Here is a 72,089-nt window from a genome sequence, read left to right as displayed (position 1 = left end):
GTTTCTACATTTCCTAATCTATAATGGGCATGCACTCCTTTTATAATGAAAACATAAACTATAAAGCCCAAACCACTTTCTAAACCTGATAAAAAGTTTCCTCAAATCATATACACAAACTATTTCCTATGATTTAAAATATGTATGGCCCTGGCCGGTTTGGTTCAGCGGTGAAAGCATCGGCCGGTGGTCCAGAGAGACCCGAGTTCGGTTCCTGCTAAGGGCATGTACCTCGGTTGCCGTTTGTCCCCGGCCCTGGTTGGTTGTGTGGGTGGCAACCACTCGAAGTGTCCCTTCCACGTCAATGTTTTCCTCTCTCTCTCTCCCTCCCACTCTATCTAAAAAAAAAACGGAAAAAAAGTCCTCAGGTGAGGATTAAAAAAAAAATTGTACAAAAAAATTTATAATAATAAATGTGTAGCATAAGGCACTGTCATGCCTCAGGGAGGACCTTCACAGCCGAGGTATCCCTCCTGATTTTTATCTGCCACACGTGGGTGTGGGACCAGCCTGGCCAAGCTTCCATGCTCCCTACCAGTCTGGATGTGGCTTCTTCTTTATTATTTTATTTTATTTTATTTCATTTTATTTTATTTATTTTATTCTATTTATTTATTTACTTATTTAATTTTATTCTTTATACTCACCCGAGGACATTTTTGCATTTATCTTCAGACAGAGTGGGAAGGAAAGCAGGAAGAAGAGAGAGAGAGAAACATCGACGGGAGAGAGACACATCAAGTGGTTGCCACCGGCACAACCCCAACCAAGGCCAGGAACAAACTGCAACCAAGGTATGTACCCTTAGCAGGAACCGAACCCGAGACTCTCTGGTCCATGGGCCAATACTCTAACCGCTGAGCCAAACCGGCCAGGGCGGGTCTTCTTGAAGAAGATAAAAAATATGAACAATAAAATACATATCCATCACCAATTGAATCTATAAAATTAATAAGAACAGTAACGGACTCATAGATACAGAGAGCTTTTTGTTGGTTTCCAGATAGAAGGGGGGATGGGAGGATAGAGGAAAAAGGTGAAGGGATTAAGAAGTACAAATTGGTTATTAGACTGATGAAGCTCAAGGGGAAGGAGGGAGAGAGGCAGGAAGAGATAAACCAAAAAACTTATATGCATCTATGCATAACCAATGGACACAGACAATAGTGTGGGGAAGGCAGGAGCAGGGGGGCTTGGAGTGAGGAGGAGAGAGTCAATGGGGGAAAAAGGGGGTACACATCTGTTATATTTTCAACAATAAAGATAAGTTAAAAAAAATAAGTCACTTGAAAATGTAAGTTTGTTTGCCAATGAAATAACCTGTTTCTGGGTTATAAAATGTATTTGCCAATCTCAAGAGTGTTAATTACTTACTTTCACTAAAAGATTAATGTTTCTATGACTTAAGAATTCTAAGTTGGAAAGAAATTGTATGGTTTTGGTAATATAGAATTGAAAGTAGGTTGTTCTAAAGTTGGTTATTTCTGAATGAGTTAAGAAGAAACAAACTGAAAGGGACTGGGCAAGTCGTATAAAATTAATAAGAACAGTAGGTTTGTACAACTTGCAAAGCATATGTGCAAATTGAAGGATTGGGTAGAGGGAAAGAACAAAAAAATAAACATATAAGTAAGCTGAATAATGACTTTAATAAATAAATCTAAATATCAAAAGTAAACTAATACATGTCCAGCTGGTGTGGCTCAGTGAATTGAGCATCATCCCATGGACTGAGAGGTGCTGGTTTGATTCCTGGTGGGGCACATGCCCAAGTTGTGGGCTCAATCGACAGTGGGGGGCATGCAAGAGGCAGTGATGATGTCTCTCTCTCGCATCAATGTTTTTATCTCTCTCCTTTCCTCTTTCTCTAAAAAATCAATAAAAACATATTTTTAAAAAGTAAAGTAATACAGAATTTGTTTGGTCCTTTTCCAGTCTATTAAAAGGAAAAAAGTTTTGCCTGTATCTGCCTAGAAAGCAAATGTTCTATATATTATTGAAGCAATTGTGTTATGTTATGGTATTCAAGTACTTGATTACTTAAAAATCCATATTATTAATCCTAAGAACCAAAGTTTTGCTGGCCAGTGTTTGTGTTTAATACCTTTTGCTGTCACTTTGGATGAATAAATAATTTAATATTGTTTTATAATGACATATGATCTTTTGGTCAAATATGTTTGACAACCTTCCCAGGGTTTGAATTTTAAGAGACTTTTTCTTCATCTAGAATTGGCTTTGGGTCATTGTAATGGGCCCCTGCAGTGCCTCAAGGATTTTTTTCTCTCTCCATATAAAGAAAATTTAAACTAATTAGGCCTATTTGATTAAAGTACATGAGAAGCTTTGTCAAATAAAGAAATAATGCTAATGTTCTATTTATATACATATATTTTTAAATGGATGTTCTAGAGATTATATAAAAATCTCCCAGTCTACAAAGTTCTAAAATACTTTTATTTATAATTCTAATTGTTATCTTACAATATTGTTAGAGAAAAGTAGATTCCTTTGTCAATTATACTTTAATCAAATCTATAACCATGTCATTTAAAGTTCCTTTTTGTCATTTAAAGACAGTCACTGTTTTGTCATGATGCAGTTGCAAAATGTTACATCTTCTCAAAGACCCATTAAGAGGATTCTGGTTTATTTAAATTACATACCTCTGAGAATAAATTTTCAGATCATCCCCTTAAACTGAATGAAGATTACTAGAACTCTATGGAATGTCTGGATTTATGGAAGTACTGACAAGAAAAATCCGGAGAAGCAAATATTGGTTATGGGATCAATGAACTAAATAATACAGTTTTTTAAGCTTTTTGTTGAAACTATTGCTGGCTTAAAAAAATTTTTTTTTTCATTTATTGATTTTAGAGAGAAAGGAAGGGAGAGGGAGAGAAAGACAGAAACATTAATGAGAGAGAACATCGATTGGCCACCTCCTGAATGCCCCCCACTGGGGATTGGGCCCACAACCTTGGTATGTGTCCTGACCAGGAATCGAACTGGTGACCTCTTGGTGCGTGGGCCTACACTCAACCACTGAGCCACACCAGCTGGACAGTATTGCTTTTAATCTTTTTGTTTTCCTAACACAAGGAAACTTATTTTTAAAGCAATTTGGTAAATTAGACCTTAAAAAGCAATATTGAGGCATTTCTATATTTTCTCCCTACCTGATCCCTCCAGAATTTGGAAACTCTTCATGAGTATTATTTTCATGGCAATGTTTATTTGCATAAATTCAATAAGAATCCAATTTCTTCATAACAGAACATAAAGCCGTTTGTTCAACTGTGGTTTTATTAACCAAGACTTTGACTGGAATGTCATTTCTGAGAGAGACATCTCTGGATGTCACCAGAAAGCTTTAAGGAATGAAGACTGAATTTGATGCTGATAAAAACTTATTAGATAAATGGCCTGTTACCTTGCTTATTCATATGCTTCATGACAGGCTTTCCAGGTAAAGAATGAAGGTTGCTTTTCTGAAAGATGGCAAGAAAGAAAACTCAAGACACCTTTGGGGACCTCAAGGACTCGAGGACTTAACCCAAACCTACAGTATTGCAGGCAAAGCCTGATGGCAACTGTGGCTTGGCTTCTCCACCCTGAGTGGCTGACTGCTCACTAAAGGTCAATCTAAAGATTTGTTGTGAAAATTCAGCAAAGCAGATTTGAAAGAACCTGTGTAATCTACTGGATCAATTGTTATTCTTGTGTTTATGCAAATAATCAGGTCAACCTTGATGCAGTCTCTTTGAAAATGAGAATAATCTTAGGGAGAAAAATTGTGTTTCAATGGAAATCACCATGTCCAATTGTGGATATTGAACTGATACAGTTAACTGTCTTCAGAGTCTTGTTTTTAAGGCTGTGTCTGTGTATGCCATACAGGAACCAACACCTGATGACATCACCAGAGATGTTCTAACTGCAGACAGTCTATTAGATTGTCACTATGTAATTTCATTCCAGAAGCCTTATATCTGGAAATCTCAACTGGATTATATTTGTTGTATAAATTAACCTTTGTGTTTTGTGTTCTTCTGTTTTCATAGAATGCATGCCTAAGTCCTTATTTTATTTTTATCCTCACCCAAGGACATTTTTGCATTTATCCTCAGGGAGAGAGGGAGGAAGAGAGAGAAACATTGATGTGAGACACACTGAGTGGTTGCCACCCACACAACCCCAACCAGGGCCAGGGACAAACTGAAACCGAGGTATGTGCCCTTAGCAGGAACCGAACCCAGGACTCTCTGATCCATGGGCCGATGCCCTAACTGCTGACCCAAACCAGCCAGGGCCTATGTCCTGATTACTTATACATACAATATATGCCTCACTATAGAAGCCATCTGCATCACTGTGTCCTGAAAATGAGACTCAATGGCTTAGACTTATGGTTGAGTCAATGAAATATGGAAGGTTTATCATCTTCATTTGAAAATACTTTCCCTTTTCTGCCCAAATGATTCAGACAGAAAAAGCCCACAGTTTCTCATGGGGTAAATCTTAGAATATTTTCCTTAGCTTAATTTAAGTATGGTGGTCAAAAGTACTTCAGGCAAGTCCAACACACCTGCCTCCAGGGAAGCCACTCTTCCAACATAATTTGGGACACTGTTCAGTTATCCTTTCCCTTTATCATATATATGGGTTCTTATCTCTCACTAGACCTTTAGTTGCTATAAGTCTCCTCACTTTTGAATTTTGCCTTTTAACTGTCTTGTCAAGTTTGTCATTTCTAGAATACAACAAGGATGCCAGCTTGTCCAGTGTGCCATCCTCCTGGACATCACCTACATCACCTCCCAGGGACACCAGATTGACTTGGACTTTGCAAAATTCCTCTTCCTTGCCTGAAGAATCCCCTTCCTTTTTTGCTCCCTCCTTCTGTCAGGCAGGGAGAACCTCTAAGCCTTCAGATAGGTGGGACTATGCCGCCCCTCTTCAGCAGGAAGCAGTTACAGAAGAGACTTGGCACCTCTTTTCCCTGAAAGGATTCAAAGCCAAGATCTATGAGGGGGAAATATAATAGGCAGTTAGACAGACAAGACTGAAGCAGGGGCAATAGGCCAGGAACAATACATTTCAGCAGCAAGACATATTCCATATGAAACTAATTTTATAGACATAAGATTTAAAATGAACAGGGGAGAAATGAGAGGAGCATACTATAAAAATAGAATCACAGTTAATTAATAGCTATTCACTATACTAATTATAGAAAATATTTTTTTTTCCTTACAGACTCTGGGAAACTGGAGGACGTGTTGTAGGAAGAAAGAGTCATAAAGACAAAGTGGTTTCAAAGCCCAGATGGGTCCATTACTCAGAAGAGAAGATAACAATAAGTGGCCTTGAAGACCAGATGAGCCCATCACTCAAGATACATTTTAAGAGCAGATCAAGGACAGGACTTATCTTAAGGGTGACAGCATCTTGGGGCTAATCTTTGCAGCATCTCAGGCTTGCCTTTACAAGGACAATGACAGAAAACAGACCCTGGGAACTCACATAGTTTTCAGATTTTTTCCCTTACCCTCTTACCCTATATAATGGTTGGCTTGAGACAATGTCAGAGCAATTTTCCAGGGTATTATACCTGCCACTCTCTAAGATCACCAGTCATCTTAATAAAGAGAACCTCACAAGATTCAACCTTGTCTCTACTTATTGACTCTGGTAACAGGTAGTGTGGACTCTTTCGTTCTGGTTTCACAGGGAAAGGTGGACAGCAGCCTTGCCGTTCCACAGCCAAAGTGGCTCCTTCTGACTAGAGCAGTGGTTCTCAACCTGGGGGTCACAACCCCTCTGGGGGTCAAATGACCCTTTCATAGGGGTTGCCCAAGACCATTGGAAAACACATATTTCCCATGGCAACTCACAACAGTAGCAAAATTATAGTTATGAAGTAGCAACATAAATAATTTTATGGTTGGGGGTCACCACAACATGAGGAACTGTATTAAAGGGTCGCGGCATTAGGAAGGTTGAGAACCACTGGACTAAAGGGAGCCCTGAACCACTTCCTAGAATTCCCAAGACCTACCAGCCAGAAGCAGAAGGGCTCTTGGCTACACTACCTGAAACTACACTTCCCAGAATGCTTGAGAGAAACAAGGCTATTGTTCCAGCCCCTGGAGTGGAAATACCTCTGGGTACTCTAGCTTCTAGACAGTAATCCCTAGAATGCCAGCGCAGATCTCCACCAAGTTGTGCCATTTTAGGGTGGTAGTGTCTGCTTTGTTAATATCTACTGATTTTGTTATTGTAAGCCAGACGACCATGTTCAGGGGCCTCTGGAGGAGGTCTGGGTCAGAAGGAATCCTGGTAAAATCCCAAACAGCTGCCCTACATAAGTAAGAATAAATCAGAAATGGTTTGTCTTAGTAGAGGCTCAAGCCAAACTCTAAATCCCTCAGTATGTGAAACTGGATTAGAGTGAATCATTATTATTATTTTTTAATCCTCACCCACGGATATTTTTCCATTTATCTTCCGATAGAGTGGAAGTGGGAGAAAAAGGGAAAGAAACATCGATGCAAGAGAGACACATCAACTGGTTGCCCCATGCATGACCCTGATTAGAACCAAACCACAACTGAAGTATATGCCCATGCCAGAATCAAACCTACAACTCTTTTGTCCGAGGGCCAATGCTCCAACTGGTGAGCCAAACCAGCCAGGGCTAGAGTGAACTATTTTTGTTAGTATCTTCATGCACCTAAAGGCACAAATGAAAATCCTCTCTAGAGAAATAATTCATCTTCCTAGGCTTCAAATTATTTTTATAAATTAAAAAATAGCTCTGGCCAGTTTGGCTCAGCGGTTAGAGCATCGGCCTGTAGTCCGGAGAGACCCGGGTTCGGTTCCCGCTAAGGGCACGTACTTCGGTTGCAGTTTGTCCCCAGCCCTGGTTGGTCGTGCGGGTGGCAGCCACTCGATGTGTCCCTTCACATCGATGTTTCTCTCTCTCTCTCTCCCTTCCTCTCTCTCCATCCCACTCTGTACAAAAAAATGGAAAAATATCCTCGGATGAGGATAAAAAAAATATATATATATTAATATTAGAAAAGTAGTCCTTAAAAAAGCATTATAAGATATAAAAACATTCATTATGATTACTTTAAAATTATAAAGAATGTCACAAAATATAAAGCAAACTTTAAAAAGCAAAATGGACAGAACTGGGAGAAAAATTATTCACAATCAGCAAAATTTTAATATACTTAGAAGGAAATGCAAAGCCTTAAATGCATATACTAAAACAATCTGAGCTGCTTGCTCATGAAACTTACTTGTTTGAGCCCAGTCTCTTATGTATCACTTACACTTGATAACGAAGTGCTGTGGGTATGCCCACACTTATGACTTGATTGAATGGTAACATTCTGGGCTGTAGCCAAATATTTAGTTTTACCTAGAGCCTGATAAAGCCAGAAGCTGCTTTCGCAGGAGTAATGCCATCTGCAGAGAATGACAAACATTGTTCCAAAATCTTAAATAGCAATGTTCTGAGCTCTGTGCAGCACCTGTTACAGACACTTCATATGTGATCAGATATGTATCAGAGGTCATACAATTATTTTTGTGAAGAGCCAAATAGTAACAGATCATATGATCTATCACAACCATTCAACTATGCCATTTTGCATGAAAATAGTGGTCATGTCTATGTTTCAATAAAATTTTATTTACAAATATAAGTGGTGGCCAAATTTGACCCATGGGCAGTAGTTTGCCAATCCGTGGACTAAATTGTGAAAGAAGATTAGAAAGTTTATGTAGCCCTGAGCTGGGGCCATAAAAGTGTATTGATGGTCCTAGCAGATGAAACGAAACTTTTTTGGATGATATTTACTAACAAGTATAGAGGAAAAAAGCACATGTTGGCTCAATGGCTTCTTATCAGGTGCCACCAGATGTGCTGATTTGCTCCAGCAATTAAATCACATTTGGAGCTGCAACTGAACTCACTTCCTAATTAAGTTTACAATAATCCCATGTCTCCACGATTTACCTGTCTTCTGCATAGGTCAAATGAGTGAATTGAATAGGGATGTGATAGTAAGCATGACCCCTGCAACTTTCAAGATACTGATAGTGGCATTAATCTCTATAACCCCATAGGAACATGGCATTGCTTCTGGTTTTCTATTTTGGTACATACGAGGCAGTTCTAGTGTTTACTTGTCCGTTCTTAGCAAATATATTTCATCCCATGGGACAGGGTACCAATGTGAGGATTCTTCCAGTTGGTGTTTCTATTGCAACTCTGCATTCTGGATTTTGGGAAATAACCATATGATGGATTCAGGGGTCCATTCAGACCACCACATATGGAACTGAGCAAAAACACCTTTATATAAATTCCTCTACTAACTGGTGGACCACAATGCCATTGGGGGAGGGGTTACAGAAAATGTCAGCTCTCGTGTCCAATAATATCTCCATATTCTGGATATTTCCACTTATCCAATGCATACCCTCCATAAAACATGACTGTAGCCCTGGCCAATTTGGCTCAGCAGTTAGAGTGTCAACCTGTGGTCCAGAGAGACCCAGGTTTGGTTCCTGCTAAGGGCACATATCTCAGTTGCAGTTTGTTCCTGGCTCTGGTTGGGTCGTGCGGGAGGAAGCCACTCGATGTGTACCTTTCACGTCAATGTTTCTCTCTCTCTCTCTCCTTCCCACTCTATCTGAATAAAAAGTAAAAAAATGTCCTCCGGTGAGGATCAAAACAAAACAAAAGAAAACAAAACATAGCTCTAAGTCACTTTGAGGACATCTAGGACAATTTATGGTATATAGTTTGGGCAGTATAACAGGGTCCCTCCTCAAGGGGACCCAACCTGCCCCTTATTGAAAATGCTCTGGAAATGGGGACTCATGATATGGAATTGACTGAGAAGCCACAATTCTCATGTTGACTCAAGTTAGACTTATGTTCACCAGACCTAGGACTTTTCCACTTATTCAAATCGAGTAGGATATTGGTAGGCTTCCTATTAGTAGGCTGACCCCAACAACAACACAAACAATAAGCCAATGCAAAAATTTCTGTGAATCAAACCATTCCGACTATCCCTTTGGCTTTGCTGTTCATTATGACAAACAAAATCAGTTTATTGCTGCCAATAAAATGCCTCCATTGACTACTGATGCCCCAGGATCACACCACCCTCGCTGAATTCAGGGAGTCCCATTTTGATGTCATAATTTCCTTCTCTCATGCCTGGTCTGTAAAGAAGAGTCACTATAGAGCTCTCCAAAACTGCCAGTGCTCTCCTATCTCTTTGTAAACCTTCTTCTATAGTAGTGTTTCTCAATTGGGGACAACTTTGCCCCCCAACCCAGGGGCATTTGGCAGTGTCTTATGGCATTTTTAATTTTTACATTTGGGGGAAAGGGGATGTGCTGCTGGCACCTAGTAGGTGGAGGCTGGAGATGCTGCTAAGCATCTTACAATGCACTGGACAGCCCTTAACAATGAAAAGCTATCCAACAAAATGTCAATAGTGGCAAAGTTGAGAAACTTTCTACAATATACTTAGAAAGTTCTGGTTTTTTACTTTAGCATAAGCTAACTTTGGTCCAGGTTTTAGTCATGCAACTAAGCCAATGGTTGAAGGCATTCTCAGGTACTCAAGCTAACACCCTAAGTCTGGAAATGGTGTTCAGTGTACCCATATCAACAAATCCAGCCTAATCCAACATTACATTACTTCCACCCAACTCATTACCCATAAGATCTACAACAATATATATTTCTCAGTTTTCTATTAATATGCATTATAAAAATCCTTATTTTGGCAGGTATTTCCTTGTGGTCATACTTTATACCTGATGACTTCCCCAGACCAGACCCCCTCCTGTGGCCTGCGAGGACTTAAATCTGTATAGGCCTAGAAAAATGGGAATGGGGGTAAAGGTAAGTCTTGAGAACCTACAGTCCCCTGCAAGGAAACTATCTCAGAAGAGATCATTACAGGTTCTTCAGGCAAGGGGAGACTAACTCAGAGAGGGGAGGAAAGCCCCCCTTTATTTCTTTTAATCCTCATCCAAGGATATTTTTCCATTGATTTTCAGATAAGAGTGGGAGGGAAGCAGGGAGGGAAGGAGAGAAACATCAGTGTGAGACACATCGATTGGTTGCCTCCCACATGACCCCAAGCACGGCCAGGTATCGAACCATAACCAAGGCACATGCCTTTGACTGGAATCAAACCCACAGCTCTTTGGTCTGCAGGCTGACACTCTAACCACTGAGTCAAACTGGTCAAGGCTGGGTAAGCCCCCTTTTAATGGCAAAGGCAGCTCAGTGAATTTAGAGGTCGAAGGCCTCAGCTTTGTTGGAATCTGGCCATATATTCCCATCTCAAATTTTCAGGAGTCTATTCCTTCCCATTGATGCCCTATGACATAGGAGAATCTACAAGATTGTGAATGGGCCACTGACTAGAATTGCCTTTGGGTCCTTTAAAAAAAATGCTGATTATATATAACAAGTCTCCAAAGTATTAATATGTAGCCAATCTCACAGCAAAGATAAAAAAAATTCTCCAGAGGCCAAAAAAGAATTTGAGCCCATAGTGTCAAGTGGGAGTTGAAACTGAATTACCTACAAAGGCCAAGAAAACTGTATACACAGCTAGAGGTTTAATCTTTGGTGTGATGGTAGTCAAGGTTTGAGCAGCCAGCCATGCATACTAGGTGTGAATAGTGAATACCCAACATTGCAATCAAGAGTATCTCTCTTTTATTGCCTGTGAAATGTTTGTCACTACTAACGCTAACACTTAAATCTCTGCTTTGACATTCTTGAAAAAAAATTCAATCATGTGGTGTCTTACTATAAGATTAAAAAACTCAATTTTCAGTCAGTGTATACTGTCACAAAGAATAACTGAACTTATACTATATAAAATCAATAGAACAATAGACAAAGTCCAAGATAATAGGACCCAACTTGATGAGAGAGGCTGGGGGAGAGCACAGGAGCTAATCACAACAGGGCAATGCCAAATTAATATTATATATTGCAGTATTGCTTTTCTACCATTTCATATTTGTCTCTCCGAGTTAATTTTATTAAAGCTACATTTAGGTTTCCTGGTCAAAATACAATTTTATGAAATTTCAGAGGTGATCTCAACACAATTTTTAAATATACATGTTTCCCATTTATTAACAAATACTGAGCGCCCGTGAAGTACTTGCAATAAGAACTGTGAAGATTCAGAAAAAAGGTTTCTGCATTTAAAGGGTTTACATTTTAGTGCATATTAATTTTGGCTTGTCCATCATACTTTTCTACAAGGCCTCATAAAATTCTTACCCATTTTAAGGCCTCTCTCCTGAGTAGTATTTAATAAAGATCAAAGTTCTAACTGAAGCCCTTATACTATATCACTCACAAAGGTTCTCTTCTCACACTGCCCATTTTAGCTCAGAGGTTAGAATGTAAACCCATAAGCCAAGGGTCACCAGTTAAATTCTGGTCAAGGGCACATACCTGGATTGCAGGTTCAATCCATGGCCTGGTTGAGGTTGTGCAGGAAGAATCAATTGATGTGTTTCTCTCACATGGATATTTCTCCCTCTCTCTCTCCCTCCCTTCCACTCTATTTAAAACCAATGGAAAAAATCTCAGGTGAGGATTAACCAAACATAAACAACAAAAAACCCCAAGTGTTCTCTTTTCTGCTGCGTAGCCTCCTGTGCTACAGGGATATGTTAAGCTATGGCTGAAAACACTGCTTTAGTAATAATAATTTTAAAAATGTTTAATCTGGTTCGTGTGGCTAGTTGGTAGGGTGATGTCCTGTCTCATGCACCAAGAGGTTGATGGTTTGATTCCTGATCAAGGGCACATGTCTGGGCTGCAGCTTGGTTCCCCTCCCACGTAGGGGGCATGCTGGAGGCAGCCAATCAATGTTGTGCTTTCACATCAATGTTTCTCTCTCCCTCTCTCCTTCCTCTCTCTAAAAATCCAATAAACTATTATTTTCAAAAAAAGTTTCTTTTGAACTTGATGATTGGAAGAATTCACATGACACTTTTGTTTTTTACAAAACATTTTACCTGTGTAGACTCATGTTCTTATCAGTTCTATCACTTTTAGAGGATTTATCACCAGCATGGATTCTTTGATGAATTGTAAGATTTGATCGCCAACTGAAACTCTTACCACATATCTCACACTTATAAGGTTTCTCCCCTGTGTGAACTCTCTTATGAGATTGTAGCTGTGAAGACCGACTGAAGACTTTACCACACATATCACATTTATATGGTTTCTCTCCAGTGTGGACACTCTGATGAAGTTGAAGACTCGAGGCCTGACTGAAGTGCTTCCCACACTCCCCACACTTATACGGTTTCTCCCCTGTGTGGACCCTCTGATGCATGTCAAGGTTCAAGCTCCACTTGAAGCCCTTTCCACACTCCTCACATTTGTATGGCTTTTCTCCAGTGTGGACTTTTTGATGGGCTTGAAGATGTGAACTCCGACCAAAGCTCTTCCCACACTCATCACATTTGAATGGTTTTTCTCCACTGTGGACTCTCTGATGGGCTAAAAGATTTGAGGCCTGCCTGAATACTTTCCCACATTCCTCACAATTATATGGTTTCTCTCCTGTGTGGATTCTACAGTGAATTTTAAGATCTGCTCTACGACTGAATCCTTTTCCACATTCTTCACATTTGTATGGTTTCTCCCCAGTATGAATCAGCTGATGAATCTGAAGTCGTGAACTCTGAGTGAAGCCCTGCCCACAGTCTTCACACTTATAAGGTTTCTCTATACTGTGAGCCTTCTGATGGATTTGAAGATATGAACTCTGACTGAAGCCCTTTCCACATATCTCACATTTATAGGGTTTCTCTCCTGTGTGAACCACCAGATGAACTTGATAATGGGAGTTCCTCCTGAAGCTCTTCCCACACTCATCGCATTTGTATGGTTTCTCTCCAGTGTGGACTCTTTGATGTGCTTGAAGATTTGAACTCAGAGTAAAGCCTTTACCACACATACTACAAATGTATGATTTCTCTCCAGTGTGGACTCCCTGGTGGGCCTGAAGACTTGAGGGCCGACTAAAGCCTTTACCACATTCCTCACATTTGTAGGGTTTTTCTCCTGTGTGGACCCTCTGATGAATGTATAGATTTGAGCTACAAATGAAGCCCTTCCCACACTCTTCACATTTATATGGTTTCTCTCCTGTATGGACTCTCTGATGGGACTGAAGATGTGAATTCCTACTGAAGCTCTTATCACACACGTCACATTTGAATGGTTTCTCCCCAGTGTGGACTCTCTGATGGTCCTGAAGATGAGAGGCCTGACTGAAGGCCCTCCCACAATCCTCACAATTATATGGTTTCTCTCCCGTGTGTAATTTACAATGAACAGTAAGCGCAGATCTTCGACTGAAGACTTTCCCACATTCCTCACATTTGAATGGTTTTTCTACAATGTGGACTTTCTCATGATTTTGCAGATATGAGCTTTGACTGAATTCCTTACCATGATCATCACATTCATAGCATTTTTCTCCCATGTGAACTCTCTGATGAATATGAAGAGCTGATCTATAACAGAAGCCTTTTCCACATTCACTACATATATGTGATTTCTCTTTTGAGTGTACTTGCTGATGAAGACCAAAGGTGGAGAGATCACTGAAGGATTTTTTACATTCATTACACTGATAAGGTTTTTGTCCTGTGTGAGTCATAGTATTCTGATCCAATGTTGACATTTTCATGCTGTCTCTTCCATAATTATTGTAACTATAAGATTTTTCACTGTGTACTCCACAATCATCAAGGCGATATGATACCCAATTGATGGTGCCAGCATTCTGTTTATACTGACAGAATTTATTTTTTATGGAAATTTGCTGATATCTATTCTGATAATTCTGTGACTCAGTCAGGGAAGTTTTCTTCCAAGAACCCTGGGCTCTCAAAGTCTGAAATTCTGGATTTCCAGTGTCACTGGCACTATCCATTTTATGATTTAGTAAATAGTTTTCATCCTCAGAAATGTGAATAGATAGTCCTGCCCCAACCTGGCAGGGGGAATCACCTTGACTGTGGAACTGAGAACTATTTATCATGGAGTCTTGACACCTGGTTAAGTCATTTACAATTTGTTGCCAGATCTTCCAGTAGGAAAGCTCTTCATGTGGTCCTCCGTCCTGAACAGTCCTCAACTCACTTTGATTGCTCTTGCCTATATAGACAAAGAATTCAGAGATATGGACAGGTGAGAGCTTTGTTCAAAGATTCAAGATTTTAGCCCTGGCCAGTTTGGCTCAGCGGTTAGAGCGTCGGCCTGCGGTCCGGAGAGACCCGGGTTCGGTTCCCGCTAAGGGCACGTACTTCGGTTGCAGTTTGTCCCCGGCCCTGGTTGGTCGTGCGGGTGGCAGCCACTCGATGTGTCCCTTCACATCGATGTTTCTCTCACTCTCCCTTCCTCTCTCTCCCTCCCACTCTATCTGTACAAAAAAAAAAAAGGAAAAATATCCTCGGGTGAAGATTAAAAAAAAAAAAAAAAAAGATTCAAGATTTTACACTTAGTACACACAATATAAGACTTTTTTGTTGTTGTTAATCCTCACCCTGAGGATACTTTTCCATTGATTTTTTTTAGATAGAGTGGAAGAGGGGGGAGGGAGAGGGAGAGGAGGGGGGGAGAGAGAGAGAGAGCAAGAGAGAGAGAGAGAGATATCCATGTGATAGAGACACATCGAATAGTTTCCTCCCACATGACTCCAAACAGGGCTGGGGACTGAACCTACAACCCAGGTACATGCCACTGACTGCAAATCAAACATGCAACCCTTCAGTCTGAAGGCCTATGATCTAACTGCTCAGCCAAACTGGCCAGGGTCACAGAATAAGACTTTAATGAATCTTGAGATGGTTCAGCTTATTTATTTATTTATTTTTACCACATATCAAGTTCTCTGGTTTATATAAAGACAGAAACCAGGGGGTGGTCTGTTAAGCTCCCAAACATTTAGCATTAATGAAACCCATTTAAAACAAAATGACTGCCATTTGACATATTATTTAAGTAATTTTTGATAAATTATATGTCTTTCCTATCATAACACAGTATCAACAAGGAAAAGCATTTTGGACTGTTCAAAGCTGTAACAGTGGCTGGCAGTTAGTAGGTGCTCAAAAAATGCATATATAGATGAATGACAGTTTGATTTCTGGGATTTTATATAACTCTAAATCCCAGCTTAAATTTGAATCGAGTCATAAAAGCAAAAGTGCTTTTACAAGGAAGGTATCTGAAATAGAAAAAGGATCAAAAAGTACAGTTTGCTGAGAAGTTAAAAGACTACAGTAGAGGCAGTGGTACACCAACAGGTTTAATACTGAGGATAAAGTCAAAGGTGCTAAGAATCGCCCTGGCCGGTTTGGCTCAGCGGTTAGAGCGTCGGCCTGCGGTCCGGAGAGACCCGGGTTCGGTTCCCGCTAAGGGCACGTATTCGGTTGCAGTTTGTCCCCGGCCCTGGTTGGTCGTGCGGGTGGCAGTCACTCAATGTGTCCCTTCACGTCGATGTTTCTCTCTCTCTCTCCCTTCCTCTCTCTCCCTCCCACTCTATCTGTACAAAAAATGGAAAAATATCCTCGGGTGAGGATAAAAAAAAAAAAAGGTGCTAAGAATCACTTGGAATGAAAGAAAAACCGGACAATTTGGATTCTTCTAAGAGTTTTGTACTGTCTGAAACGTTATTTTCCCAAATAGGAATAAAAATTTAGAGGCTAGGGAAGAATGCTGTCTCTCTGAAAATAGCATGAAAAATTTTATATGGCGATACATTGGCCTTTAACAAGAATAATTTCCAAAGTAGGATATACTTTATTAGTGAGCTATGAAATAAATTCAATAGCTTGTGCTATGTTATTTACAAGACACAGGCTAGAAATCATCACAAGCAGTAAAGGTTTCATTACATAAAACAGCTTCTAACATCATACATATAAATATACACATATGTAAGATGTTTGTAGAGATAACGATGTAAGATCTATTTCTTATTATGGATGTAGACTTTGCAAGAAGCAAATGGGATGCAACTGTGCAAATCTTCCAAAGGAGAAGCTAATTTACAAACTATTTTTTGAGAGCAGGCAACCAGTACAAAGGCTGCTACAATAATACAGGAAAAAGATTTGACCATTTCAACTGTGTGAGGGCACAGGGGTGGTGAGAAATGGATAGACAGTTAACTACAAAAACTCACAACTGCTTACCTAAATTTCTCTCCATCTGGGGTGATATCTTCATCATCCAAAGCCTCTCTTCTCTTTCTGTATATGATATATCTTGTCTGAAGGGTTGATGTCCTGAGAACATGCAAAGTCACAAGTTTCAATTGAATATACTGGAGCAGAGCTAAAATTTGAGTTCTAACTGCATATTAAAGATGTTGAAAGCAGTGTTTTGCAAAAAACTTTTTGTCATGACCTACTGAACAAATAAAATAGCATTTACTTCATGACCCAGGTACATATGTATAGGTATGTGTTACTAAAACAGAAGTCATATGGCCCAGTTCTAACTGTCTATTTTCATAAAATCTCCTCTCAATGGTTCTCAGACCACTTATGCAATTGGCCAGTTTTAGCTGCAATGTTCTATTCTTTTTAAGGAGCTCTGATATTTTCTACCCCCCCCCCTTTTTTTTTAATTCTCACCCAAGGGTATATTCATTGCTTTTTTTTTTTTTTTTTAGAGAGAGGGGAAGAAGGAGCGACTGAGAGAGAGAGAAAGAGAAATATTGATGTGAGAGAGAAACACTGATGAGCTACCTCCCATTCGTGCCCAACTGGATATTGAACCTGCAACTTAGGTATGTGCCATGGAACTAGGGTTCAGACTGACAAACTTCAGAGGAGAGGGGGAGGGGGAGGGAAGAGATAAACCAAAGAACTTATGCATATAAGCATAACCAATGGACACAGATAACAATGCTGGGGGGAGGGGGGATGAGAGGAAGGTGTTAATGGGGGAAAAAGGAGAAACATCTGTAACAAAAATAATTTTTAAAAAATCCCCTCATTCTCCCCCAAAAAACTAAAAAAAAGTCACAAAGATACTCCAGAGGGAGGTTGTCCTCACCCACTGAGACCAGGTTCCTAAAGTTCTCTACCATCACATCTTGGTACAGCTTCCTCTGGGCAGAGTCCAGTAGCCCCAGCTCCTCCTCTGTGAAGGCCACAGCCACATCCTTGAATGTCAGTGCCTCCTACAACAAATATATACACCTCATCTTACACCCAGTGTCCATTGGAAGAGGGGCAGCACTGACAAGGTGAGGAGGATGGGTGGGAAGTTGCTCTGGCCCCTAAACAATTTGGAAATCTCCCAGTCCTTCTCCTTCTATCCTGCCAGTGCCACACACTCACACACTGATTTTCCGTAGCCTTGACAAAAATGCTGCTATGGAAAAAAACAAAAGCTTTGTTTTTGTGTTTACCTGGTGTTCTCACGTTGAGCACTGTTATGAGTCAACTCCCTAGAGTAGAAATTGCTGTATCCTAACTAAAAAGGTTCTGCATTTTAGCTGATATTGCCAATTGCCTGAGAAATGTTTGTTTTAATCTCAACAGTGTTTGATAGCACCTGCCTTCCCACTGAGATGGGAACAACGTTAAGAGCATTATATGTGGAAATAAATCAACAGGGTTTGCCAGGTCTCTGAATGAAAAACACTCTTTCCTCCTGTCTCTGTATTTCACTCGAGTACAATACTCTGACCTGTTTTTCTGTATGAATTTGAGCAGATTCCTTTTTTTTTATAATCCATTTTCTTTACATTAAACGTAAAGATGAGCCCGGCCGGTGTGGGTCAGTGGTTGAGCGTCGACCCATGCACCAAGAGGCTGCCAGTTCAATTCCTGGTTAGGGCACAGTATGAATACATATGATGAAGAGATTATGGAAATACAAAAGCAGCTAATTTGTAAGCAGGGAAGTAGCAAGGTAGAAGATGTTTTTAATTTCTACTAATGTTTCTCTTATTTGTGAAATAAAAATGATAAAATAAAACAAAAAGTAAACCAAAAGCAATTAATCTTAAAAGGGACAAAGCAAGCATGTGACACACTCAACAACTCCTCAAATTTCTGGACATTCCCTGAAAGAGAAAAACTTGTGCCCACTCTCCAAGTACGGAAACATTTTTAAATGCAAAAAGGCAAGCCCTACTCACCTTGAACATGCTCATTTTTTTCTTTTTCCTTCAGTAGAAACAGAGTTCTAAGAAGATAGACTGAGAAAGGAGAAAAAAGTCAATGGAAACCCGTCAAGTATGCTGCTAACCCATGTGGCTGCTCATTGTGAATTTGCAAAGATGCCTTTTCCTCAGGGTGGCAGCAGCTGATGAACAGAACTTGGCATGAATGCCGGATGCCGCCCTGCACCTTTCAGTAGTTCAGGGCACAACCTGCCCAACCACACATACTGGCCCTGTCACCACCAGTGTGCCTATAGCTTCTTCAGTAGTAATTTTTATGCTGGGTATGGTGTAAATTGAGACAAGGTAGAAACACGTGCTGGAGTTAATATGCACTGGTTGAAATCCTGGCGAGGCTTTCACTACCAGAGTCATCTTGGGGAAATAATTAACATCTCTTTGCCTCAATTCTGTCACCTACAAGTGGGGGAGAATAACTGTATCAACCTCATGGGATTGTCACAAGGTAGAAAGTTCTTAGAACACTGTCAGGGTTTCTTACTTCTTTGCAATCTCAGTAATGCAGAGGATATTCTATAGTTTGGTGTTATCCTTATAGATGAGATTTCTACCAACAGAGTAATGTAAGATACGTGGCTTTCAGGGATTACTGCTTTGTCCTGTTATGGATTCTTACAACTTCTGAAAAATCTCTGGTTTTGTTTTTTCTGTTACATGTTACCTCAACAATAACATTTAAATTGACAGAAATAACTTTTTATAAAAGGTATAAAAACACGTCAAGTTTCTTTTAAAGCAGGAAGTGGACCCTGCCCGGTCTTGCTCAGTGGTTAGAGAGTTGGCCCATAGACTGAAGGGTCAAGGACTCAATTCCTAGTCAAGGGCACATATCTGGGTCACAGGTTCAATCCTTGGCCCCATTTGGGGTCATGCAAGAGGCAACCAGTTGATGTGTCTCTCTCACATTGATGTTTTGCTCTCTTTCCCTCCTTTCCTTTCATGCTCTCTAGAAATCAATGGAAAAAATATCCTCAGGTAAGGATTAACAACAACAACAAAAAGGATAAATAAAATAAATAAGGCAATAAGTGCTCTTTTGAGAAATATACACAGAGATAAAGAAAATTAATTGAAATCCATGACTCTGCCACAATAAAAAAAAAATAGTTTGACGGTCTATACTTTATTTAAATTAAAAAGACAGTGGGGCCCTGGCTGGTTTGGCTCAGCAGTTAGAGCATTGGCCTGCAGACCGGAGAGCCCTGGGTTTGGTTCCCGCTAAGGGCATGTACCTCGGTTGCGGTTTGTCCCTGGCCCTGGTTGGGGTGGTGTGGGTGGCAACCACTCGATGTCTCTCTCTCACATCGATGTTTCTCTCTCTCACATCGATGTTTCTCTCTCTCTCTCGTCCTCCCTCTCTCCCTCCCACTCCATCTGAAGATACATGCAGGAATGTCCTTGGATGAGGATAAAAAAAAAGACAGTGGGGGTGTGTAGGAGGCAGCAATTGATGTTTTCTCTCATCCATCGATGTTTCTGTCTCTCTCTCCCTTCCTCTCTCTCTAAAATCAATAAAGAAAAATATTAAAATTTAAAAAAAGAAAGAAAATCACCAATGGATGCAAAAATTGGTGAAAGTTTGGTGAGGAATAAGATAGCTACACAGTCTCAAGTATTAACTGTAAAAGGTAAAATAGTAACCTGGCAGACACCTTAACCAAGAAAACTAAGCTGAGACCACCAATTGGGAAAACCCAACAAACTGACATTTGCTTTATATGAAGCACTGAGAAGGATGTCTCATCACTCCTGCGGCATCCCTGCTGAGCCTTAATCTAATCATGAACAAATACAACACAAAGCAAAAAAAGAGGGACATTCTACAAAATAATTTGTAATACTTGTTCAAATATCAAGAACAAAAAAAGAAAAAGCCCGAGGAATCATTCTAGATTAAAGGAGACTAGTGTAACAAAAAGTAAGTGCAATGTATGTAACTAGACTGGACCTTGAACTAGAAAAGAAAAATTGCTCTCAAAGACTTTATTAGGAAACTGAAAATTTTTAAATAGGGACTGTGGATTAGATAACAGTATGTTATCAATGTAAGTAATTCCATTATTACTTACTTATTGATCACTGTCTGTAGCTTGTTCTCTGATGGTTCAGAAAATATCTATATCTATCTATCTATCTATCTATAGATATAGATATGTATGATAAAGCTGTGCAAGAGAAAAAAAAAAAACAGCTTGGATGAGCTAAAGCCGCAATAGCTATAACTTGATGTTTTCAACTCATGAACAAAAATCAGACAAAACCACTCAGTGATTGTGGTGAACAAGAAAAAGACAAGAGACTCCATAACACAGAGACAAAAGCATTATACAGTGACAAAAATAGCCCAAGAACTGCTAACATGAGTGACTACTTTGTTAATAGTTGACAACTCAGTTTCATTTGGTTTTTCCCACTATTAGGTAAACATTTTTACAATATTTAGTTATCAAATTGCTTCTGCTTCCCTTTTTTTTAATCCTCACCCAAAAATATCTTTGCATTTATCTTCAGATAGAGCAGGAGGGAGAGAAGGAGAAAGAGAGAGAGAGAGAAACATCAATGTGAGAGAGACACATCAAGTGGTTGTCACCCACACAACTCCAACCAGGGCTGGGGACAAACCGCAACCGAGGTACATGCCCTTAGTGGGAACCGAACCCGGGTCTCTTTGGTCCACAGGCTGATGCTCTCACCGCTGAGTCAAACTGGCCAGGGCGCTTCTGCTTCTTGACAGCATTCAATCCAGAACAAATTCTCACTGCCTATAACTCTCCCCAATTCAGCTATCACATGTCAAAACCCTCCTAATTGCTTCTTACCAACATCCCCTGACTCCCCATGCTATGTAGGCTTCCTTGCTGCAGCAAACTAAAACAAACTCAGCTCTTTGATTACAGGCATGCTCCTGGAAGTATCTGACTGATGGTAATCAACAGAGCAAACAGGCAAAACATAAACAATTGATGAATCTGGGTAAAGAGTATATGAGAATTCCTTCTACTATTTTTGCAACTGTTCTGTAAGTATAAAGTTATATAAAAATAAAAAGTTACAACCCTGGCCAGTTTGGCTCAGCAGTGAGAGTCTTGGTCTGCGAACCAGGAAGTCCTGGGTTCGATTCCGGCCAAGGGCACATACCTTGGTTGCGGTTTGTCCCCTGCCTGGGTTGGGGTCGTGTGGGTGGCAACTAGTTGATGTGCCTCTCTCACATTCATGTTTCTCTCTCGCTCTCTCTCTTTCTCCCTCCCACTCTGTCTGAAGATAAATGTAAAAATATCCTCAGATGAGGAATAAACAATAAAAAAATAAAAAGTTATAGAACTTAGGAAATAGTGATACTAATAACAACAATAGTTCTAATGATGTTGACTACAGCCAAAACATCTAATATTAACTAACATAAGTACTAGTTGATCTTCCTATTTCAGACAGAAGTCCTGTAGTTAAAAAGATGGCAATGAATCCACTCCCCAAAGTCTGGGAGAAATATATCTTTACGACCTCTAACTCTGTTCAATCTGTCTCTATAGTTGTAGGTACCTTCTGCTCATGTCAGGATTTTGCAAAAAGACCTGACAGTTGACAATTAGTGGGGGTAGAATTGGGGAAATCATTGGACTGAGTAGGGCTCTGGTGTATCCTATTCAGTTTCATCTGTCACAGCTGGCAGGGTCAATTTCTTTAGGCCTCGGTTTCAAGAAACTTTCCTGAATTTCTTGTTTTCCTGTGCACAAGAATCATCTCAGGATCTTGTTGAAATGCAGATTCCTGGGTCCGATCTGCAGAAATTCTATATCAGAAGGTTAGAATGGGGCTCAAGGATGGGCATTTCTACCCAAGTGATGCCAATGCCACTGGTTTGTGGACCACAATTTGAGAAGCACTGCAGTGTACCAGCAGTCCCAAAGAAAACAGCCTTCACTAAATGGAAATATATACAATGAACCATAGTTACTAAAACATTAACAATGGTTATCTTTTTTTTTTAGTTTGACAAATTTATTGGTATTTTGGTAAAGAAATTAACCTCAGTCGTTTATCTCTCCCTTCTTGACCATAAATTAATATTTCATTTAAGTCAAGAAAAGAATATGCAGGAGAGGAATGTTATTTTAACATGAACAGCATAATGGACAAAAATAAAAAGTTTGCTTACATTAAAACAAGTTAAATTCATGTATCTTGATATCATTAAATCAAGAAAGAATAGTTCTACATATATTTTCATTGTTTTACTTGGAGAACAATGTTTATTTTTACATCCTAAGGTTATGGGTAATTTAAATTTTTATTTATATATTTCTGTATTTTTCCAAATTTTCCATAATGATTATGTTACTTTTATAATACAGGGTGGGGCAAAAGTAGGTTTACAGTTATGAGTACGCAAAACACAGTTTATTCTTGCATTATTATTTATTAATTATTGTATTATTTTCCATAAAAGCAACTGTAAATCTACTTTTGCCTCACTCTCTGTACACATTACCTGAAATAAAATAGTGAAAAAGTTGAGAAAACTATTTTAAAAACTCTTCTATAGAATAGCCTAAATCTTGCTCTCAAAGTTTCCATAATCAAGTCCCCACCTACTTTCCCAATATAATTCTAGACGGTTCCCTACGCTCAAGGAGAATATACAAAAGATTAGTGAACTCAGGTGCTGGACTCAGACTGCCTAGGTTCCAACCCCAGCTGTGCCTCCAACTAGCAGGGTGACCCTGGGCAAACATTTTCCCTGCGAATCACAGAGCAGCACTTCACAGAGCCACTGTGTGACAAAAATGTGTTTATTTGTATAAAGCTTTGAGATAGAACTTAGCAACTAAGGCTTAGTTATAATCATTACCCATATCTGTCCAAGTACACGTCCCACTCATTCTCCAATTTATGTGACTTAGAAGAATGACAAATCCTACTCACGTGGGGCTCTGTTGCTTCCTCCTCCGTGCAATGCTTTTTGAGAAGACAAGGCTGGGGAAGAAAAGTAGTTGTGAAATACCAGGATTGTGTTTGCATCCCCTTAAATAAATCACATCGCCGGTACCAACTAGAGACAACCCTCTCCTAGAAAAGGCCGGCAGTTCAGGACAATTCAGATTCCTGGGCTCACAGAATCTAATTGCGAGATGGACACTTTTCGGAGAGTTAGAGTAGTATTAATCACAACCCACGTACCAGGCAGTTTTAATTAAGCCTTTTTATTTGTACTATCCTCGTTTTGTTTTCCCAAAATATTCTATTAGGACGGTTTTACTTTAATTTCCCTTTTACAGAACAGCAAGCTAAAGCACAGAGGGCTTAAGTAACCCACCCAATGTGATACCGCATGAAGTGGTAGGTGAGGGAGCCGGGTTAGGGGTGCAATGGGCCCTGGAGACCCTCAAACCCGCGAAGAGCGACCGAACCCGCCCCATCCCGAGGACATTCCCAAACTCAAAGACGCTTCGCCCCGGGGAATGCAAATCGCCACCTCGGCCTCAGACTTCCGTTTTTAGCCGCTCCTCCTCTTTCTCCCCAAATGAAAGGCCGGTAGCTGCGGACCACTGGCGCATGCCGAAGTTTGAATGGGTCCTGTGTAACGGACCTCAATAACCACAACCTGGGAAAACATGGCTACGACGTCGTCCAGGGGCGGAAGTGCTTGCGATTATCCGAGCCCCTAAACTACATTTCCCAGAATTCTGCAGCACGGCCCTTCTTGCCTGGAGGTACCTGCGTTTACACGGAGCTGTTGGACCTACACTCCGAGAATTCCGCGGGACGGGGGGACGTTTACAGCCCGGCCTTACTGTGAGTGTAAGACTAAACGCAGCTCTGGACTACATGTCCCAGAATGCTAAGCGGGAAACGGCCACATTACCGCCCTCGTGGAAAACAGTTCCCCGGTAGAAAACGGACAAAGTTGCGCCCCTGATGCGACAGTGCCCAACTACTCTGAGCGCCTGGTTTTCACTTCCTGGAACCCGTGAGAAGACCTCCGACAAATGTCTTGCCGTTTTAGCTTGTAGGATTTAGAAGAGTGAAGATTCTATTCATTGAGAAGCCGAGTAGCACTTTGGACGGGTTCAAGGGGCTAAACAACATAAATCCATTGCCTACCACAGAGGCTTCCTGGTAAACCCCCAAAGAGCTTCACCGCAGTAATAAGAGTAAAAGGGAACTGGGCATTCTTTGGCAGGTACTGAAACCAAACGTCAGGTCACCTCAATCCCTGACATTGCATAAAGGTGAACGTGTTTTGTTAGCATCTTCTGGCCCTTAAAGCAAATGAAAATCCTTTCTAGAGAAAAGTACCATCATCCTAGGCCTCATATTATTTCTATTATTATAAAACTTGTGCTATTAATATTCGAGCAAGTGAACTTTAAGAAAAAAAGCATTGCTTGACATGTAGAGGGACACTTCATAATGATAAATTTCAAGTTAACAGAAACTGACAACTTACGTTATATTTAATAAAGTGAAAACTGACAGAACCAAGAGGAGAAAGATTCAACAGGTGAAGGGGGTCAGAGGGTTAAAAAAAAGTAAGCACTGTAGGCTGTAGTGTAGTGATTCCTCACAATACACCTGTAGCATGAAACAGTTATCTTAATGTGTGGATCAGAACTAGTCAATCATGTAATGAATGAATGCTAATCAGGCAATGTAATAAAAGTGATTCTATATGGGAAAGAGAGAAGAGACAAGAGTCCAAAACTAGGACACCTGAATGGGAGGAAAAGAGATCGCAGCTCAGGGACCCAACATATGCATTTGAAAATAAGTAAAACTAGTATAAAAATATCACACATGAGAGAAGCAAGTGTGATGCCATAAAGTGGAGTCAGAGTAATGCCATTGCTGTAAGACAGCCACGAGCCAAAGAATGAGAACAGCTTCTAGAAGTTGGTAAAAGCAAGAAGCGAACTTCTCTCCAGAAGGAAGGCAGCCCTGCTGATATCTTCATTATAGCCAGATAAGTAAACTGAGGCTCTGAGAAGAATAAAATGCCCCAGGAGTCTTGCTCCGCAAGAGCAAATGGTAAAGGGAAGTAGTCAAGTTGGAATGTCATGGAAGATGGATGAAACCAATCCACTATGAGCCTAGAAACTTGGGAAAATATAACCGTATAATCTGTAACCATATAATCTGTGTGAACGAGAACAGTATTTCTTTTCATTTATGAAAATCAATTCACAGAAACAAAAAGTAGGAGAAAGAACCAATTTGGGGAAAGAGAATTAAAGAAGATGTGATTGTACCCTGCTCCCCCAAATCCAACATTTGTGAAAAAGAAGAAAGAAAAGGACCTGTATATCATATGTCATTACAGTGATTCTCAACCTTGAAAAAACAATCCAATACCCAAAATTCCCCCCATGTATTATTGCAGGAAATCCAATCGAGCAGTAAATCCCTAAAACACACACACACACCTTTCTCTAAACAAAAAGCTTGCTCTCAACCATGGCATGGCAGTCTTTGGTGAGAGGGAGTATGGTCTACACTGTGACGACCATTTAGACACTGACCCAGTAAGGGAGTGAGTGGAGTGGCAATGAGAGGGGCACAGGGAGAGCCCACCTGAGCTCTGGATTCAAGAATTCATGGATTCAGGTTCTCACTCTGCCACTGTAGACTGTGTGACCTTGCATGAACTTAACAACTCTGAGTCTCAGTTTCTTTATTTGTAAAGCAAGGCTATTAGGACTACCTGTATAAGTTGTTAGAAGGATTAGAGACAATGTCAAGTATTAAAACACAGTGTTTTGCATGTGGGAGACATTGACAAATGGCAGCTATTATTTTCATAAGCAAACCATGTGTCTTTTGCCAGAAGCAAAGGCATTCATGTTGTAAAAAAAAAAAATGTTCAAACTTGCAATTGGAACCGAAGACTTTAACTTATACAGAGTAAAATGTTGAGCCTTAAGTGCATAAATGTTAAAATAGAAGGAAAGCTGAAAACTGATTCAGAAAAATATTCATCCCAAGAAGTTACCAAACGAATAGCAAAACCAAAGAAAGTAGATGGAAGTTCATAGAACTTCATTTTCTGCACCCATAACATTTTACCTCTTTCTATTGCCTTTTCCAATTACAATGAAATGAGCACTGTCATGTGTCTGCTTACAGACCTATGTGGGAATTTGGAACCCTTTGCAATAAATAGTGTGAGAATTCTCTGGAATATATACCCGAGGATTAAATTATCTCATAGCGCATGTGCGTACTTAATTTTCTTTTTAATCCTCACTTGAGGATATTTTTCTATTTATCTTCAGATAGAGTGGGAGAGAAGAAAGACGGAGAGAGAAACATCGATATGAGAGAGACACCTCAACTGGTTGCCTCCCGTACAACCCCAACCAGGGCTGGGGATGAACCGCAACTGAGGTATGTGCCCTTAACTGGAATTGAACCCATGACTCATTGGTCCGCAGGCCAATGCTCCACCACTGAGCCAAACTGGCCAGGGCATGTGTACTTAAATTTAATGTTAGTGTTGCTGACCTTCAGAAAGGCTACAGCAGTCGACATTACTAAGAGTTGCATATGAAGATTTTTGTGTAACCATGTCCTCTCCTCCATTTGGATGACTCATCATCCCAAGTTCTGCTAGTGTATAGTAACTGATTTTTTTTCCTTGGGAGAACTTTGACTGATCTAATACAGCTACATTTTTTTTTTTTTTTTTAATCCTCACCCGAGGATATTTTTCCATTTTTTGTACAGATAGAGTGGGAGGGAGAGAGAGGAAGGGAGAGGGAGAGAGAGAGAGAAACATCGACGTGAAGGGACACATCGAGTGGCTGCTACCCGCACAACCAACCAGGGCCGGGGACAAACTGCAACCGAGGTACATGCCCTTAGCGGGAACCGAACCCGGGTCTCTCCGGACCGCAGGCCAACGCTCTAACCGCTGAGCCAAACCGGCCAGGGCTAATACAGCTACATTTTAACACTTATGGGGAGTATCACTTTATTTCTCCACGTTTGAAAACATTCACAATATTGTGCAATGATGACCACTATCCAATCCTAGAATACTTTCATCTGCCCCTAAGGAATGTCCCCCCTCCACTACCACATACACATTAGCAGTTACTCCTCATCCCCAATTCCATCCCCCACCCCCAGGATCTAGAAAAAGCATTTATTTACTTTCTCTGTGGATTTCCTATTCTGCACATTTCATATAAATGTAGTCATACCACACATCTCTTGTGTCTGGCTTCTTTTACTTGGCATGTCTTCAGGGTTCATCCATGTTGTAGAATGAATCAGCACTTCATTGCTTCATATTGCTGAAAAATATTGCATTGTATGGATATACTACATTTTGTTTAACCATTTATCAGTTGATGAACAGAGGATTGTTTCCACTTTTTGCCTATTGTGAATATTGCTGCTATGAACACTTTTGCGTAAGTTTTTGAGTGGATGTGATTTCAGTTCTCTTGGGAATATACTTAGCAGTGTAATCACTGTGACTTAAACCCAATCTTTTTGGAAAATGGTGGTCAATATCACTAAGATGTTCATGCCACCTTAGCAGCCTCCATCCTGGAATGGAGACACTAAGACTAGGGTTCCCAAACAAGTGAACAAGGATAGCTGTGGTGAACTTCGCAAGATGATGGGATTGTATTAGCAATGAGAGATGGGTAGTACCCTTAGGTTCAAGTGGGGCTCCTGCTTTTGGTCCTGTGCATCAACAGCCCCCACAATTTGTAGTTCCTTCCTCAGATTTAGAAATCTCCCTCTGATGCCTGTGATTGGTCTCCATCAGCAGTGCTGTCCAGAAGGGCTGCCCCATCCCTGTTTATCTAGGGTTTGTCTTTGACTTCTACCCAATATGTGTGGTTGAACAAATGTTTCAAGAAACTGCAAGATGTTCTAAAAACTGGTGGCCAGCACCAGTTCCCAAAGGGAAGCCTGGTGAGCAAGTATCTCAGATATATATGCATGCAGTTGTCATAGGAACTGGCTCACATAAGTCTGAAGGTTGGGAAAACTCATGGTCTGCTGTCTGCACACTGAAGATCCAGGCTAGCTGGTGGTGTTATTTAGATCAAGTCCCAAGGCCTGGGAACCAGGAGAGCAAATGGTTTAAAATCCAGTCCCAGAGCTGAAGATATGGCCTGACTGAAACAGGGAGGCAGGTAATGAAAAGGGGCAAATTATCCTCCCTCTTTTTATTCTATTCAGGTCTTCAACCCATTGGATGATGCCCACCCACATTGGGGAGAGCAATCTACATTACTGAGTTGGCTGACTCAAATGCTAGTCTCATTCAGAAACATTCACATATACACATACACATGGAAACACACATACAAACATTCAAAGATCAATGTTTGATTATACTATGAAGGGTACAATCAATGATCACTCAAAACCCATATTATGTATTTCTCTTGTCCTAACAGATATCTGCCATACTTTTTGTGTGTGTGTGTGTGGTACGTGCCCCTAGTGGGAACCAAACCAGGGACTCTCTGGTCCACAGGCCAACACTCAATCGCTGAGCCAAACTGGCCAGGGCTATCTGCCATAATTTTAATGGCTTCAGGTTAATATCACAATATATAAAAATTCAAACTCATCTACAACTGTATGCTGATTTCCATTTTAAACAGTTCAGTAATGTCATCAGTGTGGTGCTCATTTTCTTGGAATTTTAATCTCATAAGCATAACTTCCATTATATGATTTCCAGGTCAAACCTATATTCTGATATATACTCCTTTCCCCAAACCATGCTTTACTGCTACCAACAGGAAAAAGCATATAAACATTAGTTTTGCCTCAATAATACATTTGATAAAATTATCAAATTCCCACAATTTTGGGGGTAGAGTATTCGTATCATGGGTGTGGGGGAAGAATACAGCATATTCTTGAGAAGTTTTGATAAAAGAAATGCTATAACAGTCATCAAACATTTCAAAGTGAGGCTGCAAATGCACAAAATTATAAATCAATAATTAAATTCAAAGTTAAAAAATAATGACACTGGTAACTACTTGTGACATTTTCAAAGTGTCGAGGGTGAATCCTTGTCTTAACATTAATAGATAAAAATAAATTGTGTAACATGCTTTTTAACTTCTTACAAAGTTAAACAAAATTTTTTTCTATCAGAAAAACCACAAAAGATAGTTTAATTACACTGTACACAATGCTTGGAAAACTAAAGAGGGCCCCAAATAGTAAGAATCAACTTCAGAACAGAGACTGTGGCAAAGACAGAAGACAGCTGCAATAAGGCAGTTACCATATTAATGTTGTGAATTGGAATACTACTTGGTTTTCTGTATTTCAACTAATGTTCATTTCCCTAACTTAATTTTATTTGGTAGGTTTCCTCCTTTGGATGTGATTTCATATGTTGTATATTTTCTCCTTTTGGTTTCTCTAACATACAAGTACTAAGCACATCTACAAGAGTGAGTCAATGTAAAGGTTGTGCAGACATAACAGCCAAGTCCCTGCCCTCATGGAGCTTACATTCTAGTGAGCAGCAATTCTGACATGGCCTTTTGTTAAAGGTCAGACCAAACTCTTTTCCTTTCTAAGTACCATCTCCTAAGTGACAACTAATAAATGTCAAAGTTCTAAATGAAGTTCTTACTGCACCACTTAACAAGAGTTCTCCACTGCATGCATGGCCTGCTGAAAATTGAGATGTGTTCAGTATTGCTTAAACACTGACTAAACTAAAACAACTATTTTTTCTCCTATGAAACTTGGTAAGAATTCAAATTGCCCATGAGTTTTTAAAAAACATCATTTTGTAGAACTTCTTTCTTCTGACAAGTCTTTGATATTCCTACCACTCTTGTCACCTCTATACAATGTATCACCAGCATGAATTTTGTGATGACTTACAAGATTTGATCTCCAACTGAAGCTCTTACCACATATGTCACAGTTATAAGGTTTCTCCCCTGTGTGAACTCGCCCATGATACTGAAGTTGTGAAGACCGACTGAAGACTTTGCCACATGCATCACATTTGTATGGTTTCTCTCCAGTGTGGACACTCTGATGAAGTTGAAGACTCGAGGCCTGACTGAAGTGCTTCCCACACTCCCCACACTTATACGGTTTCTCCCCTGTGTGGACCCTCTGATGCATGTCAAGGTTCAAGCTCCACTTGAAGCCCTTCCCACACTCCTCACATTTGTATGGCTTTTCTCCAGTGTGGACTTTTTGATGGGCTTGAAGATGTGAACTCCGACCAAAGCTCTTCCCACACTCATCACATTTGAATGGTTTTTCTCCACTGTGGACTCTCAGATGGGTCAGGAGATGTGAGGCCTGACTGAAGACCTTCCCACATTCCTCACAATTATATGGTTTCTCTCCTGTGTGGATTCTACAGTGAATTTTAAGATCTGCTCTACGACTAAATCCTTTTCCACATTCTTCGCATTTGTATGGTTTCTCCCCAGTATGAATAAGCTGATGAATCTGAAGTCGTGAACTCTGAGTGAAGCCCTGCCCACACTCGTCACACTTAAGAGGTTTCTCTACACAGTGGGCCTTCTGATGGATTTTAAGATATGAACTCTGACGGAACCCCTTCCCACATATCTCACATTTATAGGGTTTCTCACCTGTGTGGACCACCAGATGAACTTGATAATGGATTTTCATCCTAAAGCTTTTTCCGCACTCCTCACATTTGTATGGTTTAGCTCCTGTGTGAACTCCCTGATGGGCTTGAAAACTTGAACTGTAAATGAAGCCCTTACCACACTCTTTACAAACATACGGTTTCTCTCCAGTGTGGATTCTCCGATGGGCCTGAAATTGTGAAGGCTGAATGAAGCACTTACCACATTCCTCACATTTATATGGTTTCTCTCCTGTGTGGACCCTCTGATGGATATGAAGATTTGAACTACAAGTGAAACACTTCCCACAGTCTTCACATTTGTATGGTTTCTCTCCTGTGTGGACCATACAATGGCTATTAAGTGCTGATCTACGACGGAAGTTCTTCCCACATATATCACATTTGAATGGTTTCTCCCCAGTGTGGATTCTCTGGTGTTCCTGAAGATGTGAAGCGTGAATGAAGGCTCTTCCACATTTGTCACAATTATAAGGTTTCTCTCCCGTGTGTAACTTATAATGAACAGTAAGTGTTGATCTACGACTGAAGCCTTTCCCACACTGCTCACATTTGAATGGTTTCTCTACAGTGTGGACTTTCTGATGAGTTTGCAGATGTGAACTCTGACTGAATTCCTTACCACAATCATCACACTTATAGCGTTTCTCACCCAAGTGAACTCTCTGATGAATACGGAGTGCTAAGCTGTAACAGAAGCTTTTTCCACACTCACCACATGTGTGAGATTTCTCTCCTGAGTGTATTTGTTGATGAAGATCAAAAGTGAAAGATTTTTTACATTCATTACACTGGTCTGCGTGAGTTATAGACAGACCTGCCCCAACCTGGCCTGGTGAATCACCCTGTTTGGGGACTTTAGAACTTTTTATCAAGGAGTCTTGATGTCTAGTTAATTCACTTGCAATTTGTTGCCAGATGTGCCAGCAGGAAAGCTCTTCATGTGGTTCTGCCTCTGGAACAATTTCTATCTCACTTTGGATCTTTCCTCCTGTAAAGACAGAGAATGCAGAGAAGTGAATAACTGAAGGCTTTGTTCAGTGTTTTCACAATTGCACATCTGAGAGAGAGCCTGAGACTTCATTGAATCTAGGGAATATTCAATTTGTCTTTTCCACTGGGTATCATGTACTTTGGTTTGCATATCTACGGACACCAAGAAGTGGTCTAGTTGACTCCTGTTCATTAAGCATAATGAAACCTATTAGTACACACCAAGTCTCCTATGTGAGGTGTAAGCTAGATGCCAAAGATTTAATTTAAAATTTTGGTAACATGATTCAAACTGTTAACCTATGGCCATTTCTACTTAATAACAAAGTTAGTGTAGAATCTTGGATAGTAAATTATGTTAATAAATTATGTAGATATAACAGTTATATAAATAAAATACAAATCAACTAGAACTTTAAGGAAAAGCAATAACAACCAAATACGTTGAATTTTAGGTTCATGTAATATAATTTAATATCCAATATCTTGAAGAATTTATATTTACATATTCATACATATTCAAAGTATTTCTGGAAATTCTGCACAACATGTACATCTAATCTTATTTTTCTGTGTTGACAGATGTTAAAGGAGAAGGCAACTCTTACAATCTTTTGACCATTGCCAGTAATTTCAATTTAGAAATATGTTTTCTAATAGATTTACCCTTGTTGGTATTCCAAAGTTACTATATTTGTACAAAGTTATCTAAATATCTGGAGATTATTTTTTCAATAATTGTTTCAATTAGTTAAAAAGTACTTCCCTTAAAACTCAATAATAAGAAAAAGAACAGCCCTGGCTGGTTTGGCTCAGAGATTAGTGTGTTGACCTGCAGACCAAAGGGTTTCAGGTTTGATCCCTGGCCCTGATCAGGGTTGTGTGGGAGGCAACCAGTTAATGAGTCTCGCTCACATGAATGTTTCTGTCTCTTTCTCTCTCTCTCTCTCTCTCTCCCCGTGCCATCCTCTCTCCCTCCCTTCTACTCTTTCTGAAAATCAATGGAAAAATATCCTCAAGTAAGGATTAACAAACAAAAAAGAAAACAAAAAACAAATGGGCCAAAAGCTTTAGCATACGCCTTACCTAAGAACCTAAGAAGATATACAGATAGAAATTTAGCATATAAAAAGATACTCCAGCCCTGGCTGGTTTGCTCAGCGGTTGGAGCATTGGCCTGCGGTCCGGAGAGACCAGGGTTCGGTTCCCGCTAAGGGCACGTACCTCGGTTGCAGTTTGTCCCCGGCCCTGGTTGGTTGTGCAGGTGGCAGCCACTCGATGTGTCCCTTTCACATCGATGTTTCTCTCTCTCTCTCTCTGTTCCTCTCTCTCCCTCCCACTCTACCTGAACAAAAAATGGAAAAATGTCCTCGAGTGAGGATAAAAAAAAAAAAAAGATACTCCACATTTTATGTCATCAGGGAAATGTAAATTCAAACAACAAGACACTACCAGACACCTAAATCCAATACACTGACAACACCAAATGCTGGTGAGGATGTGGAGCAATAGAAACTCTTATTCGTTGCTGGTGAGAATGCCAAATGGTTCAGCCACTCTGGAAGACAGTTTGGTGGTTTCTTACAAAACCATATCATACAACACTGAACTTTTTGGTATTTACTAAAAAGAAATGAAAACTTAAGTCCACACAAAAACCTATACATGGACATTTACAGCAGCTTTATTCATAACAAGAAAACTCAGAAGCAACCAAGATGTTCTTCAGTAGGTGAATAGATAAATAAACTGTGGTATATCCATACAATGGAATATTATTCAGTGCTAAAAAAGAAATGATCTATGAAACCATGAAGAGATATGGAGGAAAGGTAAATGCATATTGCTAAATGAAAGAAGCTAATCTGAAGACAACATATTGTATAGTTCCAACTATAAAATATTCTGGAAAAGGCAAAAGTATGGAGACAATAAAAATTTCAGTAGCTGCCCTGGCCAGTTTGGCTCAGCGGTTAGAGTGATGGCCTGCGGTCCAGAGAGACCTGGGTTTGGTTCCTGCTAAGGGCACGTACCTTGGTTGCAGTTTGTGCTCGGCCCTGGTTGGGTTGTGTGGGTGGCGACTGCTCGATGTGTCCCTTTCACGTCGATGTTTCTCTCTCTCTCTCTGTTCCTCTCTCTCCCTCCCACTTTACTTGAACAAAAAATGGAAAATGTCCTCGGGTGAGGATAAAAAATAATAATAATTTCGGTGGCTGACAGGGGTTTGAGGGAGGGAGGGATAAGTAAGTGGAGCACAGAATATTTTTAGGGCAGTGAAAATACTCCATGTGATATTACAATGGTGGATATATGTCATTATACATTTGTCTAAATCCACAAAATGTATAACACCAAGAGTGAACTCTAACATGAAGTATAGACTCTGGGTGATAACGATGTGTCAACAGAGAGTCATCAATTGTATTTCATGGGGGATGTTGACAATGTAAGAGTCTGTGAGTGTATAAAGGCAGGGGATAGATGGGATATCTTGTACCTTCCTCTCAATTTGGCTGTGAACCTAAAACTCTTCTAAAAAATAAACTAAAAAAAAAAAAAGGATCTCTGAAAAAATTTTTACAGAGGAAAAATTCACTCCCCTCCCTGTAGGAATAGTCAATTAAAAGCCTCCTCTTTTGCTCCAGTAGACATATGATAAAGAACCTCTTTATAACTCCACCATGGGTCATTTTATTGGAAAGTTACTTCAATGTTGAAGTGACTGGAATGGTTAGAATGACTTGCAGTTTGGGAGTAAATATCTAATTACATACTGACTAAAGCACAGTATAAAGCAGATAGTGAAATGTTAGCTGCTACTTGTAAGTTTCCTTCATGAGGACCAACAGAAAATGAAGTTAAACAGATAACAAACATTATTCTATAACCTGACAGTCATTCAGATCTCTAGAAAAAAGAGTGAAAAAGTAGAAGGTAATCTTTTACAATGGAGACAGAATCTGGGAGAAAGAAAAGGTGAGGTCACAACGTAAACTCAGAAAGCCAACCCAGGACAAGAGTTAGTTCCTGCTGAGACCTCTTCCCAATGGACACATGGATGGCTCATGTCTTTTAGGTCTCTACTCAATGTCAGCCCACTAACAAGGCCTCTTTAGAATGGCCAAAATGGTATAAAATAATAAATTTTGCCCTCCCTCCATTCATTTCTGGCAACTTCCACACTCCTTGTTGATGTTCTACACAGCACTTTTTACCACGTGACACACTGTCAATTGTTGTTTAATATCTTTCTCATCACAACGCAGAATCAGAGAGGGATGCATTTTACACAGTGTACACCAAACACATCACACTTTCCAGCTTTATAACCACTACTCAGAACCGTGCCTGGAGCATGGTAAGTATGCAGCAGATGTATGTTGAATAAATAAATGAACTCCACCAAAAATTTTTCACTATGATTTCTGCTGTTCTCTCACAATTTATCATTAGAAGAAAATACAAGAAAGTGTTAGACCATGCCTATAATGTACAAGATAGGTAGACAGTCTTGTGCACTTCTACACTGCCCATTGGAGCATGTCCTTTGCATACTGATACAGTAATGATTGTTCTAAAAATTAAAAGCAATACCACTCCCTCTTCCCTCTCCTTCCCAGATGCAGGTGAACAGTGACTCTCAGAAGCCATAGGAAAAGAATATGGTCTTGCCTCTGTTACTAAGAAGGACCGAAGACTTAACTACATACATCTAGCTTGTTCACCTGCCTCTTCCAAATCACCCAGTCCACAAACATCATTGCCACAGGAGGCATCAGGTTCTCCAAGGTCCTCCTAAGGATGTCCATGGAGGGTAGTTGGACCCATGGCACTTTGCCTTTCCTCCACAGAAGGATCACCCCCCCCCCCTTTTGTTGGTTTTAGAGAGAGAAGAAAGGAGAGGGAGAGAGAGATAGAAACATCAATTGGCTACCTCCTACATGCCCCTCACTGGGGATTGGGCCCACAACCTGGGCACGTGCCCTGACCGGGAATTGAACTGGCGACCTCTTGGTGCATGAGTCAACGCTCAACCACTGAGCCACACCGGCCGGAGAGAAGGATCACTTTTGATAAAATCAAAAGACAAAGGGGTAATTACACCAAGCATGATGCTAATAAGAAAACTTAAGGTGGAAAAATTCCTTGGAGTGAAAAGAAAGCAAGAGAGCCTATTGCTGGTTCCTTCTGAAGCTTTTGGATTGTCTCTGAAAAAAGAATTTGGAAAAACTTTGGCTGTAGATAAAGCCTATTACAACAGTTTTCAAACTGAAAAGCCCTCTAGTGAGCTGTGAAATAAATTTAAAAGCCTGGTATAGGCATTCAGGAAAAAAAAACAGAACAAAAAAGGATAGAAAGTATCAAGGCATCATCACTAACAGGAAAGGAGTCAATATATGAAATGTCTATGAAAGTCACATATATAATTCCATAACATGTGAAACATTTGTTCTGGTTACAGTGAAAGATGTGTCATTTACTATGGCTCATAATGAAAAAAAAAAACCTGAAAAATTTTGTTTTAGAAGTTACCCAGTCCTTAATTAAATAAATTATTCAAATGTAAATATAAGTTCCAAGAGTGGAAGCTTGGAAAAATATTACTTGGTGAGTATGTACTTAAAAAAAAAAGTTTTTATTGGTTTCACAGAGAGGAGGTAGAGGAAGAGATAGATAGAAACATCATGTGAGAGCCTTGCTAGTGTGGCTCAGTGGTTGAGCGTCAACCCATGCACCAAGAGGTCGCTGGTTTGATTCCCAGTCAGGGCACATGCCTGGGCTGTGGGCCCAATCCCCAGTGAGAGGTGTGCAGGAGGTGGCCAATTGATGTTCTCTCTCATTGATGTTTCTATCTTTCTCTCCCTCTCCCTTACTCTCTCTAAAATCAATAAAGAACACTGGTCAGTTTTCTCAGTGGTTAGAGCATCAGCCTGCAGACCAGAGAGTCTGGGGTTCGGTTCGCGCTAAGGGCACATGCCTCGGTTGCAGTTTGTCCCTGGCCCCGTTGGAGTCGTGTGGATGGCAACCACTCAATGTGTCTCTCTCCCATCCATGTTTCTCTCTCTCTCTCTTCCCCCCTCTCTCCCTCCTGCTCTTTCTGAAGATAAATGCAAAAATGTCCTTGGGTGAGGATTAAAAAATAATAATAAAATAAATAAATAAAATCAATAAATAAGAAAAAAGTTTTGGTACAAAAGTGGTCGACAAAGGGATGCAGGCAACCATTTCAAGACCCACAAAGCCTTGAATGCCTGAGGACACAGGCAAATCCTGGGAGCTGACATTCAGTTACAGAGGGCCCCTGTCCTCACCCACTGAGACCAGGTTCTGCAAGTTCTCCAGCATCACGTCTCCGTACAGCTTCCTCTGGACAGAGTCCAGCAGCCCCAACTCCTCCTTGGTAAAGACCACAGCCACGTCCTTAAAGGTCAATTCCTCCTACAACACCAAACACATGGTAACCTCAATCGTATAATCAGCCACCACTTGAAAAGGGACAGCACTGAGAAGGGAGAGAGGAGAGGCAGGAAATGGTTTCAGATTTTGAGCGACTTAAGTCAATGTGTTTACCTCCTAACCCTTCTCCTCCCCCAAAGCCACACACTGATTCTCCTCACCCTCAGCAGAAGTGCGGCAGTGACAACAGTCTTCACATATATATTTTTTCCTTTATTGATTTTAGAGACAGAGGAAGGGAAAGGAAGAGAAATAGAAACATTGATGAGAAAGAACACCGATCAGCCACCTGCTACATGCCCCGCACTGGGGATTTGGCCCACACCCTGGGCATGTGCCTGACCGAGAATTGAATCAGTGACCTCTTGGGTCAACGCTCAACCACTGAGCCACACTGGCTGGGCAGTCCTCATATTTTTATTTTGTGCCCTCATTGAGTCTACTTACAAGTAACCTCCAGGAGCCCTAAACATCTAAATATATATCCTGGGTTCCATGTGATTTACTTTTAGGTGAATATTGCCAGTTGCCCCCAGGAGTATTTAGTAACTTAGTCCAAACATATTTGGTAGCATCTGCCTTCTTCCTATCTTACACATAAAGCCTGGACGCTATGTGGGTTGTCCTGTGTAATCTCAAGGTTTACAGCACATCTCTCCACACTACTTTTTAAAAAAATTTCCTGATTTTTTGCCCTGGCCGGTTTGGCTCAGCGGTTAGAGCGTCAGCCTGCGGTCTGGAGAGACCCGGGTTCGGTTCCCGCTAAGGGCATGTACTTCGGTTGCAGTTTGTCCCCGGCCCTGGTTGGTCGTGCGGTGGCAGCCACTTGATGTGTCCCTTCACATCGATGTTTCTGTCTCTCTCTCCCTTCCTCTCTATCCCTCCCACTCTATCTGTACAAAAAAATGGAAAAATATCCTCGGGTGAGGATAAAAAAAAAAAAAAAAAAAAAAAAAATTTCCTGATTTTTATTTTTTTATTTTTTATTTATTTTTTCCTCACCCGAGAACATTTTTCCATTTCTTTGTACAGATAGAGTGGGAGGGAGAGAGAGAGAGAGAGAAACATCGACGTGAAAGAGACACATCGAGTGGCTGCCACCCACACAACCAACCAGGGCCGGGGACAAACTGCAACCGAGGTACATGCCCTTAGCGGGAACCGAACCCGGGTCTCTCCAGACCGCAGGCCGATGCTCTATCCGCTGAGCCAAACAGGCCAGGGCAAAAAATTTCCTGATTTTTAAAGAGAGAAAAAGAGAAACATTGATTTGTTGTTGCACTCATTTATGCATTCATTGGTTGTCTCTTGTATGTGCCCTGTCCAGGAACTGAACCCACAATTTTGGCTTATCAGGATGACGCTCTAACCAACTGAGCTACCCTGCCAGGGCCATCTCTGGACATTTTAAAGTAAGGCTCTTTATTACTTTAGTCATGCTAGTTACTACACAAGAGAAAACAAAAAGATCACTAAATAAAAAACACAGAGGCCTGACTCAGGCAGGGGGAAGATGGAATCTAGCTCTTGCTGTGTGAAAACCTTCGATAATATTTGTGTGAAGCAGCGGTGAGAGTCTGCTGTGCCACGCTGATATTTGGGTATTCTACCTAGAAAACAGCCAACTTGCCCTGGCTGGTGTGGCTCAGTTGGTTGAGCGTCATCCTGTGCACTGAAAGATTCCTGGTCAGGGCATGCAGGAGGCAACCTATTGATGTTTCTCACATCCACGTTTCTCTCTCTCCCTCTCCCTTCCATTCTCTCTCAAATCAATAAAATTAAAAAAAATTTTTTTTTTAAAAGACTGTCCTTTTTTTTAAAGAAAGAAAACAGCCACTTGACTCCTATCACATACAAAAAACTGGCAGATTGTTTCCAGAATTGATTTTGGAGAAAAAGATTTATGCAAGACACCTGTCACTGCACTGTTGCGTAAAATAATAAAATTCCTCACAGGGATGTAAAGTACAGCATATGGCATATAGTCAACCACATTGTAATAACTGTGTATGGTGCCAGGTGGGTACTACACTTAATGAGGGGACCACTTTGTAAGTTATATGTCTAACCGCTATGTTGTACAGCTGAAACTAGTATGATATTAAATGTCAACTATAACTGAAAAATAAAAATAAGCCCAGCCAGTATGGCTCAGCGAATTGAGTGGCGTCCCATTGACTGAGAGGTCCTGGTTCAATTCCCGGTCAGGGTACATGCCCAGGTTGCAGGCTCCATCCCCAGTAGGGGGCATGCAGGAGGTAGCTGATTGTTGTTTCTCTCACATTGATGTTTCTATTTCTCTCTCCCTTCTTCTCTCTCTAAAAAATCAGTAAAAACATATTTAAAAAATAAATTAAGAAAAACAACAATAAAATTCCTAAACCATCTAAATGTCTATGAGTGGTAAGTAGTAAACAATTAAAAGGTATATCAAGTAGTTAAAAATTAAAAGGTATGTCAATTCAAGGGGAATGTGATGTAATCCTAAAAAATAAACATTATATAAAGTTAGAGGGAAAAAGTCACAATTTAAAATTAGATGTACATATATCATGAATACAAATACAGCTATCAGTGCACATGAGGAAGTGTTAGAAAAACATCCTTGGCCAGTTCGGCTCAGCGGTTAGAGAACTGGCGTGTGGACCAAGGGATCTCAGGTTTGATTCCTGGTCAAGGGCACATACCTGGGTTGCTGGTTCGATTACTGGCCTGGTTGGGGTCATGCAGCTGGCAACCAATCAATGTGTCTCTCTCACACTGATGTTTCTCTCCCCCCCCCACCTCCCTTCTTTCCACTCTGTCTAAAAAATCAATGGAAAAATATCCTCGGGTGGGGATTAACAAAAAAAAGAAGCAATCAATGAATGTATAAAAAAGTAGAAAAATTAATAGATGTTTCTCTCCTATCCCTCTATCTCTTCCTCTCTATAAAAAAAAAAGAAAAAAAAAAAAGAAAACAGCTAATTTGTCAGCAGAGAAACAGTAAAGTGGGAGAATTGTTCATTTCTAGTAATTTTTCTGCTCCATAAAATAAATAAGAAGAGAAAACAAAAACTAAAAACAATGCCCTGGCTAGTTTGGCTCAGCGGTTAGAGCATCAGCCTGCGGTCCGGAGAGACCCGGGTTCGGTTTCCGCTAAGAAAACTGGTTGCAGTTTGTACCTCGGTTGCAGTTTGTCCCCAGCCCTGGTTGGGGTTGAACGGGTGGCAGCCACTCGATGTATCCCTTTCACATCGATGTTTCTCTCTTTCTCTTCCTCTCTCTCCCTCCCGCTCTATCTGAACAAAAAATGGAAAAGTGTCCTCGGGTGAGGATAAAAAAAAAAAAAGTACAAAGTAAACTAAAACCCTGGAGCACAACAGGTCCTCAAAGTCTGCTTGACTTGTCCCCAAAAAAACATGTGACAAGCTGGTAATGAGGTAGAGTTTTAAAAGTAAGGAAAGGTACCCTGGCTGGTTTGGCTCAGTGGTTAGAGCATCAGCCTGTGGTCCAGAGAGACCCAGGTTCGGTTCCCGCTAAGGGCACGTACCTCGGTTGCAGTTTGTCCCCGGCCCTGGTTGGTCGTGTGGGTGGCAGCCACTCAATGTGTCCCTTTCACGTGGATGTTTCTCTCCCCACCCTCCTCCCGTTCTATCTGAACAAAAATGGAAAAATGTCCTTGGGTGAGGGAAAATAAATAAATAAAAGTAAGGAAAGGCAAGTCCTACTCACCTTGAATTTGGTCATTTTTCCTCCTAGTCCTGGGGATGCGTAGTCCTGAGTGATACAGAACCCAGGAAGGTAGAACTGTGCCTGGAATGTCTGCAAAGGTAGGAAAAAAAAAAAAGACAAAAGCGTGGCCTGGATGCTGCTCACCTACAGGCACAACTGTTGTGAATTGGCGTGTGAATGTTTATAGCAGCATTATTCATAATAATCTAAAACTGGGAACAACTGAAACGTTAACTTGTGTGTGAATAAACAAATTGTGGCATATCTGTACAATGGAATAGTATTCCCCAAATGAAAAGAAATGAAGTACTGATTATAGTAGAACATGGATAAACTTTGTAAACATTACGGAAAGAGAAATAAACCAGTCACAAAAGACTGCATATTGTGTGATTCCATTTTTATGCAATGTCCAGAATAAGTAGATTTATGGAGACAGAAAATAAATTAGTGGTTGCCTAGGTATCTGGAAAGAGAATGGGGGTTAGTTAACTGCAAGTGGACACGAGGAATCCAACTGGGGAAACAAAACTGTGCTCCACTAAGCAAAATTACTAAAAATCATTGATTGCTACACCTGAAATGGGTGAATTCTATGATATGTATAATATACCACAAGTTGGTAAAAATAAATGTTTGTTAATCTACATTTCATTTAAATGAATAAAACTAATTTATGGATTCTGAGTCCAAACTCATAAAATATTTATATTTGAATAAATAAATAAATAAGTGGGGAGAAGGGGAAGCTTGTCTTTACAGTAGAATGCCTGCTAATCAAAGTATCTTCTCATAAACTGTATTAATTTAGAAAAACAAAACAAAACACAGTAACTTTACAATGGACAAATCTGATAGAAGTCACCTTAGCTCAGTGTACAAAGTTGAGTTCACTAACACAGAGACAAACCAACATCCTTCAGCTCCTGTTATGTTGTAATGACAAGAACACCTTACCACTTCTGTGGAATCCCTGCCAGCAATGCAAAATCTGAACCTAAACATGGACTACACCAAATAAAACCCAAATGAAGGACTGTCTCCTAAATAACTTGACTCTGTACTCTTAAAAAGCATCAAGAATGCTGGTCTGGTTTGGTTCAGTGGATTGAGCCACATCCCTAGGACTGAGAGGTCCAGGTTCAATTGTGGTCAGGGCACATGCCTGGATTGTAGGTTCCATACCCAGTAGGGGACGTGCAAGAGGCGGCTGATCAATGTTTCTCACATCAATGTTTCTCTCTCTCTCCCTCTCCCTTTCTCTAAAAAATCAATTACAAGAAAACATAACAAATGTTTCTCTCATATTCTGTAATTTCTGAACGCTCCATAATGATATGGTTCTATAAGAATAAGATATATTTTTGAAATAAGTGAAACAAAATAGTTGACAATGTTTTTAAAAACTCACAGAAAAGTCTAAGCCCATTAGCCTTGATTTTAAGATCTCTCACAATCAAGTACTAACTACCTGGCCTGATTCCAGCTAATTCCTATGGCTTAAGGAGAATATATACAAGAGATTATGAACTTAAACTCTGGACATGGACTTCCTAAATTCCAACCCCAGCTCAGCCTCTTATTAGGTGGGTGACTATGGGAGAAAACTTATGCTCCTTGGGACTCAATCTAATTTTATAGAATACGAAAAAAACATTTCTTCACAGAGCCATGATGTGGCATAATGTGTTTATTTGTATAAAAACCCTTACCATCGCCCTGGCCGGTTTGGCTCAGCGGTTAGAGTGTCGGCCTGCGGTCCAGAGAGACTGGGTTCTGTTCCCGTTAAGGGCATGTACCTCGGTTGCAGTTTGTCCCCGGCCCTGGTTGGGTCGTGCGGGTGGCAACCACTCGATGTGTCCCTTTCACATTGATGTTCCTCTCTCTCTCTCTCCCTCCCACTCTATCTGAGCAAAATATCGAAAAATGTCCTCGGGTGAGGATAAAAAAGTAAATAAACAACATAAAAAACAAAAACCCTTACTATCAAAATTGGCAGTTAAGGATAAATTATCATCAATACTCATGCTGGATTACACATCCTACACTTTCTCTGATTTATGTGAACATAATTGTAAAAGGAAAATGCCAAGTCCCACTCACGTGGAGCTTTGCTGTCAGTAGCCTCCGTGCAGTCCTTTTTGAGAAGTCAGGCTGGGGAAAGAATGCTATAAAATGCCTTGATTGTGCCCACGTCCGCGAAAAAAGTTAAAGCTTCCTTCCTCTCCCTCTGTGCAATCTGGAAGCAACTCTTATCTTCCCCCCAAAAAAGGAGGGGTGTGTGTGTGTGCGGGGAGTGGTCAGAAGTCCTACTAACCAGCGTAACGCAGGGGGATCGGAGAGAAGAGGAGGCAGGGTCAGTGCTGCTGGAGCTCTGACCCTAACCTGGGGACATGACAGCTTCTCTGGAAATTAACACTAGGGAGAAATCACCACTGACCACGTACCAAGAACTATTTTAATGTTTATATTTCTACCATCTTTTTCAATTCCCTAATAAACAATTCTATTAGGAAGGTCCTAATATCCCTATTTTAAAGAACAGTAATGGGAAGCACGGGGAAACTAACGCCCCAAAGGGACTAGGTAGAAGCACTCCTAGAAAGTGGAGGGAGGCAAACTGGGCGAGCTGAGAGCCCCGGGAACTCAAACCAGGCGATAAAAATGATCCGAGCCCGTCCCACGCCGGGACGCTAGAAGCTCCCCAAACGCATAGGACCGCCGTCCTCGCCCTTCAATACCAGCATCCTACGCAGAGGGCTTCTTTTCCCTTAAATCGACCGCCGGGTCATTGTGGATCTTAAGCATACATCCAGGAAGTTCGGATGAGCCAGGGAGACGCGGAACAAACATACCACCCCACGGAAAATACTATAAAAACCTTACACTCCAGGAACGGAAGTGCCGTGATCTTACTGGGCTTCTGGACTACATTTCCCAGCATTCACCAGATTCCGCCTTACTGAGCAGAAGTGCACGCTATACACAAGGCGTCAGGACTACATTTCCCAGAATTCCGAAGGAAAACGTTTACGTATAGGCTCACCTGTAGGAAATAGTGGTGTGACTACAGGAAGCTCCTTGACTACACTTCCCAAAATGCCAGAGCGGAGAGAATCCCATAGTTCCAACTTCCTGGGTAGTAACATGGATTCCTTTGCTGAGGATCGGTGTCAACTTTCCCTGAGTCCTCCAGCGAATATTACAGACACGACTTCCGGAAGTTGTAATGCATCCAATTATGACAGGAATATTGTTGGAAAGGGAATAAGTGAGGAGATACAATTTTCAAGAAACTAACGATTTGGGGAGCTCAGCGCTCGATTGAAGGGCGTTCCTGGGCGCGAGACCCGACTGCTGGAGTCTGAGAGGGCACGTGAGCGAGCGCCCCTGCTGCCATGACAGCCGTGAGCCACGCGGACCCGATAAAACGGACAGCGACGACAACCTGCTGCTGGGTTGGGAGCAGAGAACCATCAAAGATGGCTGGGTTTTACTATGCCAACCACACAGAGAAGACTCGTTGGAACAACCGAAAACTGGAAAAAGAAAACGAATAGCAGATTTGCCTTTTGGATTGGAAACAAGCACCGACGGGAACGGACAAATGTATATTGTCGACCGTATAAATAAAAGACCTATTTCGACCCGAGACTGTCATTTATTATGGATGATAATCCTACAGAGCCAGCACCACAGCCATGGAAATACTCCAGGGCCAGATTTCACTGGCAAAGTGGTTGTAGTTACTGGACCTAATTCAAGCATAGTGTTTGAAATCGCTGTCTTTTGTCTTGTCCTTCATGGTGCCTGCGTGATCCTGGCCTGTAGGAATATGACAAGAGACAATGAAGCCGTGTCAGCATTTTGGGAGCATGGCATAAAGCCAGCGTACACATGATGACCCTGCACCTCACTTTACTTGGTAGCATGCAGCATTTTGCTCAAGTGTTCAAGGCCAGTAATGTGTTTCTGCATGTGTTTGTGTGCAACGCAGCAGCTTTTGCTCTGCCCTGGAACCTCACAAAAGGTGGCTTGGAGACCACCTTGCAGGTGAATCACCTGGGGCACTTCTACCTTGTCCAGCTCTTTCAGGATGTCTTGTGCCACTCAGCTTCAGCCAGACTCATGGTCTTCTCAGAGTCCCATAGGTTTACAGATGTTAATGATTCCTCTGGAAAACTAGACTCTAGCCCCCTCTCTCCATCTAAAAATGACTTACTGGGCCATGCTGGCTTACAACGTTCCAAACTCTGCATCATTCTAGACTCCAATGAGCTTCATCGCTGCCTTTCCCTGCATGGGGTCAGGTTGAACACAGTACATCCAAGAAACATGATGTATTCCTCCCTTCATTGCAACTGGCCAGGGTACACACTGCTGTTTACCTTGGCCAGGCCTTTCACCAAGTCCATGCAACAAAGTGCTGCCACCACCGTCTACTGTGCTGCTGCTCCTGAACTCGAGGGTTTGAGAGGAATGTATTTCAACAACTGTTGCCCTGCTTGCCCTCCTTAGAAGCTCAGAGTGAAGAGACAGCCTGGGTCCTACGGCCACTCAGTGAGAAGCTGATCCAAAGACTTGGCAGCCAGTCCTGCTAAGTGGCGAAGATTGGCACACACGCACCCTGTGCACACACGCACATCACTGCCAATCCTGGACCCCTTCCAACTTATCCAGGGGCTTTTCCATGTGCCCTAGACACAGAACTGAGAGTAAAGGATATAAAATAGTAGTCACAGCAGATGGGAAAATGTTAAGTACCAATGGGAACCAAGGAATTCTTGTGGTAAATAGTATCTTTCTTCTGGGGATGGCTTAGGTTTGAGTCTCTTTGCTTTTCTGGTGTTGGCCTGTTTGAAAGCGAATGCTGAGTTGGTATGTGGGTTCTTTGTTTCATCGGAGAAGCACAGGCAATTCTGTTTAGAATAGTCTGGTGACCCCTGTTGCACCCCGCTACCACCAAAGTGCAGCCCACTGTGGCCACATGATCAGGAGCTTTCTCCTGTTTAGGTAAGAAAAAGCCAGTACTTATCCTTCATTGCTGCATTGATCCAGGAGATAATTGTTTCACTCATCCAGACCAAGTCTAAGTGGGTTTGGCAACTACTGAAGAGAGAACTCTGAACCTTGTTCCAGCCAGCCAAGATGGAGGTGACACTGAAAAATGGAGGGAATAGACAGAGCTACTGGGCCACAAAGTACTGTTTTTTGTTTGTTTTTTTACTCCCTTGCCAAACTATACAAAAAATTATTGATATTATAACAAACAAATTTTGCCAAGGATTCCCTCAATTCCTTGACAGGCAGGAAAGGAAGCATTGTGTCCCTAAGAATTTACAGGATAATTTTGATGTGGGGATAAAAAGTCACTCCCTTCATTCTAGTTTCAAGAAGCAACTCAATTGTGAAAGTTTACAGCTTCTCAGTGCTCCTGCTTTAGCATTCTGCTTAAAATTCCTGTTATTCCCCATCCTATGCTTAATAAAAGAGCAGGCTTGAGTATTAAAGTAAAGAAATTAAGTCCTGGCCAGTTTTGCTCAGTGGTTGGAGTGTTGGCCCTTAGACTGAAGGTTCTTGGGTTAGATTCTTGGTCAAGAGCACATACCAGAGTTTCCGGTTCAATCCCCAGTCCCAATTGGGGTCAGTCAGGAGGCAATCAATCGACATGTCTCTCTCACATCAATGCTTCTCTCTCTCTTCCTTCCTCCCTCCCTTCAGGTGAGGATTAATAACAATAACAAAAATTAATGGGAAATGACCATCTAGAGGACACTAGATGACTGAAAGGAGAATAATGCTTACTCTAATGTAAGCATTATACTAAGTTTAAGGAATGAGTGAGGTAGGACGATTTAAGAGGTAGAATGATTTGATGAAGAGTGAAGAAGTTACCAGCACCTACTCTGGACCCTGTGGCACTTGAGAAGGTCAAACTGGAAGCTTGTCCTTATGGGAAAGTGCTCTACCCTCACTTAAACTTTTCTCTTAAACAGTTATTATTATACCTACTTTGGAGGTAAAAATATCAAATTTCAGAGAGGTTAAGAAATTTGCCCACTATCTCAAAGCAAATATAATACAGTGATACCTCGGTTCTCGAACATAATTCGTTCCAGGAGGACAGTCGAGAACCAAATTGTTCGAGAACCGAAGCAATGAAACCCAATAGGAAAAAATGGAAACTGGATTAATTCGTTCCAAGCCCCAGAAAATGCCTATTTACTGGCCTAATTTGTATATAATATGTAGAAAAACATAAGTCTCAACAAGAAATAAAAGTGTACAGTATGTTTAAGGGTTAAATTCAGTGTAAAGCGTGACTCTCTCCACAAAGCGTGACTCTCTCTCTGCACTCACACTGATGACGCAAGCAAGGCGCGCTGGGCCGAATGAACGCCATTCGGCTCAACTCGGCTCATCTCGGAAGTTTGAGTTCCAAATATTTGTTCGGATTCCAAGACAAAAGTTTCTCGAATCTCCTGGTCGAATACCGATTTGGTCGAAATCCGAGGCGTTTGAGAACCGAGGTATCACTGTAGCTGAAAAGCTCAGGATTGGTCATTTTGACTCTCAAAGCCTATAACTTAATGCCAGAGCATTGATGAGGGTTCTATAGGTAAGGGAGGATGTTTTAGCATTAAGAGATTTTTTTACTTTATATTTGTTTAAAATATCTTTATGATTGTTAGCACTTCTAAAACACATATGTTACAGCCCTGGCCAGGTGGCTCAGTTGATTAGAGTGTCATCCCGATACACCAAGGTTTCAGGTTGGATCTCCAGTCAGGGCACATATAAAAAGCAACCAATAAATGTATCAGCAAGTGAAATACAAATTGATGTCTCTCTCTCCTGTCTCTCTATATGTCAGTAAACAAACAAACAAAAAACCACATATGTTACTGGAAACTAATTATAAAGAGTATAAAGCAAAATTTAAGAACAAATAAGAACAAATACATCTAGAATTGTTCCCCTTGAAGATAACTAGATTTTTACTTCCTATAACACACAAATAACTAATCTTCTTCTTCTTCTCTTTTTTTGAATGTTTTCATTGATTTTTTTTTTTTTAGAGAGAGAGGAAGGGAAAGAGATAAACATCTATGTGAGAGAGATACACAGATCAGCTACCTCCTGTATGCCCCCTCACTGGGGATTGAGCTCTAAACCTGAGCACGTGCTCTGACTGGGAATCAAACCTGAACCTCTCAGCCCATGGGACAATGCTGTTCACTGAGCCACACTGGCAGGCCATGTTTTTAAAAATGAAGTCTTGTGTTCTATATCCATTTTTCTAAACTCAAAATAAGCTAGACATTTTCTACTATCAGTCACTGAAAATCTAATCTTTCCAAATGATTGCTGTATAATGTTGCACTGAATGGATTGAGAACTGAAGACAAAACAGCCCTACCCTGGCCAGTTTTGCTCAGTGGTTAGAGCATCAGCCCAGAGACCAAAGGGGCATGGGTTCGATTCTCAGTCAAGGGTACATACCTGGGTTGCAGGTTAGATCCCTGGCACTGGTTGGGGTCCTGCAGGAGGCAATCAATTGATGTGTCTCTCTCACATCAATGTTTCTTTCTCCCTCCCTCCCACTCTGTCAAAAAAAAGAAAAAAAGAAAATCAATACAAAAATATCCTCTGGTGAGGATTAACTAAAAAACAAACAAAAAACAAAATAGCCCCTAACATCTGGAAGCTGGCATGGCACTCATAGCTAGGCCATGTTATTCTCCTTTGGGACATAAAGAGTCACAGAATACCAGCCTCAGATGAGGTTTCTCTGAGAACATGGTAAAGTGAGACAAAATGAGGCCCTTTCACAATTAGAAAACAGTATGAATCTTGTTCCTAGTATTGTAAAATTCTATACAATTGTTACTTATATGCATCACTGAAGCATGCTCATTAAAATATTAAGTATAAGCTCTTACTTCTTTCCACCCTCTTTTTTGGAATGTTCTGTAGTAATATGACGGTTTTCAATGAAAAAAAAATTTTTAAACACTCTCAAGAATTAAATGTTTTTATTAAGACATGGCACATGTAACAAAATATCAAGTACGTAGATGAATAAGAGAGGTTCTAGGACTAATTACTTTTTTAATCCTCACTCATGGATATCTTCCCATTTATCTCCAAATAGAGAGGGAGGGAGGAAGGGAGGGGGGACAGAGAGGGAGAAACATGGATGTGAGAAAGACACATCAATTAGTCACCTCCTGCACAACCCTGACCAGGACCAGGGACCAAACCACAACTAAGGTACATGCCCTTGACTGGAATAGAACCGGAGACTCTTTGGTCCACAGGCCAATGCTCTAATTGCTGAGCCAAACAGGCCAGGGCAGGGACCCATTATTTTAAAATTAGTCACAGTGTGTCAAAGAAACAGGTGTTCCTATTGATGAACACTTGTTATTTCCATTCTAAAAATTGTAGCATTACTGATTTTTCATTATTTGAATCTCATAATCTTAAATTCTCATACTAGGATTTTTAAGTCAAAGAGTTGCACCTTACACACTCTTGTAATAAAGATGTATTTTACAAAAAAAGCATGTAGACATTCCCACATCAGTAATGAATACATCTGATGAAATTACAAAGTCCCAACAAATTTTTCTGGTATTTATTTCATGAGGATAAGGGAAGAATATAAGAAGTTGAGGAACTAAACATCCTTCAAATTTGGTATAGCCCCTACCAGAGAAGTTTGACAAAAGAAATGCTACAATTAGAAGGCAATCATATCAAAGTCTGCATGGAAATACATAAGTCTAAAATTCAATGAATTCAAGATTAATACAACTTTTATCATTGGCACTAAATCTGATACTGGTAATGGGTTACTGTGAACCCTTGCCTTTACACTGCTGAAAATTTCAATTGTGGTATGTGCAATAGCTAGTTATTGCAAAGTTAAAACTGTTTGTCTGCATTGTGAGAAAAATAAAAAATGAGATGAATTCATACTATATATACCAATGTAACACCAGACAAACGCAAATAAATAAAAACCCAGCCTCAGTACAGAGCCAGAAGGTAGGACAGGAGCCAACTGCAAGGATACTAACAAAATAATACTGTGGCATGCGGTGCCTAGTGTATTTCTGCATTTCAACTCATTCGTTTCTCTGAATTGTTTATTTTTGCAGATTTCCTTTTTAAATATTATGTATTTTCTCCCCCTGATTGATTTAAACAAACGAGTACTGAATACATATACAAAGTACTAATCAATGTTAAGGTTGTGTAGGTTCAGCAGCAAACAAACTCCCTGCCCTCACGCCCTTACCCTATTTGTGTGATCCCAGAATCACTGGATATGTTGCACTATGGCTGAAATATTCACTTTAGTGAAACAAACGTTTTCCTTCCTCTGAGAATGGACGAAATTTATCACCAATATGGCTTCTGTTATGAATTTTAAAGTATGAACTTGACCTGAAGTGCTTACCACATACCTCGCATTTGTAAGGTTTCTCCCTTGTGTGAACTTTCTGGTGAGACTGTAGATGTGAAAACTGAGTAAAGAACTTACCACACACATCACATTTGTATGGTTTCTCTCCAGTATGGACTCTCTGATGAAGTTTAAGGTGTGAAGCCCTACTTAAGTGCTTACCACACACCCAGCATGTATATGGCTTCTCTCCCGTGTGGATGCTCCGGTGCACAGCAAGATCCAAGCTTGTCTCGTAGCCCTTCCCACACTCCTCACACTTGTATGGCTTTTCTCTGGCGTGGACTTTTTGATGAGCTTGCAAATATGATTTCCGACCAAATCTCTTCCCACACCCTTCACATTTGAATGGTTTTTCTCCACTGTGGACTCGTTGATGGGCCAAAAGATGTGAGGCCCATCTGTAGCTCTTCCCACATACCTCACAATTATAGGGTTTTTCATCTCTGTGAATTCTCTGATGGTAATAAAGATCTGCCCTAGAATAGAAGCTCTTTCCACACTGGTCACATTTGTATGGTTTCTGTCCCGTGTGGATACTCTTATGAATATGAAGATGTGAGCACCAGCTGAAGCACTTCCCACATTCTTCACATTTGTATGGTTTCTCTCCCGTGTGGACCACACAATGACTATTAAGCGCTGATCTACGACGGAAGTTCTTCCCACATATATCACATTTGAACGGTTTTTCCCCAGTATGGACTCTCTGATGGTTGTGAAGGTGGTAAGCATGAATGAAGGCCCTCCCACACTCCTCACACTTATAAGGTTTCTCTCCCGAGTGTAATTTGCAATGGTCACTAAGTGTTGCCCTACGACTGAAGCCTTTCCCACACTGCTCACATTTGAATGGCTTCTCTACACTGTGGACTTTCTGATGTGTTTGCAGACGTGAACTCTGACTGAATTCCTTACCACACTTATCACACTTATAGCATTTCTCTCCCAAGTGAACTCTCTGATGAATACGGAGTGCTGAGCTATGGAAGAAGCTTTTTCCACACTCACCACATGTGTGAGACTTCTCTCCTGAGTGTATTTTTTGAGGAAGATAAAAGTTGGAGCTACCACTAAAGAATGTTTTACATTCATTTCCCCAGTCAGATTTCTGGCCTGTGTGAGTTATATATAGTCCTGCCCCAACCTGGCTGGTCAAATCACCATATCTGGGGAACTGAGAACACTTTATCATGTCTTGACTCCTGATTAGGTCACTTGCAATTTGTTGCCATATTTGCCAGCAGGAAAGTTCTTCATGTGGTTCTGGTTCTGGAACAGTCTCCATCTCATATAGGATCTTGCCTCCTAAAAGTAGAGAGAATGTAAAGATGTGGATAAGTGAAGACTGTTTTTCAGTGTCTTCAAGATTTCACATTTAGGAGAGAGCATGAAACTTCAATAAATCCAGGGACTATACACTATGTCCTTTGGGTATGCATCATGGTCTCTGGTTTATATGCCTACAGAAACCAAGAAGTATTCGAGTAGGTTCTTATCCACTAAGCATCAATGAAACCAATTTAGAACCTTACCAAGTCTCCTATGAGAAGTACAAGGTAGAAACCAAAGACTTTATAACAAATATAGTAAGATGATACACGTTAATCTGTTGCTATTTCTTCTGAATTTCATAAACAGTATAAACCCTTGGATAGTAAATTATGCAGCAAATAAATTATATACACAATGAAATATGGATCAATGCATACTTTAAGGAAAAGCAGTGACATAATCAATACTTTGTATATTTGGGTTTACGTTACATATCCTTAGGTAGTAAAAAACTTAATCTTACCAAAAAAGGGACCTGGCCTTTGCCCTTGACATCTGAGAGATAAGCTCTAAGCATGTAAAATGTAATGCCTGAAAAGAGAGCCTGAGGATCTGGGGTCACAACAGCTGGTCTAACAATATGATTTAGGAATGAGGTTGATCACATGAGGAAGACCAAAACGTGATTGTGGATAAAGCTTTCAGTTACCCAGTGGTGTGAACCAGGAGACAGAATAACCTTGTGAAACTATTCAGGGTACACTGGCCATGTGATGCAACTCTAGTAGTTACCCTGGACACTGAGGCTCAGGTGAGCTTCCCTGATAGGCAATACTCTGTGTGTAATTTCACACCTTTACGTTGAAAGGTAATACAGAAACACTGCCTTGACTCCATGCAGATAGGATAGTGGAAACTCTGTGTCTGGCTCTTCCCTAGACTCCCTTTCCTGTGCCTTTTCTCTCACTTAATTATAAGGTGAATCCTTCTCTGCAATAAACACAAACCGTGAATATAATAGCATTCCGTGAGTTCTAGCAGGCCTTCTAGAGACTCATTCAATGTGAAGGTAGTTTGGGAACCCCCCAAATGTGCAGTTGGTGTCAAGTGTAGGAAAAGAGTGTAAACCCTCCCTGTAAACTCTGTAGTTGGCTAAACTCTTTACAATCCTATATATCGAAAACTTAGAGTTGTTTGTTCCTATATATGCAAAGTATCCCTGCAAATTCTACGTAATATGTGTAGTTCATCTTATTTTTCTGTGTTGATACACACATAAACTTAGTTAAGATTTCTGATAAACTGCAATTTTGCTATGAAGCCAAGTCTATACCCCACAGGAATAGATAAAGGGTGATGAGAAAATTAAAAGCTGAAATGAACACACAAGGGCCTATGTAATGGTTTCTTCTGAGGCTTCTGGATTATCTTTTTCGAAACAGAGTGTGGAAAAACTTTGGATGGAGAGAAACTGGGCTTTCACATCAATTTTTTTTTTTAAATCCTCACCTGAGGACACTTTTCGATATTTTGTTCAGATAGAGTGTGAGGGGGAGAGAGAGAGAGAGAGAGAGAGAGAGAGAGAGAGAGAGAGAGAGAGAGAGAGAAACATTAACATGAAACGAACACATCTAGTGGCTGCCACCCACATGACCCAACCAGGGCTGGGGACAAACTGCAACGGAGGTACGTGCCCTTAGCAGGAACTGAACCCGGGTCTCTCTGGACCGCAGGCCAACCCTCCAACTGCTGAGCCAAACCGGCCAGGGCTTCACATCAATTTTTAGATCGAAAACAGCAGCCTTTTAGTTAGCTGTAAAATAAATTTCAAATCATGCAATAAATGCTTGGAAAAAAGAATCAGGACAGAAACTATCAGACCATCATCACCAGCAGAAATGAGGTCATTGCACAAATTGTCTCGCACAGTCATACATATAAATCTACACATATGTATAGTATTTCCTTTGGTTACACTGAAAGATGCATTTCTTAGGATGGCTTGTTGTATAAAAAACGTGAAAACTTGGTTTAGGAACTTAACAAGTCCTTAATTAAACAAATTAGTCAAATGGAAATATAAGTTCCAAGGGCAGAACCTTGGAAAAGTACTGCTAGGTGAGTGTGTACATCTTAACAGATATTATAGTTTATGGTTAAATTTAATAAATTGTCACTTTAAAATAATTTTGGGTAGAGGACATAGAAGTCTCTTTGAGGATGTGACAATTTTGAGTGGGCAGTTTCTCGATACCTTCCAGGTTATATCGTTCACCAGTTGAAAATGAGACAATTATGTCTCTATAAAAATAAAGGAAAATCATGTGAAATCATTATTCTGTAGCACTTGTATAATGGCTAAATTTGTAGAAAATAAAGCTGCAAAAATATACACCATATTTTTAACCAAAAATGATCAGGGATAGACAACATTCAGATGTGTAACTGATGTTACTTTCATCCTCTTTCTTCCCCTCCTTGCACATGGAGGAGAAACCTGGTGACAGTGATGTGGATGTCAACCTTATAAGAAGCAGGTGGGCTGGAGATGGGCAAATCGTGCAAAAGACAGGCAGCCTGCAAGCTGATTATTGTCTGAGAGCTCAGGGAATATAGATTCTTTTTTTCTCATCTGTGGGGGAACTGTTTAGAGAAGACCACAGAATCCCCACTAAGGAATTACTACTCAGAAATGAATATGCCTCCTATGGCAGGCTCCAGGAAAGCCACAGGGATGGCAGTTCCTCAGTGTAGTCACAATCACAACGCTTAGAAGCTTCTCTGGGATATGAGTCAAGTGCACACACACAAATATACAATCCTGCTGAGGGCATCTAAGTAAGAAGAAACTGGAAACTGGATGGGTAGTCAGTCATTTGGAGACAAGAAATGTTCTCAGTATCTTTTTTTTTTTAATCCTCACCTGAGGATATTTTTTCCATTTTTTTTTGTACAGATAGAGTGGGAGGGAGAGAGAGGAAGGGAGAGAGAGAGAGAAACATCGACGCGAAGGGACACATCGAGTGGCTGCCACCCGCACGACCAACCAGGGCCGGGGACAAACTGCAACCGAGGTACATGCCCTTAGCGGGAACTGAACCCGGGTCTCTCCGGACCACAGGCCAATGCTCTAACCGCTGAGCCAAACTGGCCAGGGCCTCAGTATCTTTAATTTGCTCTGTTGTACAGATCACTTATTAGCTGTCTCCATGAGTCCTGGAGTGACCTGGGTGAAAAGAAAACATGAGGGTCTATGCAATGGTTTCTTATGCAGGTTCTGGACTATCTGTTTGAAAACAGTGTGGAAAATCTTTGGATGTAGATAAGTTGGTCTTTCATATCAGCTTTTTAAATAGAAAACCACAGGCCTTCAGTGAGCTATGAAATAAATTTAAAAGTTTGTAATAAGCATTTAGAAAAATAAACAGAATAGAAGCTATCAAAACATCACTACCAGCAGGAAAGACAGTAAGGCCCACCTATCCAATAACTCAATAAATATTTACAGGTATTTGCCATGTCCCAGGACTATTCTAGGCACTAAGGATACAGCAATAAATAAAACAATTACAATTCTCCTTCTGCAGATTATATTCCTGCAGAGAGAGAAGTGATAATAAAAGTATATGAGCCCTGGCCGGTTTGGCTCAGCGGTTAGAGCGTCGGCCTGCGGTCCGGAGAGACCCGGGTTTGGTTCCCGCTAAGGGCATGTACCTTGGTTGCAGTTTGTCCCCGGCCCTGGTTGGGTCGTGTGGAAAGTATATGAGACAGCCCTGGCCAGTTTGCTCAGCGGTTAGAGCATCGGCCTGCAGTCCTGAGAGACCCTGGTTCGGTTCCCACTAAGGGCGCGTACCTCGGTTGCAGTTTGTCCCCGGCCCGGGTCGGTTGTGCGGGTGGCAGCCACTCGATGTGTTCCTTTCACATCGATGTTTCTCTCTCTCTCTCTGTTCCTCTCTCTTCCTCCCACTCTACCTGAACAAAAAATGGAAAAATGTCCTCGGGTGAGGATAAAAAAATAAAAAATAAAAATAAAAAATATATATATATATGAGACAAAGTATCAGGCAAGTAAAGATAGGATTGTTATTTTAAATAGGGTGGTCAGAAGGCCAGTGTTATGATACTGAAACTGAGCACGCAATGAAGGAAGAAGGAAAGGGCCAGTAGGATTTTAGGTGAAAGAATATTCCAGACAGCCCTGGCTGGGTTTACCCATTGATTAGAGCTTCAGATCATGGATCAAAGGGTCACAGGTTCAATTCTTAGTCAGGTTCATGTACCTAGATTGCAGGTTTGATCCCTGGCCTTGGTCAGGGTCATGTGGCAGGCAACCAATCAATGTGTTCTCTCACATAGATGTCTCTCTCTCTCTCTCCCTTCCTTCCTTCCTCCCTCCCTTCATTTCTATCTTTTTTTTTTTTTAATTCTCACCCGAGAACATTTTTCCATTTTTTGTTCAGATAGAGTGGGAGGGAGAGAGAGGAAGAGAAAGAGAGAGAGAAACATTGACATGAAAGGGACACATCAAGTGGCTGCCTCCTGCACAACCCCAACCAGGACAAGGGACAAACTGCAACCAAGGTACGTGCTCTTAGTGAAAACTGAACGTGGGTCTCTCTGGACCGCAGGCCGACACTCTAACTGCTGAGCCAAACTGACCAGGGCCATTTCTATTTAAAAAAAAAAATTCAATGGGAAAATATCCTCCCAAAAATATTCCAGGAAAAAATAAGTAAAGGACCCTGAAGGAAAAGCTTCTGTGGTATACTTAATAATGATTCCTGAAAGATGTCCACATCCAATTCCCAGAACCTATAAACATGTTATTACACAACAAAGGGAAATTGGGTTGCTAATCAGCTGACCATAAAAATGGGAAGAACACCCTGGATTATCTGGGAGGGACCAATGTAATCAGAAGGGTCCCAAGGGGTGAAAGACAGAGTCATAAGAGTGACATAGGAAGAGTACAGAAGAATGGTCAGAAATGCAAATGTTGATGGCTTTGAAGATGGAGAAAGGAAAACAAGAGCCAAGGAATTGAGCAGGCCTTAGAGACTGGTCACCCAAGGGAAAGGGTCCTCCCTAGAGCATCCAGAAAGACACATAGCCCTACAGACACCTTGACTTTAGCTCAGTGAGACATGACATACTTCACTAAAATATAATAAAATTTTGTGGTGAGCTCTGCTGTTTATAGTAATTTGTTACAGCAGCAACAGGCAATGTATAGTCTCTTTGCCAGGTCTGAGGAACAGCAAGGAGGACAATGTGGATGGGAAAATAAAGCAAGAGGGAGGAGGATAAGAGATGTATTTAGAGAGGGAATGGGGACACAGAGCAGATCACAGGGGACTCCAGACTCCAAGAGCCACTTTAAGTGGTTGTAAAAAAGAAGCCATAAAGGAATTAAAAGTATATATATTTTTAAATCCTCACCTGAGGACATTTTCATTGATTTTTAGAGAGAGAGACACACACACGCACACATAGAGAAACATGGATGTGAGAGAGAAACACTGACTGGTTGCCTCCAGTACACACCCCAACCAGGGATCGAACCTGAAACTCAGGTATGTGCCCTGACTGAGAATCAAACCCACAACCTTTTGTGTATGGGACAACGCTCCCACCAACCAAGTCACACTAGCCAGGGCTGAATTCCCTTTTCTTTGGGCTGCCATATCCATCATCCAAAACTTTCTTCCCCTTACAAAGTGAACTGTGTCTTGTTTGAATGTTTGATGCCCTGTGAACACGCAAAGTCATGTGCTTAAACCAAAACATTCTAGGTAAACTTTCCTGGAAAATTAGTTTCCCACTACATACTCTTCTTGTAATCAAAAGCAGTGTTTTTCAAACATTTTTAAAAAAATGATCAATTTGAAAAAAAGTCATTTGTCAAGACCCATACAGGTAGGCTGTCTCTCTGGAGAATGTCCATACCCTTTCTTCCCTCTCAGGTGTGTATCTTTACTTTTCTCTCCTAAACTCTAAGGGTCCCCATAAAACTTGCAACCAGGGGAACAATGGACAACTGTAGCTTGTCCCAGGCTTACCCCCTGACTCTATCCTCAAGGCCCACTTTCCCCTAACTTTTCAGTGAGCTAACAGCAGCCCAACCATGACTTACTTCTTTCTCATGACATTTCTAAAGAGCCAAAGCAGAGCACCGTCTAGACTCTCTCCTGTTGCTTCTTCTATCCTAAACTTTTCAGTGAGCTAAAAGCAGCCCCACCTTGGCTCAATTCTTTCACTGTGACTTTTACTTCTCAGTGAGGCCACACAGCACAGTATGGCTCACTTCTTTCTTATAACATTTCTTAAGCCAGTGCAGAACATCACCTATGCTCTTTCCTGTTGCTTCCTCTACCCTAAGTCCTACTTTTGCTTCACTGTCCTCAGCTTTCATAAACATACTCTCAAAATAAAATTTTAAAAAGACCCATACACATATGAGTTAGGAAGTACTTCCTACTCAAATTTTTTGGAAGAGTGTGAGAAGGATTAATGTTATCAAATTTATTTCCTTAAAACCTGAGAGTAGGGCCCTGGCTGGGTGGGTCAGTTGGTTGGAGTGTCAACCTGTACACCAAAAGGCCTCAGGTTCGATTTCCGGTCAGGGTACATACCTAGGTTTCAGGTTTGATGCCTGGTCGGGGTGTGTGTGGGAGGCAACAGATCGATTTTTCTCTCTTACATTGATGTTTCTCTCTCTCCCTCTAAAAATCAATAAAAACATATTCTCAGTTGAGGATTTTTTTTAAAATAGAGAGTAGGGCTCAACTGGTTTTATAACTCATGGAAGGCTCAGAAACGGATAAGGTAGAGCAGTATACTGTGCATTTACAGTATTCCTTAACAAAACACAAACTTGCCTGTTGATAAAAACCAAAAGAATTCCCACTCTGTGTCCCCTATAGTAAAGTCAGACCTCCAAACTCAGGGAACCAATTCAAGGGCTCCAAAGCCTTGAACACCTAAGGATACAAAGCCACTCTTGGGGGCTGACATTCAGTTATAGAAGGCTCCTGTCCTCACCCACTGAGACCAGGTTCCGGAAGTTCTCCAGCATCACGTCTCGGTACAGCTTCCTCTGGGACAGGTCCAACAGCTCCAGCTCCTCCTCTGTGAATACCACAGTCACATCCTTGAACGTCACTGCCTCCTACAACACCAAAAACATGTAATCTCAATCAGCATAGAGCAGATGCTATCTTCTTATCTGTCCTTTCAAACAGAATGACTAATATTCCTTGACACTTGCTTGGTTTCCTATGTGAACCTAAGCAGGTTTCTCAGTTTTCACCTATTTAAATGGAAGATGAGATCAAGAACCTCCTTATCAAACAGCTTGAAGGAGTAAGTGCCTGGCATATACAGCAAGACTGGACTTTTTTTTTTTAATTTACCGATTTGTGAGAGCGAGAGAGACATCAATTTGTTGTTCCACTTATTTATGCATTCATTGGTTGCCCTGACAAGGGATTGAATCAGGAACCTTTTGGTGCCGAGACCATGCCCAAACAACTGAGTCACACCAGTCACAGCAAGACTGGACGTTTCAAACCAAGGTTATACCTTAGTTTATAACCGGAGGCAACCAAGATATCCTTCAGGTGACAAATGTATAAACTGTAGTATATCCAGATCAGAGTATAATTTAATTCTAAAAAAAAAAAAGAGCTATTAAGTCTCAAAAAGACATGGAGGTAACTTTAACACACATTACTAAGTAAAAGAAGCCAGTCTGAAATGCTATGTATGCACAATTCCAACCATATAATATTATGGAAAAGGTAAAATTATGCAGGCTGGCCCTGGCCTGTTTGGCTCAGTGGTCAGAGCATTGGCCTGCGGTCCAGAGAGACCCAGGTTCGGTTCCCGCTAAGGGCACGTACCTTGGTCGCAGTTTGTCCCCGGTCTTGGTTGGTCGTGCGGGTGGCAGCCACTTGATGTGTCCCTTTCATGTCAATGTTTCTCTCCCTCTCCCTCCCACTCTATCTGAACAAAATATCAAAAAATGTCCTTGGGTGAGGATTTAAAAAAAAAAAAAAAAAAATGTCCTCGGGTGAGGATAAAAAAAAATTATGCAGACTGTAAAAAGATAAGTGGTTTCCCTGGCTGGTTTGGCTCAGCGGTCGAGTGTCAGCTCGCAGACCAATGAGTTGAGGGTTTGGTTCCGGCCAAGGGCACGTACCTTGGTTGCAGTTCATCCCCAGCTCTGTTCGGGGTCATGCAGGAGGCAACCAGTCGATGTTTCTCTCTCTCTCCTCTCTCCCTTCCTCCCACTCTATCTGGAGATAAATAGAAAAATATCCTCAGGTGAGAAGTATAAAAAAAAAAAAAAAGTTGATCAGTAAGTAAAAGACATATAGGGTATGACAGACATAGGAAAGACAAAATCTAGCTCTTCCTGTGTGAAAATTTCCAACAACATCTATGTAAAGCAGCAGTTAGAGCCTATTGTGCTATGCCGTATTTGAATATCCCATCTATAAAATTCCAATGGGGGTGTCTAGCAAATGCACTTTTTCAACATTGAGCTCCTAGTACGTTGAGAACAAAAAACAATAGGAATATTATTTGGAGAATTGGTTTTTTGGAGAAAAGTTGGCAGGTAGAAAAATTTTCATTGCAATGTTCTTAATACAACAAAATTCCTAAACCACCTCAATGTCTTTGAGTGGTAGGTAAGTAGTTAAAAATAAAAAAGCATATCAATTTAATAGAAATACCACATAGCCATAAATAATAAATGCTGTAATACTGAATGAAAAAGCAATATTTAATGTAAGATGTAATCAAGCACATTAATACAGTTATGGATGTACACGAGGAAGTAACAGTTAACATGCCATCAGTGAAGTAATCAGGTTGGAGAACTGGTGATCTTTACTAATTTGTCCACACTTATTTTTGAAATAAAATAATGACAAAACAAAGCAAACACTATAAAGAAGTACAAATTCGCCCTGACTGGTTTGGCTCAGAGGTTAGAGCATCGGCCTGCAGACCAAAAAGTCGCAGGTTCGATTCTGGTCAAGGGCATTTACCTCAGTGGCGGTTTGTCCCAGCCCTGGTCAGGGTCATGCGAGAAGGAACCAATCGATATGTCTCTCTCACATCTATGTTCCGCCCTTCCCCTGCCCTTCCACTGTATCTAAAAATAAATAGAAAAAAAAAAAAATCCTCAGGTGAGGATTAAAAAATAAATAAAAATAAAAAATAAACAAGTACAAAGTCAACAGGTCTTTAAATGTCCGGTGCTCTCCTTGAGTGATCTCAAGAAAAGAAAAATACATGTAACCTTCTGAACAGTGAGATGGAATTTTAACAGTAAGAAAGGAGAGCCATATGCACCTTAAATGTGGTCATTTTCTTCTTACTTCTGCAAATGTACAGATTCCTGAGATATACAGAGTCCTGGTATGCAGAACTGTGCCCAGTAGTGTCTGCAAAGACAGAAAAGGACATGAAAGGGTGATCAGGATGTTGTTCACCTCCATGAACTCGAACTGTGAATTGGCCAAGGAGCCCCTTTCTTGAGGTGGCTGCAGCTGTACACAGCTTGAAGAGAGCACAGCAGGGCCTTGATTCCTGTACAACACACACATTGGCACCATCTCCAACACTGCCTTGTGGCACCCAAGGTAGCAAATCAGGTTCTGGTATGATACAAATTGAGACAACATAATATCCCAACCAAGAATCATCTCTGGGGCAGCAATATCTGGGTTCGAATCCTAGTTCAGCTTCTCACTAAGTTGGGTTGTCTTAGGCAAATTAATAACATCTCTTTTCCTCAACTGTGTCATCTGTACAACTTTCAACTGAACTGTTTAGAGCAAGACAGGACTTTGAATACTACCAGGGTTTTTTATTTTTGTAGCTATTGTAAAAAAAAAAGATGATACTTTGGCTCTGGCAGGTTTGGCTCAGCAGTTGAGTGTCAGCCCATGGACCAAGGAGTCGTGGGTTCGATTCCAGTCAAGGGCATGTACCTCAGTTGCGGTTCATCCCCGGCCCTGGTCAGGGTCAAGTGGGAGGCAACCAGTCAATGTGTCTCTCTTACATCGATGTTTCTCTTTCTCTCCCTCCCACTGAAAATAAATGGAAAAATATCCTCAGGTAAGGATTAAAAAAAAAAAAAAAGATGATAGTTCATTATGTGAAAGTGGTCTTATAATGTGATCCTACCAAAAAATAATTGTATGGTACCTGGACTTCTCTCGTGACTGTTCTGTTCTGTGACAATCATTCATAACTTCTGAAAAATCTGTTGACTGCCTCACTGTCTTTCCTCATAATGTTTTACCTTAGTAATAACTTTTAAATTGCTATGGACAACTGTTTTCTTAAAAAACACACACACACAAACATTGTTTTCTAGTATCTATATTAAGAAACACAAGATTCTAGCCCTGGCCGGTTTGGCTCAGCGGTTAGAGCGTCGGCCTGCGGTCTGGAGAGACCCGGGTTCGGTTCCCGCTAAGGGCACGTACTTCGGTTGCAGTTTGTCCCTGGCCCTGGTTGGTCGTGTGGGTGGCAGCCACTCGATGTGTCCCTTTCACGTCGATGTTTCTCTCTCTCTCTCCCTCCCACTCTATCTGTACAAAAAATGGAAAAATGCCCTCGGGTGAGGATAAAAAAAAGAAACACAAGATTCTAGAAAAATTTTTTTGAAAACATAGCTCCACACAAAAACTTACACATAGTTTATAAAATTCTTATTAATAAGAACCCCAAACAGGAAACAACTAAAATATCCACCTACGTGGGTGAATAGATAGGAAAAGTGTGGTATGTCCACAATGAAATATTCACAGGCAATAAAAAGGAATAATGTTATAATATATACTACAACATGGATGTTGAAACATTATAATGAAAGAGCCAGTCTTGAAAGACCACATATTGTATGATCCCATTTAAATAAAAGGTTCACAAAGACATGAAGTAAGCTAGTAGTTGTTCAGGGTGTGAAAACAGAAATTAACTATACATGGGAATAAACAAAAGACTGTTTTTTTGTTTTAATCCTCACCTGAGGACACTTTTCCATATTTTGTTCAGATAGAGTGGGAGGGGGAGAGAGAGAGAGAGAGAGAAACATTGACGTGAAAGGGACACATCGAGTGGTTGCCACCCGCACGACTCAACCAGGGCCGGGGACAAACTGCAACTGAGGTACATGCCCTTAGCAGGAACCGAACCCAGGTCTCTCTGGACTGCAGGCGGATGCTCTAATCGCTGAGCCAAACCGCCCAGGGCTGTTTTTTTTTTTTTTTCTTATCATCCTCACCCGAGGACATTTTTCCATTTTTTGTTCAGGTAGAGTGGGAGGGAGAGAGAGGAAGAGAGAGAGAGAGAGAGAGAGAGAGAGAGAAACATCGACGTGAAAGGGACACATCGAGTGGCTGCCACCCGCACAACCAACCAGGGCCGGGGACAAACTGCAACCGAGGTACATGCCCTTAGCGGGAACCGAACCGGGGTCTCTCTGGACCGCAGGTCGACGCTCTAATCACTGAGCCAAACCGGCCAGGGCTGTTTTTTGTTTTTAATTTAAATTATTTATTGTTGATACGGTCACAGATGTTCTCCATCCCCCTCCCTTTGCCTACCTCCACCCAGGGGAATAAACAATCTTACTGTAGAAATGAAAATGTTCTAAAACTGAATTATTGTACAAGTTGCACCACTCAATAATGTTACAAAAATCATTGAATTGTACACATGGAAAGGCAAAACTATGTGTAAAATACATGTCAGTTGTTTTTAAGAATCATTTAATAAGCTACATTTCATTTTAATTAACACTAGATTATAAGTCCATATGGATATAGTATTTATATCTGAATAAATAAAATAGTGGGAAAAACAGGAAAACTCATCTTTATCAATAAAAATGTCTCTCCATAGAAAAGTATTTACAAAAAGAGAAGTGGTAACTTCAGTGGAGAAATGGGACAGACAGTTCCTTCTCCAAGTGAACAAAGCTGCTATCAGCAATATAAAGCCAGAAAACATCCTTTGGTTCTTGTTAAATTAGCTGAAAAGTATATGGAACTTATCAACAATAAATCAAATTGTGAAATATATCAGGTAAACTTCAAATGATGAACTTTCTCCAAATTAACTTGCCTATACCCTTCAAAAACATCATGAAGAAAGTAAGTAATGGAGGCTAAGAAATCATTCTGTATTAAAAGAAATAACAGAAAATAGAGAGCAAAAAAGCAATCCAAAATACTGGTCTTAATTGGGAGAAAAACAGTTTTAAGGATTTTAAATGAAAAACAGAACAAATTTAAATATGGACTGTGGATTAGATAACAGTATATTGACAATATAATTAGTTTCCTGATTTTAATCATGCTACTGTGATTATGGAAGAGAATGTCCTTGTTCTTAGAAAATATACACAAATATTTAAGGGCAAAGAAGAACCATGTTACAGCACAATTCAAAATTTTCAGAGATTAAAAAAAAGAGGTATGACAAAAGTGTGAATAAAAAAATAGTCTAGCCGGTGTGCCTCAGTGGTTGAACGTCGACCCATGCACCAAGAGGTCACGGGTCCGATTTCCGGTAAGGACACATGCCCAGGTTGTGGGCCCAATTCCCAATAGGGGTCATGCAGGATGCGGCCAATCAATGTTCTCTCTCATTGATGTTTCCATCTCTCTCCCCCTCTCACTTCCTCTCTCTAAAATCAATAAAGGAAAAAAAATAAAATAAAAAAATAGCGAGGGCAGCTGATAGCTGGCAACAGCTAGGCCTTGGTGTTTTCAATTTATCGTAAATAATTTCTAGGATACCGACAATTTGCAGACTTACTAACAATGGTACAACAAGAAATACACTCCTTTTTGAGAATTAATGCCTGGGGGGGAATAGGAGGCTCTGAAATATTAGATTATGTCTCTGTTTATTAAAAAACAAAATCCAACTTGGGTAATTTTTAAAGATCTTATTGGCTTTGTTCATTGATTCATGAATTGGGTGGCGTCCAACACAGCAAACAGAAAGGAGCTCCCAGAATGAAAGATTTTAAAATACATATGCAGAATGAAAGAATACAAGAAGCTATATTAGAAACAAAAAACAAAAAACAGCAGCTTGGTTTTGCAAGGTCACGCTCCTTTAGCAGATGGCAAAGGTCCACCAGGTAGATGCCCTAACAAGTGCTAATCTGGAGATTCCTGATCGACTAGTTTAAGATTCCACTTCCGGGAGAACTGAAATTGTTATTAAGTCTGAGTTTGCTAACACGGAACGTAGCATAAGTGACTCCATTTGGGGCCTTGTCTTGTTTTTAACATCGCGATCCCTGAGAAATCACAGAGCTATCGTGCTTCCCCACTCCCTCCTCCTTTCCAGCCAGAAATGGTTTGGAGGTCTAGCTTCCCACAGAGATCAAGGAGAAGTGCCAGGGAGCACTGCAGCTGGAGCTCTGAACCCATCGACTTCACGGTTTTCAGGGAAATGAGCGCTTCCCCAAACTAAACAGCATTAATAACAAGTAGCCACCATTTTACCACCTAGTAAAACTGCCTTGAGACTTTTATGTATATTGTCTCGTTTTAACTTTCAAACCGCTGTATTAGAAAGGTAGTAACGCCATCCCAATGTTACGGAAAAACATCGGAGAGAGAAATTTAGGTAATTCATCCAACGTTCTACCTCGGGAAACCGCAGCCCGGGTGGAAGGTGCGCGGCCTGGGGAGGCGGCAAGCGCTGGAGGTGCACGACCCGCCCGCCCCAAACACAAAGAGGCTCCGCCAAGGAGAATGCCTGCCGCCCAAGCCCTGAAACCATCGTTTTCGCATACAACCTCTTTCTCCTAAATCGATGGCCGGGTCGGTATCATGACCCTCAGAAGTTCGGAAAGTTGGTCAAACACGGAGCCGACTTACCACAGCGAATGGAATGCAGCAGGTAACCTGGGCACCCAGAGCGGAAGTGCTGCCCTTGGAAATACACTTCCCAGAATTCCCCTGCCCCGCCTGTGCCTATACGGAAGTATCTGAGTCTCTGCGAACTACACTTCCCAGAAAGCCCCAGGAGAACTCGGTCCACATTCTCACCCTCTTCAAGCGGAAGTGCTTGATACTTCTCGGAGATGGACTGCAGGTCCCACAAAACTCTTGGGAACAGGGTTCACACTAGCGACCTCAGGGAGGTAATATGGGTAACTACACTGAGGGCTCGTGTTCCCCTCCTGAATCCACGAGCGGAAATTTTTCGACAGGCATGTCTTCCTGAAGTCTAGATGTTTTCAATTGTTGAAATGTGAACAAGTTAGCACGAGATTAAAAATTAATCTGAAACTGGGAAATGTTCAATTTAGGGGCAGTAGGGAGATGAAAGAAGCAGGATAATGTTTAGTATAATCTTAACTGTATGAGAATTAAAGCTAGGTATTTGAAGAATGGGCGAGGTAGAGTGGTTTTGGAGAGCCAATGATGTGCAAACAAGGTCTGCTCTTGACGTAGTGGTGCCTGGTTTGGTAGGATATAATGCTACCTCTATTCTTGACGTAGTGGTATCTGGTTCGGTAGGATATAATGCTACAATAAGGAATCACATGTAAAGTTACTTAAACTTTAGTCATGGAAATTCAAATTAAATTAATATGAGGTGTCACTACCTTCTCACAAGAAAAGCTAAAATTAAGAGACAAAAAACAGCAAAATGACAACACCGTCATACCATTCTTTGTAGTGTAAGTTGGTACAACCACTTGGGAACATTTTTTAAGGTATCTACTAAAATTAAAGATATTTATATGCATAACCCTTTGGTTCAACCCATACACACATTTCTCAAATTAATATGTCCATACATTCAGCCAAAGACATTTTCCAGTATACTCATACCAGCAATACTTTTAATAGCCAAATGATCATCTATAACAGAGTGTAAATTGAAAAATATCCACCAATGAGAGTGAATACAATTCATCTAGTCCTCAAATTTGAATTTCATAAACATAGTGTTGAAGAAGTGAAGTTTGACATAAATAGTAAATATTGTATGTTTTCATTTCTGTAAAATACAAAAACAAGCTCAGCAAACCTATGCGTTAAAAGTTAGTGACCGCCCTGGCCGGTTTGATTCAGCGGTTGGAGCGTCGGCCTGCGGTCCGCAGAGACCTGGATTCGGTTCCGCTGGGGGCATGTGCCTTGGTTGTGGTTTGTCCCCAGCCCTGGTTGGGTCGAGTGGGTGGCGACCACTCGATGTGTCCCTTTCACATCATGTTTCTATCTCTCTTCCTCCCACACTATCTGAACAAAGGATGGAAAAGTGTCCTCCAGTGAGGATTAAAAAAAAAAAAAAAAAAGTGACTGCCATAGTAAGAGGGTTGTGATTAGAACGAGGCATCAAGGGTACTTCTAGAGTGCTGGCTTTTTCCTAGTTCTCCAAGAAGTGAACACCAAGAATTTAATGAACAAGAATATTAAGGGAAAGGCAGAAGCCAGGGGAGGCTATAAGAAATATCTGACTATGATGCAAATGTGACCCAGAGTAAAGGACAGTAGGAAGAAAGATTTGGTGGAATGATCGTATAGCTTTTAAAGCTATGAAATATTCACAGAAACTGTCAGGGGTTCTTGGAGAAAAAGTCATTGCAAAGAGAAATTATTGTCTCCACAAATAGGCCTGCTTAGAATTCCTGTTGCATTAGCTGGGAGCATCCAAAGGGAGAGTGGCCTCTGAGCAATGTAGTTTTAGAGCAAAGCAGCAGGGACTTTTATTCAGTTGTACTGGCTGTAACTGGATAATTCTAAAGCAGAAGGCTTTACAGATGAGTTTATCTGATACTTCGGCATAATTACATTCAGGTTTTATATTTTTTGGCAGAAACAATACAGAAGTGATTTTGGGTCCTCAGTAATCGTACCTGGAGATCTGAAATGCTGAAATTCTATTGCTTGTAATGTTAACTTTGATCTCTTAGCGAATGTGATAATTATCATGTTTTTCCATAGTAAACTTACTATATTTGTATTTGTGATAATTTATAGAGATTTGGGACTATGTAATATACTGTTCCTCCTTGAACTTTCACCTAGCATTTCTAGCATTCCTTAGTGATCCTTTCCTGGTCTCATTTTTACTATGTTGGTGTTGATTTATAATTCTACCATTACTTATATATTTATGGATAAACTCTACAAGTTTATATTTCTTTTTTTCCATCCTTCCCTCATCCCATCACATCTTCATATTACATTATGAATGTAACTTATTTTTATGCTCAAATTTCTTCCTCTCTTCTTCAGTATGATTATGTTATTCATTGAAATAGTTTGGTACAACTTTTTAGGCTTTACAATTTATATTTTCTCTTTTCCATTTGTTTTTTTTTTTAGCATGTGAAACATTAATATGGTTCTGATAGCCAGAACTCTATAAAAGGGAGGATCAGAGAAATGTATTGAGTGCATTTTTAACCCTGCAGATGTCTGGAGGTAGAACAGCCTTAAGGTGGATTTTGCAGAATTGAAGTCATTCAGGCAAACCTGTGTTCAAATCTCTCTCTTTTTTTTCCCTTTATTGATTTTAGAGAGAGAGGAAGGGAGAGGGAGAGGGAGGGATAGAAACATCAATGAGAGAAAACACTGGTTGGCCACCTTCTGCATGCCCCAACTGGGGATTGGGCCCACAACCTGGGCATGTGACTGGGAATCGAACTGGCGACTTCTTGGTACATGGGTCAATGCTCAACCACTGAGCCACATAAGCCGGGCATCAAATCTATCTTTGCCACAGCTTTCTGATCTCAGGCCACTCAACCTCTTGAAGACTTTACTTTTAAATATGAAAATAGGGAGACCAACAAGGTTACATTAAAGGAATGAATATTGATTGCATGTTAGACACACAGTCCAATGCCTGGCAAATAATTACTTGATAAATATTTATTAATGATATTAATATATAAGTATTTTGCAATCATATTACAAGAGATCTTACACATGATTAAAAAATGTTAGTTTATGACTTGTTTTCATGCTCTTTGTGTACAGAGCCACGTGTAATTCGTGGGATCAAAGATTACTTGTAAAGTCTTTGTAAATTGTCCGAGTAAACCTGTGGCTGAATCCTATTCAATAATTTAACATTTGCCCTGGCCGGTTTGGCTCAGCGGTTGGAGCGTCGGCCTGCGGTCCAGAGAGACCCGGGTTCGGTTCCTGCTAAGGGCACGTACCTCGGTTGTGGTTTGTCCCTGGCCCTGGTTGGGTCGTGTGGGTGGCAGCCACTCGATGTGTACCTTTCACGTTGATGTTTCTCTTTCTCTCTCTCCCCCTCCCGCTCTATCTGAACAAAAAATGAAAAAATGTCCTTGGGTGAAGATTAAAAATAATAATGATGATGATGATAATAATAATAATTTAACATTTAACTGGTCAATTCTAATGATTTTAAATATGGCATCCTGAGGTGGACCCTTGAAGGAAACCTCTGTCTGCAGGTGGGTCAATAATACAGTAAAAGACTCCAGAAAAATTCAACAGATAAACCAAAGTAGTCTATGATTTCATTTAATTACTAAGATATTCCAAGAGACTTCCTGAATCCCCACTGATGTCTCCTTCTGGATCCTTTTGCTGGTTGAATTAACATTATCTGGCCCCACATTGCCTTTCAGGAAGCTATCATAATTGCTTTGGGTCAACTTTGCAAATGTGGTTTCTTTCAAATAGTTTATTTATAGGAAAACCTGGAGTTTACCTTGCTAGCCCAAATGTCAGGAGTCAATTTTGAAGATCAAAGAAAAGAAACTTAGATGTTTGATTTAGTGCCAGAAACCAAAAGCATCATCTGGTCTATATCCACTGCCTCCCCTTTACTATCCTGATAATGTTCACCTACCACCTGACAAGTGCATGTACCCTTCCACCACCTCTTTTAAGCGTCCCTATAAAATGCCTGAACACTGACCACTCTCTCTGTTCTGGACCTTCTCCTGGACAGCCATCCCCTCTTCCCACCTTTGATCATACCAAACCTAACCTTGGAAGGTGTGAGGGAGGGTCTTCACATCACAGTGGATTTGCTATAATATACATATCAATTAACAGGGGGAAAATGAAAGTTTTTATAGATGACATAATTGTCTATACAGAAAAATACAAGGAATCTACATAACAGCTACTTTAACTAATATGCAAATTTGGCAACATTGTAGGATACAAGGTCAACATAAAACAAGCCACTGTATTTCTATATACTAGCAATGAACAATTGAAAATTAAAATAAAAAAAAATAAGTACTATTTAATTTGGCACCAGAAATGTAGGTATATGCTGAAAACTGTAAGTTACTGATGAAAGAACTCAAAGGAATCCTAAACAACTAGGCAGATATAGTGTGTCTATGGTTTAGAACATTCACTATTGCTAAGATATCAAATTCAATGCAATCCCAATAAAATGCCCAGTAAGGGTTTATTTTTAAAAATCACAAAGCAAATTCTAAATATTATAAAAAAGCAAACAAATAAGAATAGCCAAAATAGTTTTGAAAGGATGTAGTTGGCAGACTCGTACTCTCTGGTTCCAAGACACTGTAAGCTACATGTGACAAAATGATAGACACATAGATCAGAAAGACCCACACACATATGGTCAAAGGGTTTTTCACAAAGGTGCAACAGCAAATTGATGGTAAAAAGATACTTAATTGTATGTTCATGTACAAAAAAAATGGACCTTGACCTCATGTTTTATAAAGATGAACTCACATGGATCATAGACCTAAATGTAAAATCTGAAGCCATAAAATTTTTATTGATTTTATTTTTAGAGAGAGAGGGAGAGAGAGGGAGAGAGAATCATCAATGTGAAAGAGAAACATCGATCAGTTGCCTCTCACACACACCTTGACTGGGAACTGTTCCTGCAACCTGGGCATGTACCCTGACTGGGAATTGAACCGGCAACCTCTTGGTGCACAGGACGACGCTCAACCAAATGAACCACACCAGCCAGGAGTGAAACCATAAAATGTTTAGATATTAAAAAGGAGATAAACTTATATGTTACTAACCAATGTCACCCCAATAAATTTAATTTTTTAAAAAGGAAAAATAACTTTATCACCTTGGATTAGGCAGGGTTCTCATATCTAAAATTGAAAGCACAATTCACGGAAGATAAAAATTAAACTTCATAAAAATTTTTTTAAAATTATATATATGAAAAATAGTCAATAAAAACACAATTCACACATAGGGATATAATTTTTAAAACACACAACTGACACAGGACATGTATCCAGAACATATAAAGAACTCTAAAAAAAATCAAGAACAAGAAAAGAACTCACAAAAGAAAGTTGGGTACATGGATAGTAAACATTCATGTATAAAGACACTCATCATAGTAGTTAGAAAAATGTAACATAAAACCAAAATGAAATACCACTATAAACCTACTGAAATGCTAAAACAAAAATAAAACTGATACGCACTCATGGTGGAAATGCAAAATGGTATATCCATTTTAGAAAAGTTTGTCAGTTTTTAATAAACATACTCTTCCTTACAACCCAGCAATCCCACTTTTAAGTGTTTACTAAGACAAATAAAACTTATGTTGACACACAAACCTGTACGTGAATGTTTATAGCTGCTTTCTTCACTATTTACTAAAACTGGAAACCCAAATGTCCTTGAAGTCATAAGTGGATAAACAAAATATGGTATATCCATATTATACCACTCAGCAATAAAGGTAATGACTAATACATACATCAAGAATGATGATTCTCAGAAGCATTATGAAGTGAAAGAAGCCAGACCTCAAAGGTTATAGTATGATTCCATTTATATGACATTCTAGAAATGGTAAGCTACACAGACAAAAAACAGGTCAGCGGTTGCTAAGAATGTCGGGGTGGGAAGAAAGGCTGACTACAAGAGTACACAGGAATTTTTGGGTGGAGATACTGGAACTGTTAAATGCCTTGATTGTAGTGGTAATATGACAATAAGCTTTTGCCAAAATACAAAATGATACATCAAAGATTCCATCTTACTGTATATAAATTATTCCTTATATTAAAAAATGAATGTTAGCTTTTAAGATTTTCAGATGCCTTTTATCTCAGTGAGGAATATTTATTATGAAGCTATGTTAAATTCTGTCAAATATTTTCTCTGAATCTATTGAGATGATCATATATTTGATCAAGAGAATACAGACACAAGAGTATATATTG

At 40.5% G+C, this 72,089-nt stretch overlaps 4 protein-coding genes and 1 pseudogene across 9 annotated transcripts in view; 1 reads left to right on the top strand and 4 right to left on the bottom strand.

Annotated features, from left to right (window-relative positions):
• Positions 1 to 12,109: 12,109 nt before the first annotated feature.
• On the bottom strand, positions 12,110 to 23,891 carry LOC118638931 (zinc finger protein 226-like). Its single transcript, XM_036275075.1, is given in 7 exon segments — positions 12,110 to 12,325; positions 12,327 to 14,260; positions 16,303 to 16,395; positions 17,171 to 17,297; positions 18,264 to 18,323; positions 23,232 to 23,282; positions 23,782 to 23,891. Coding segments are annotated over 5 exon segments (2,385 nt in total). The 5' UTR covers positions 18,279 to 18,323; positions 23,232 to 23,282; positions 23,782 to 23,891.
• A 5,504-nt stretch (positions 23,892 to 29,395) lies between these two features.
• On the bottom strand, positions 29,396 to 43,978 carry LOC118639011 (zinc finger protein 234-like). Of its 2 annotated transcripts, none has more exons than XM_036275171.1 (4): positions 43,207 to 43,978; positions 41,104 to 41,193; positions 37,245 to 37,371; positions 29,396 to 31,930 (listed from the first exon to the last, which is right to left on the bottom strand). In XM_036275171.1, exons 2-4 carry the CDS (start codon positions 41,116 to 41,118, stop codon positions 30,087 to 30,089), a joined length of 1,986 nt encoding a protein of 661 aa, XP_036131064.1. In that variant the 5' UTR covers positions 41,119 to 41,193; positions 43,207 to 43,978; the 3' UTR covers positions 29,396 to 30,086. The 2 variants fall into 2 exon arrangements, with proteins under 2 accessions (XP_036131064.1, XP_036131063.1); XM_036275170.1 differs by having other exon boundaries at positions 43,845 to 43,978.
• A 272-nt stretch (positions 43,979 to 44,250) lies between these two features.
• Positions 44,251 to 45,704, top strand: LOC118638930 (annotated as a pseudogene).
• Positions 45,705 to 49,467: 3,763 nt separating this feature from the next.
• LOC118639014 (zinc finger protein 234-like) lies at positions 49,468 to 65,819 on the bottom strand. The gene is made up of 4 exons (XM_036275177.1): positions 65,776 to 65,819; positions 61,217 to 61,308; positions 58,895 to 59,021; positions 49,468 to 51,886 (listed from the first exon to the last, which is right to left on the bottom strand). The coding sequence occupies exons 2-4, from the start codon at positions 61,229 to 61,231 to the stop codon at positions 50,469 to 50,471; spliced, it is 1,560 nt and encodes a 519-aa protein (XP_036131070.1). The 5' UTR covers positions 61,232 to 61,308; positions 65,776 to 65,819; the 3' UTR covers positions 49,468 to 50,468.
• A 6,133-nt stretch (positions 65,820 to 71,952) lies between these two features.
• The window catches only part of ZNF45 (zinc finger protein 45), a 16,804-nt gene continuing 16,667 nt past the window's right edge, over positions 71,953 to 72,089 (bottom strand). For all 5 annotated transcript variants that reach the window (XM_036275176.1, XM_036275173.1, XM_036275175.1 and 2 more), the window contains one exon: positions 71,953 to 72,089. This exon is cut by the window's right edge and continues 2,684 nt beyond it. The gene's annotated coding sequence lies outside the window, so the exon portion shown is untranslated.

This window comes from Molossus molossus, unplaced genomic scaffold (genome assembly GCF_014108415.1).
Source record: "Molossus molossus isolate mMolMol1 unplaced genomic scaffold, mMolMol1.p scaffold_m16_p_21, whole genome shotgun sequence".
Taxonomy (NCBI): Eukaryota; Metazoa; Chordata; class Mammalia; order Chiroptera; family Molossidae; genus Molossus; species Molossus molossus.
This window is presented reverse-complemented; position numbering and strand designations above follow the sequence as displayed.

What these genes read in the sequence shown, in the direction of transcription:
- LOC118639011 (XM_036275170.1), bottom strand. An exon ending in GAAAAATGACCAAATTCAAG is followed by an intron (nt 37,372 to 41,103) that starts GTGAGTAGGACT and finishes TTGGTGTTGTAG; the next exon opens with GAGGAATTGACCTTTAAGGA. An exon ending in GCAGAACCTGGTCTCAGTGG is followed by an intron (nt 31,931 to 37,244) that starts GTGAGGACAGGG and finishes CTGTCTTTACAG; the next exon opens with GAGGAAAGATCCAAAGTGAG.
- LOC118639014 (XM_036275177.1), bottom strand. An exon ending in CCGGAACCTGGTCTCAGTGG is followed by an intron (nt 51,887 to 58,894) that starts GTGAGGACAGGA and finishes CTCTACTTTTAG; the next exon opens with GAGGCAAGATCCTATATGAG.